We start from the raw sequence: 72089 nt of genomic DNA on the forward strand, positions 1-72089 counted from the left end.
TTGTTATGATAATTTTGATTAGCATGTATCTTGATTGATAAATGAATGTCATGTGAGGTTTATTTGGATATAGATACATAGATGCTCTCACCTTATTGTGTAAGGATAACACCCTTATTATCATTGAGAAAAATATTTATTTTTAATCTCAAGAGTTCTTTGATGTGAATATCTAAAGTTTCGCTTGAATGATATGATGACTTCTTTCTTAACACACCTATATGTCTCTAAATGACTCACATATGCTTAAGTGCAAATTCGAAGAAAAATGTGATATATATTTTTATCTTTTTCATGATTTTTTTTGAGAAACGATTTTTTATCTAGGTACTATGTTTTTAACCACGACCCTTTATCCTAGTCTTGAGAATATGAATCTTAATATTTTTTGCATTATAAATTATCTTTAACTTAAGGGGTTTCTCATTTGTCTAAGATAATTTTTTGGCCTATTGTGAATTAAATGAGATTGTTTGAGAGACATGTATAGCATATGCATGTATTAAAATATAAGAGGGTTTAATCATGTTTCAATTTGTATCAATGATCAAGAATGAGATATCTTATCATGCTTTATGTTTTGCTCTCATTTTTTGGTTAGCTAAGTAGTGTTGCTTGAATTTGTCAATTCATATTGTATTCTTGTGACATTAAAGCAATCACACTTGATGACATACTAGTGGCAGAAATGGGTAAAGATGTTTTTTATTCGGATAAATAGTGAAACATGGGTTTAAATCTTTGATTCATTACTATATGTGTAAACTTATACTAAATCGTGAGTGTATACAATATATAGTCTTTTATAGAGACTATTATGGAGCCAAATGATAACAACATGAGTGTGAAATTCTACTTTACTTAAGTACATGTCTTATAATTTGAGATATGTATCATGTATCCACCATGACAAATCTTTACATCTACCTATTATGAACGATTAATAGGTTAAACCTACTCTTAATGTTTTGAGAACTAATTATTGGAGGTTAGTGTGATTTTGTCAAAATCAATTTAAATATTAAGTTGATGTTATTCTACCTTCACATTTAATTAGTGGAATATGTTAAGTATTGATATGATATCTTGAGATGTTTGGAGGCATAAGTATGTAATGATTTTTTCTGAATTATTATTAAGTATGGATATACATGTGTTGGCCTTCATAGAAAAATGGTAATTTGAACTTTAACTATATTGTTAGACAAAATTTGTTATACACTTCAACTTATGGAGTAAATAATTGATTTGATTAGATTTGCAAATGATTTCCATATCTATCATGTTTGAAATTGATACAAGTTTGAATTTTAGTGTTAAATTTTTTTATCTAAAATCACATAATCGAACTTGTTAAATCAAAATTTTGAAATTTGAAAACCCAAAGTAGAAAGTATATTAATTTTATGATCTTAAAAACTGATCTTAACATTTAAAAATTTACTATATCTATATAGTGATTAATTTAAGAATGGTTCCTATCGAGCAATTATAGATTAATTTAAAAATAAGTTTATCTTAATTAAACAAACTTAGCAGATAAGGGGTTTTATGGTCCTAACATGTAATTTTTGAATTTTAGTACATTTCATATTGGTGATATTGATCATGAGTAATATAATGGATTGTAATGTTTTTTCACACCAATTTTTCATGTTATGAGATTGATCATTTTAATGTATATTATAATTGTTTTATCGTGCAAGTGGATCAATCCATTCATATTGAAAAGATTTAGTAAAAGTCTAATACTTGATATACAATATAATCCTAGTGTTATTTTATACCAAAAGATATTAGCTTCAACTATGTGTATAAATATTATTGGCAATTTTTGTCAATGCTATGAGTTGGAACTAGACCAATCATATCGTAAGTGAGATAAACAAAAGGATTGATAATCCAGAAAAATGAACAATATAAATGCTATTCGTATCATGCCTCAAAGAATCTTGAGAATTTAGGATTATGAGACATTATGTACTTAAAACTATATTGATGGGAATGACAATTCTAATTATTATTTTGTTGAATAGTTGAGTGAATGAATTTTACTTTAGTATGTTTATATGTTCAAGAATTGTGGACTTATAAATACATAGTGGCAACTCATTCGATTCTATGAATATAATTAATGATATTAGTCTTTGCTAGTATGAAAGTCACTTATTATATAAAAGCTCAAATAAATCAAGCAATTATATAAAGATGAAGAACATGAACTTAGAGAAATCTAGACTTACAAAGTTTAAAATACATTTATGTGAATTATTACTCAACTTAGAAGTAATTTTTATTGATTACGATAGATCATACCAAAACTAGGCAGATTCATGTATGAAAGGCTTTTCGCAAAAAAATTATTCAAAATACATTTGAAGGAATGAAATTAAAATCTATCAAAGAAATTACTTGTGATGAAAACCCAACAATGTGACTCGAGTTGCATGAGTTTCTTAGAGTATGAAAAAACAAGAAACTGGAGTAATTGGATGAACACCATAATATATATAAAGATAAAGAATATCTTCATATCACATTCTGATGAAAATGCTGAAAAATCTGTGATACGAGGATGAGTCTCATGACTCTTAATGAGATCTGTAGGCCAAATTGACTAAGCAGTTTAAACAGGTTTTCACTATTGGTAAACTCACCTATATAAGTGTGAAGGTGTGGGTTGCCTTCTATGAAATTGAGGTGGGATACTGCATAGGACCTTAAATATATGCAACTTTTATATATTGATGATACATATGGTTATATGAAAGAAAAGTGCATATGAATGAGCCTAGAAAGTCCACAATAAAGACTAAGTTCAAAGCTTAGCTACTTAGTTTCTGAGATTATCTGAATCATGTTCAGACTAAGTAAATGTTCAAACCCAAAATATACATTCATTTATGCATATGATTTTCATGAGCAATTTCATATTTTCTCTATTATAATTTTGACCCACTTGTGGGATTGTTGTTGTTTGGATCAAAATTTATAGCCTTTTAAACAGATCTCTTTGGCCAAATAACCTTCTCTTTGCCTAGTGTTTTGAAAAATAGATTTTAGAGGGAAATCCACTTTATAAAATATGTTTAGTCTCATATTGAACTTTTTGAAAAATATATTGGGTTTAAGATGTATAGAGTCGACTTAGAGAGCAAGGCCCTCAAGGAGCTTGTCAATTGGACTTTAGACTTGGACTAGGATTTGACTTTGGCTTTGGATTCAGATTTGACCTGGACCAACTTGGTCTGGTCTGATCTGATCTTGGTTTAATAAATCTCTATTTTGTACTTCATAAAACTTCTTTAAAAGACATTTGATATATTTTTAAATGAGTTTTAACACCAAATCGGTTTGTAAGTTTGATAAACTAGTTAAAGGTTATTCTGAACCAATATTGGGTGTGCCACCTACCCTTAACAACCAGCCTAATATTCTAGACATTAGTGAGTGCATACAGGGCTTTAAGAGCCATTAGTGGGTACATGCAAGACTTTAAGAGCCACTATGAGGCATGCTAAATGTTGTGATCAACAGACCTCCGAATACCTCTTGATTAACCATCTAACCCAGGATTATATATACCCTGGAAGGCCCCTTTTTTGTAAGTGGCTTCGTATGGCTTAGTTGGTGTGGACTCCTTTCTTTTTCTTTTTACTCTTATATCAAAGTTGTTTTTTTGTTCTCCATGAAGCTGCTTAGGATAATCGTGTCGTGGTAATCGATTGCTTTAGTATGAAAGGTGATCTAGAAAAATATGAGAGGTGCAGGCTGTAATGAAAGATGCGAAAGCACCAACATGCGAATAAAGGAGAAGCAAGGAAGCCAACAACACAAGCACACAATGTGCAAACAACCTACTAAGGGGTGAAAAGCCTTCAAAGGCAAAAATAACTTTATTGAAAGAGAGAAAAGGAGAGGCTAAAAGCCATACATGAATGAGGGAGGAGCCCTCAATTTATAGAGAAGGGAGGACCCAAGGGACCACATAGAGGGGCTCCCTTCTAGCCGTTGGGAGCCCCAAACGGTCATATTTATGACCGTTTGGGGCCCCAACGACTAGAAGGTGAGGCCCCTTTATGTGGTCCAAAACTAATAAATAAAAGAAAAAAAAGGAAAAAGAAAAAATATTTAAAAGTAAAATACATAGTGATATTACCAAAATACCCCTATAAGGTATTTTGGTAATACTACAGAAATATATACTTAAATATATATATTTAAGTATATAATTTAACACAGGCTTAGTTGTATCACAAAAGCAAAGTTGTAGTTCACCCTTAGGCACCCAGTTTTTATTCAAAGGGCAACTGTTGCTTTTAAGAGAGCGTCATAGTGTGCACTTTCAAGCCTTTTCCGTTCCTGTCATCCCCATGGTCGACATTCCAACACTCCCATTATTGCTTTCTCGTTTCTTCAATCTTTTTCATTAACCCAAATATTGCTTTACATGACAAACTTGGGAACAAATCATTGTTTTTTTAGATGGTACCTCTCTGATGGGTAGCAAAGAACCCTCATCCTTGGGCCATGTCCGGATTTCCTGTTGTTAGTGGTGGTGTTGCTCGCCTTCCAATTAGTTTGTAGAGATAGAGGGGAGGAAGGTAGAGGAGACAAACTTCAACCCCACAGAGAAGAGAATAGAGAGCTCGTGCATCTTCTTCTTGATCCCTCTCAGCCTCTTCTCAATCCTTTTGTTCTCCTTCCTGCAGACGTTGGGTTTGAGCCTCTTTCTCGTGGAGTTTAGGGTCATAGAGTTTATATAAGAGTTGAGGTGCCCTTTAGGAGGAGCCATTGGTGTTCTTCTGTCCTTTCTTTCTCTCCTCTCTGCTTGGGTTGCTTTTGTAAAGAAGAAAGACTGCAATGAAATAGAAAGCTTCCTGATTTATATAAGAGAGTCAAACAAACTTGAGTGTTGCTTCCTCTTCTTGCCAGCCAACCTCCATTTTCTTGCCGGCTTAAATTTGAAAATTTTTCAGACGTTGGTTAAGTGGATGACAAGGCGTGCACGAGGCACAAGCATGAGGCACAAAAAAAAAAAAAAGGAAGAGACGCAAAAGAAGAAAAGAAAAGAAAAAAAGAAGCTTAGTTTTTAATTAGTTTATTTTGCTTTTATATGTTAATCTCATATTTTTTAGTATCTATTGCTTATTGGTTGTTGCTTTATAGGACATTATATTTTTCAATTATATAATAGTTTTCTAGTTATGTAATCATTTTTTAGTTACTTTTATATGTTAATCTTATATTTTTTAGTATTGATTTTAGATTTTCTATTTCTTATTAGTTGTTACTTCATCAATAAAGCATTTATTTATTTATTTGTTTTTTTAGATATTTTTTATAATTTTTTCTTAAGTTTTAAACAAATTTTGAGGCTTACTTTTTACACCTAGCCTTAGTTTTTGGTGGAGCACCTCGCTATGCCTCAATGCTTTTCTCAACTCTCTCTCTCTCTCTCTCTCTCTCTCTCTCTCTCAGTTCAAGTGGAGAAACTGGATCCATGACTTGACTCAAAGTTGGTCCAAGTATTTCCATACCGTTGGACCTAAGTAAAATGGTCACCTTTTTTAAGTATAGTTAGTGCCCATGAGTGAAGTTTAGTAAAGAAGGAAAGTAGAATAAGGTAAATTAAATATTTTGAATGTTTTTGGAGGATTTCAAGATGAGAATCGATAAACAGTTTATGAAAGTAGTTTATCCACTATACCTTTTATGGTTCATTCTACGGTTAGTAACTTAGTAGAGTATAGACAGTGCACAGATTGTAATGTCTTTCTATTGAGAAATAAACAAGAACATTAGATATAGTTTTGAAAAAACATTATTTAAAACATAAGGAATGATAAAAAAAAAACATGAGAAACTAAATTCTCAGGGGAGTTCTCTCTTGGAAAAGTTGGGGCTCATGGAATGCAACGGACAAGTGTTGCCTAGTTAGGTGCAACATCTCATGGGTGGCCTCCACTTGAGGTAGAATGATCTTACTATATGAATAATTTGACCCAATTCTCTAAAACCCCTATAATTTCTAATATTTCTCTCGATGTCCAAAACTGCAAATATCTGACATCATTAGGACTCCTTTTACCCTTCACAACTATAAAATTAGGTCTTTTTGCAATAAAATTATACTGCTCATCGACTATGTCAAACACTCACTTAAATCCAATCGCAAGTTTTTTAAAGTGAAAACTCAGATCTCACAAACTCATAAATTTATTTATGAATCATTAGTGAATCTGGAACCACCAAAATCGCAAATATCATACTCTTTCGCATATATTTCAACATTTCGCATAAAAATATTTATGAAACTTCACTTAAACTAAAACTACTAAAATCCTACTGTTTCAAATAAATCATACTTTTCGTATATAATTCACAATTGTGCATAAACATATTTATGAAAATTATATTGTTTCACAAAAATCCTTTTGTTTTGCAAATGAATTGGTTATTTGTAATTTTAATTGTTTTAGTGGTTATGTGAAACAATATGATTGTTGTGAAACTCTCATATTTATGTGAATCAATAGGTTTTTTGCAAATATTTTTTTATGAATTTGTGAATTAATATACGAAAAAGGTCTGATATATGTAATTTTAGTGGTTTCAGTTTAAGTGAACATATGTTTAAGCAAATTTATACAATATTTGTGATTTTAGTGGTTTTAGCTTTTTATGTGAATTTTCGTATATAACAACTCAAATAACAGTAAATGTAAGCAAATAGACATTCAAATCATTTAAACATTCAAATAATTTAAAAACATATAAACAATGTCATTATATACAAATCATTCAATAATGCTTTCAGTTTGAACATTCAAATCATTTAAACATTCAATAATACTTTCAGTTTAAACATTCAAATCATTGGTTTCAGTTTTATATGGGAGAGCAACATTGAACTCCTAAGCGATGTTCATAGCCGACCTAACCACATAACCCTCACTTACATCTACTTCCTAAGGAAGGTTCACATTTACCTTAGCCCCTTGGTTAGGTACTTCATCCGCCCTCTCACCACTGTCAATACAGGTAGCCGCATCTCCAACTTAATTTATCCCTTGAGGTTAGCAACACCCTTATATAGCCAATCAATGGGTCACCCTCACCCTCCTTAGATGCTTTCGGGGTGTGAGACAAGATTGTGCCTACAAACTGTTAAACTTTTTCTGCACATTCTGCCTTATATACATGCCACTTTGAAATTTATAGTTGTTCGGATGTTTTTCCTAGCTCACAGCTTGAACACAACTGCAAACAATTATAAATGGTACATTTTTTGTGAAAAATGTTGAATACCCACATTTTTGGCAATGAATGTGGCTCCCTCTCTACCCACTTCTACACGAGTCATGCTTCCAAATTACCAGGATAACCTAGTTCATAGTTCTTCATTGGCTTTGTTGTTCTTGCAAAATTTCAGATAATGTGGGTGTGGTCTCCTTTGAGACAATCTTGTTCTTATTGATCATATTGTATTAATAAACAAATTCAATTTTTTTTTACAATAACAATACAAGGAATATTGAATAAGCATTGCACACTTAAAAAAACTATTTACATTTTAAAAAGCATTTAAAAAAAAAGAACATTGTGCTTACCAAAAATAATAAAAAAACATTTCATTTCAAGCCAAAAAAACAAAAGTGAACAATGTTTCATTCAACCGTTAAACAAAATAGAACAATGTTTGATTTAGTCGTTAAAAAAATTGTTCTTACCGAAAAAACATATCATCGATAGTTCAACAACAATGAAATGCCTCTGATAAATAGTTGCCAAAAATAGTTGTTGAAAAGAAAGCAGGTTGGGGACTACTGAATGAAGACAAAAGACAAAAAAAGAAACTAGATTATGTGAAAATAATCAAGTTGGGGGGACCACGGTGGGTTTATATATGATTCAAGAAAATATTTTGCAACAAATAGGCAATATTGCATATGTCGCATACTTTCGCAAATAGTTAAGTATGATATTTGTGATATAAGGCGATTCACAAATTATGTTTCGCAAGATCATGTAGTTTATGCAAATAAGTAAGATGTTTGCAAATTTAGTGAGGTTTCACAAATGTATTTATGCAATATTGTGTCGTATATGCGAATAAGTAAGATATTTACAAATTTGGTGATAAGTGCAATTTCACACATAAACTTACGCGATTTCAAAAAATATTTACAAAAAAATAAAATTTAGTCATAAGTTATAAGTGAAGTTTCGCACATATATTTTTGCAATTTCATGAAGTACATGAAAAAAATCAGTATATTTATGAATTTAGTGGACTCATGGTAAGTGGAGTTTCACTCATACTTTTACGATTTCATAAAATATATGCGAAAGAGTAGGATATTTACAATTTTGGTAGTTTTAGTTCCACACAAAATTCACAAATAAATTTATGTGAGTACATGGAGTCTAAGTTTCCGCATAAAAAAACCCACAATTCTGAATTTTAATTGAAAGTTGAAACCGAATGATGGGCAGTACAATTTTATTGCAATAATGCATAAATTTGCAGCGAAGGGTAAAAAAGTTTTAACGGATATTGAGAGTAATGAACATTATAGAGCATTTCAAAAAACAAGTCATATTTATCATATAGTATGATCATTTTCTGTTATTTTTACTGACTATTGCATCTCATAGGTGGGTGGTGTCAAGTTGAAGGATGTTGAAATTTCCATATTTAGGGTGCACATCTCTTGTTGCCAGGCTGAAGCCAAAGACAAACTATCCAAGTGGGCTGTGGAAGAGTAATCATGGAGTTTTAGGCTGCACCTTTCGGCTCATAATGGAGCATCCAAAGCTGAAACCAAAGTAATGGTTTTTCCTAGTTATATAATATAAAGAAAAAAAAACCATTTTGGGGTCAAACAAAATAGTCGGATGGTTAGCTCTCATTAGCATAACTGAGGGGCTTCAGATTCGAATCCTACACAAGGTTATCTCATTGCTTGCTAGTAAAAAAAAGCCATTTCAATTCTTGCATTTTTCTAAATCCGAGTATGGGATCATCCCTTGCTTGCGCATCAGAAAAAAAAAATATTTTAACTCCTACATTTTTCTAAAATATCTCCATATTATTACTGTAACAGTTGAAATGCAAAAGGAATTTCCTGGTCTTTAGGGCAGTTTCACCCAAGCTGGCAAAAAACCCAGCCCAATCTCAAGCCTATACTATAGGGAAAGCACCAACTAAAATATATATGAATAACACTAATTGGGAGGCTGTGGCCATCCGAGGCTTAGGAGACCATGAGGCTCACACCATTTGCCCAAGAAACTAGAAAATTCCTTACATTCAACTTTAAAGACAAAGCCCAATTATCTTTACAATGCGAGCTTCTTTTCTTGTTACAGGTGAACCTTCCCCTGATATGCAACTTATAAAATACATGGAGCAAAAACAGATACTTTCGCTAAATTTTGCACATGCGAATGCCTGCATTCGTACACACACAGACACGACTTGAGAATTTGAAAAGAAAAGAAAAAAGAAAGACATTATGTTGCTTTTCAAAACGTGACATTCAATTTTCCTCAATTCAACAAGCTGCACGCCACAGCAAGAAATTCCAGGTGCACCTCATATCAAAATGTTTAACAGTATTCTCACAATATCCAATCAGAAATTAACCTTCTGCCACTTATCCTGGATCAAGTTTTTAAATATGGCAGAATCACTGTTTCCACACATATAACCCATTTAACTTTTACAAAGATGAGGAAATGATAGCAGAATCATACTTTCTCAAGAATGATGCACCAATTTGATTTGTCATAGAAACGGTCATGGATTATCACATTCTTAATTCCAGAGGCTAATCTGTTAAGCAAGTGCAAACCCCACAATGTCAATCAAATATGAAGCACAAAAAGAAAGATGCAGTTTAGATTTTTTGATAGACCGTTCAGTTTCCTAGAATTCCTGAATATGATATTCAAACATTATATCTTCATAAACAGTACATCTTTCCCCCAAAAAAGATCAAAGGCTGATACAAAAAATGTACATAACAAACTAGCTGAACCAAAAACTAGAGAACATATTCTGCTTCACCACAATGAAGAACAGTCGAGATAATCATTGCATTGACATCTTTTATTTTCTTTATATGCATGGGTTGTTCCCTAACTAGATATCCTGCAAATAGAATCACCAAAATATGAAATTGTTATTAGCTTGTTATAACTTGTTTCTTAAATTTTAATTTGTTAGTTATAGATTTACTTGATATTGAATTTTGATTCTTTGAATAAAAGTTGTTTGCCTGTTACTAGTTTAGTTGGTTGAATTGTTAAATGTTAAATTAATATATATATATATATATATATATATATATATATATAGTATCTCCATACCCACATTTTTTGGAACTGCCGTGTGGTACCCTCCGTATCCGTACCCGTACCCATGAGAGAGAGAGAGAGAGAGAGAGAGAGAGAGAGAGGCTGTGGGACAACCCCTTTCCTTTTTATCATACCCCTCCCCTGTTTCCGTCGTTTTATGTTTTTTTTTTCAAATATTCATGTTTACCTACACCCCCTCCTTTATTCAAAATGTCATCCCACAACTCCCTCCTTTACTAAAATTTGTCCCTCTTTATTAAAAACTGCATTGGACCTACAAACCATTATATGAATCTTGCATTGGATCCACACACACAATAAATATATATATATATATATATATATAGAGAGAGAGAGAGAGAGAGAGAGAGAGAGAGAGAGAGTCGTGTCCCCATATCCTCATTTTTTGAAATTATCGTGTCGTACCCTTTGTACCCATACCCATGTGACATAGATCTCAATGCTAGAACCATGTATGTAGCCTTTTGAGTTATTGAACAACTGCAAGGACTTTTGGTGAAATCTAATGTATTGTTCTCTTGTACCATGTAGTGATGAGTGTAATTCCCATGCCTCTGAAGGCGATAAAAGTTGAAGCGAGAATTCATATTGACTAGTTGCATATCTCTATACCATTCCAATCTTTGTCTTTTTTGTGCATAATCCACAAGTTGAAGTGATGATAATTGATATTTTCTTCGCAACTTGAGGTGGGAGTGTTAAAGAAGGTATAATGGGTACATAGTCAACCCTTCTCTCTTTAAGGACAGTTTTTTCATTTCACCTAATCATTGTATAGTATTTGTTATTTCCTTTACTTATAACGGTAATTTTGTCCACATGTATGGAAGAACTCTAATGACTCATGTAGTGGGGATGAAAAAGTTGGCTGTTGTCCTCTCTCTCTCTCTCATATTTTTCTTCCTCTTCTTCGCTCAATCAACACTGCGCCTTATTTTCTGTAATTTCTCAGTAAATAGATTAAAAATGCAGACCTTGCCTGTTTAAGAACATTCTCAATAATGGCGTACTTGTAACAATCACTGCTATATTAAATGTAAAACTGTTTGTACACACCTTATTAGCTTTCTTATAAATAGATAACCATCCGTGCTTATCCTTCACCTAAGAAAGATAATTAAGGTGATGGCTGCAGATTCTTCGTCTATTCTCCAGCATTTTCCTTTTTCCCTCTTCTTTTATTCACTTGATACCAAATTATCAGTGTCAGAGTTATTGGCAAGGTTTAGGTCTTTCTTTTCTATTAATATTCGTTATTTATTCACATAGTTTCCTTGTTCCATTCTTCCATACCTTCTCTCCCAACACAATCATTTCTTCTCTACATCTATAGTCTTACTCTCTTCAAATATATTCTCTTCATTATTTACTAATTCCTCTTCCTTCTCTCTTTTACTTGTTCCCATCATTCATTTTCTCTTTTGTACCTCTATTCATATTGATTTTGTTCGTCATTTACTTCCTGTTTAATTTTGTTTTCTTCTTCCCTATGTTTGGGTCATAGTTCATGAGATCTTTTGCTGATATCAGTTGATCTGATACCCTGATGATAATAATCTGTTTCCTGTGCTTGCTGCATCCTATTTGCTACAGCGATCTAGTCTCAAATCCTTATATCAGTTATCCCTTTCCCTCGTTTTCAATGTTACATCTCTTATTCCATTGATAATTCTACATTACAGTTTAATAATAATGTCGAAAAACCTTTGTTCAGATCTATCATTGTTGAATACACAGATCTGATACTTACCATATTATAAGCCGGATGAAGTGTTGAAAGGCCTTTGTTCAGACCTGCCATTCTTGAATATACAAGACTGATCCAGCGCCACAATATAAATCTGGTTATAGCATTGGAAGACCTTTCATCAGATCTGCCATTCTTAAATATAGAAGACCAATCCAGTGTCACATTATAGATCTGATCATTAGTGTTAGAAGCCTTTGAACAAATCTACTACCTTTGAACTATGAATCTAATTAGAGTCCACATGGGCTTATGGTTAAAGGCCAATTCTATTTGTTCAGTCTAGATGTTAATGTTGAATCTATTGCCGTTTGAAATCACATCAAAGACTTCCATTGAAGAATTTGATATATTTTGGTTTAATGGACCCTACAAACATAAATTGTTCAAACATCAATGAAAAGGAAGCATTCTTCCAACTAAATAAAGCAGTCCTTAATCATGAAAGTGACAGCAATTACCATTATGTCAATTTTAGTTACTAGAGTGAAACTTTGTATAATTATAATCTGGCAACCCTTTTCAACGAGGTATAGCTCTAAAAAATTCTGCTCCTTTCACCCTTTCATAGTTCCCAGGTATTACATTTATGTGCTTTAACCTGTTTTTTATCACCTCCATCCATTTTTAATTTCCTAATGCTTCTATGTAATTTTTCAATTTAAATCTCATGCACTTCATTTATACAAAGCTCCAATCTTCTTGTTGATCAACTCTGTTGGCCTAAGTATTCACATTTACCGATCTATCAACCAGATGATTGACTGATCCAAACCTTTTCAGTGTGACTTTTACTTTATTTGCTAAATAAACTCACTCAATCAATTGTCTTATTGCTAAACATTATTGTCTTTCTAGTGCATCTTGATTTTAGCATGCAAAATATCATTATTTCACGTCCCAAAAAAAGAAGAAAAATTTCTGCCAAATCTAGCAGGTGATCTAAGTTTCTTAGTTGCATATTTTAGTGTTAAATGGCTTCTTCAAGTAACCATGTTTTCTTCAAATTAACTTTGACTAATGAATGAAATAATTGAACCATGATCTCATTATTGTGTCACTCGCAAAACAAGCCCTTTTAGTGTTCGCTATAAAACTATTACATGAGATGGATGCACCAACTTCTTGGATTAAAGCATCGATAGTGTTTATATTCTTATCACACCCCAAAAGGAAAAAACACCAAATTTTAGCAATACAGAAATTATCAGAGGTCTTATCAACATAAAAAGGTTGTATCCCATATGTTGAGAAGCAGTCACCGTATCTATGCATATGCATTAAGGGTAGTTTGGTAACTATTTAATAGGTCGGGTCTATCGTATTTTCTTATTGTAGCAAAGGGTATTATTGTACATACTTTATTCCTCTCTAATCTCTCTATTTAAGTGAGATTAGACCTAATGAGGGTTAACGATTCTCTCTCTCTCTCTCTCTCTCTCTCTCTCTCTCTCTTTTCTGGTTTTCTTGAAACCCTAACCGACTTCAACATGGTATCAGAGCAGGACGTAGCTCTGGGCGTTTGATTTGATCGACCCACATGTAGATCGGGTCCAGTGTGTACAACAAAAACGCAGATATGAAGCCAGTGTGTACAGCGATATGAAGCCATCCTCCTCCTCCAGCAGAAACACAGATCGGGTCCAACGTGTACAACAACTACAACGTCTACAACGATCGTTGTGCGCGTAGGAGCGGGGAGACTCCTGTTTTCAAATCTGAAGTCAGACCCAAACTGCAGTCTAGATCACATCCTCTTTATGGTGACGTGACTGTTTTGGATCTGACTTCAGATCATGTCGATGGTGGCTGATGATGGTAGTGTGGACGTCGAAGAGGCCTGCAGCTTCCGTCATGATGCAGCCATGGTTAGATCAGATCTGATCTGTATAATTCAGATATGAAGTTGGGCGTGTGGTCGTGGTATGCAGCTTGTCGCAGATTTTTTTTTAAGGTGGATGGTTTAGGTAAAGTCCAATTCAAGTTAGATATGCAAGTTTCAGATCTGAACAACGTATTACAGTCGTTGATCGTGTATATCAAATTTTATCAGTGTGATTAAAATCTGGTATAGTCGGTTTCATAGTTGGTAGTTGGTGTGCACATCAGATCTGAGTTTTCAACAGGTTGTGGTTGCGTGTGGTTGTATCTGCGTTTTTGGAACAGACCCATTATCTATTTCCATGGCTGAAACGCAGAAGTCAGACATGAAGACCGAAATAGTGGCTGATTATAAAGCCTTTGCAAATCCCTTTTCATATGGATCATCTGTAAAGTTGGATGAGACTAACTATGCTAGATAGTCTCGTAAGTTCATGATGTTTGTCTCAGGGCATCGTAGAAAACATATTTTGTTGGAAAATGAGCCTAAAGACAAAACTGAAAAGTATGCTACATGGGAAGAGGACAGTGATATCGTCATGTCTTGGATTATGAAGTGTGCAACCTCACATAGCTGACGGGCTTATTTATTACACCTCTGCAAAACAAATGTGGGATAATTTGCAAGATACTTACTCACAAGAAACTAATGTAAGTCGTATTCTTCAAACAGAAACAGGAGATCGACCTCACATAGCCGATGAGCTGAGTATGATGATTTGTTGGCACATCGTCCGTCTAGTTCCCCCGTGGCTGATGTTCCAAGTTCTTCAAGTGATGAATTATCTTGCCAAGGTAGTAGGTGGATTATTGATTCAGGGGCATCTAGACATTTGTGTGGAAATACCTGTGATTTTTCAAATTTGAATAGTGTTGCTAACCATAAAAAGGTTGTTCTTGCCTATGGAAGTTCCTCTCCCATTGTTGGCCAGGGAAATATCTCCATCTCCCCTACTCTTCAGTTATCAAATGTTCTCCATGCCCCTTCATTCCCTCAAAATTTGTTATCTGTTAGTCATGTTGCAAAAGAATTGAATTGTAGAGTAATATTTGATCTTGCCTGTTGCACTTTTCAGGACTTGCTGACGGGGAAGACGATTGGTGGAGGCTATGAGGAAGGTGAAGTCTATTATCTACATCAACCAGTTGGATCTGTTCATTCGGCAGTTGAGTCCTCCTCTAGTCCGCTGCTTTGGCATCATCGTCTTGGTCATCTCCCGTTGCTTAAATTGCGTAGAGTTATTCCTCATATCTCGTCTTTCACTACTCTGCTATGTGAAGCATGTCCGCTTGGGAAGCATCATAAGAGTTCATTTCCGTCAAGTCAGAGTCCTTCAAGTCAAAATTTGTTTGATCTTCTTCATATTGATGTTCGAGGTCCAAGTAGAATTCCTAGTCATTCTAAGTGTCGTTATTATTTAGTCATTGTAGATGATTTTTCCAGATTATCTTGGGTATTCTTGTTAAAAGATAGGGCTGAAGCCCCCATTATTATAAAATCCTTGATTATTGAAATAAAAAATCAATTTAATTCTTGTATCAAAGTTGTTCGCACTGACAATGCTCTTGAATTCAAATCCTCTGAATTGTTACAATTTTACAAAAATCTTGGAATCCAACCTCAGACTTCTTGTCCTCATACCTCGCAACAGAATGGAGTAGCTGAGCGCAGACATAGACAAATTCTAAATGTTGCTCGTTGCCTCATGATCCAGTCAATATGCCTGCGTCTTACTGGGGAGATGCGGTTCTAACTACGGGATACCTAATAAACCGTATGCCTTCAACTTCTGTGGGGGATCGTATTCCCATTCAAATTCTTAGGCCTGAAGCTCTTCTTTTCCCTATCTCTCCAAAGGCATTTGGCCGCGTACGCTTTGTTCATAAACTTGGTCCCAACTGAGATAAATTATCGCCCCAATCTATAAAATGTGTTTTTGTTGGGTATCCCAAGCACCAAAAAGGATATCGTTGTTATGATCCCATATCTCAGAGAGAGTATGTCAGTGCGGATGTTTCCTTTTTTGAGTCTATACCATATTTTTCTAGTACTTCTCCAAGATTACATGCCAGTCAAGGTGATTCCTTTCCTCTTCCTGTTCCTCCTTTTCCATTAGAGTATGTCTGTCTTGAGCCTCTTGTTCCAAGTCTGACTTCGTCGCGTTACAAAAATCCTCTTGTGGTGTACACCCATCGAGCTCCACCCAACTCTATGCCTTTGCCATCAGCTTCTCCAGAGGTGAGTGTTCCTGACCCTACTGACGAGCCTATTGTTGATGGTGATTTACCTATTGCTCTTCGAAAAGGAAAAAGGCACTATACACTTCACCCTATTTCTCAATTTGTTTCGGAGGCAATACTTGGTGTTAATATGAAGAATTTTGTATTAGCATTATCTGTTGCATCAGTTCCTCTCAATCATCATCAAGCTCTTCTGAACCCCAAATGGGCGAAGACCATGCAGGATGAAATGGATGCACTGCTTTCTCAGAAAACATGGGACTTAGTCGATCCTCCACATGAGGCTGATATTGTTGGTTGTAAATGAGTCTATACTATTAAGTATAACTCAGATGGATCGATTGAAAGGTTTAAAGTCCGCTTGGTTGCTAAAGGCCATACTCAAACCTATGGAGTGGACTTCTTTGAAACATTCTCTCCTGTTGCTCGTCTTGGGACTATTCGTCTTGTTTTGTCAGTTGCAGTGCACCATGGTTGGTCTCTATGTCAGCTTGATGTGAAAAATGCCTTTTTGTATGGAGACTTGGAGGAGACAGTTTACATGCAGCAACCTCTTGGGTTTGAAGTTCAGAGGGAGTGTCAGAAAGTATGCAAGTTGAACAAGGCAATCTATGGTCTCAAACAGAGTCCCCGTGCATGGTTCTCCAAGCTGACTGAGGTCATGTCAGCATTTGAGTTTGCCTAATAGTATATGTTGATGACATAATAGTCACAGGAAGCAGTGAAAAAGACATCTCTGAGACAAAGTCCTGCCTTCAGAAACACTTTGTGACTAAGGATCTGGGACCACTCAGATATTTTTTAGGCATAGAGGTTGCAAGGAGTAAAGAAGGATTGTTTTTGTCACAGCGAAAATATGTCTTGAACCAGCTGAAGGAAACAGGGATGTTAGGTAACAAACCTGCAAGGATTCCTATGGATCCTAAGGCTTATCTATTTGATGAAAAATCAGAGTATGTGGACAATAGCCGTTATCGCTCCTTAGTTGGCAAGCTACTATATGTGACTGTAAACAAACCTGACATATCTTTAGTCGTGAGCAAGATAAGTCAGTTTATGGACAAACCTAGAAAGGCTCACTGGGAGACTGCAATGATGATTCTCAAATATCTAAAGTTATCTCCTGGTAAAGGGCTATGGTTTAGACAAAATCCTTCTCTAGATGTTGCTGCCTACTTAGATGCAGATTATGCAGGGTCGGTTGTTGATAGAAAGTCAACAACTGGATTCTGTGTGTTTGTTGGAGGAAATCTGGTTACTTGGAGAAGTAAGAAACAAACTGTTGTTGCCAGGTCGAGCGCTGAGTCAGAGTATCGGGCTATGACTCAGACTGTTGCAGAGATGATGTGGGTTAAATCTGTGTTGACTGATCTCCAAGTGAAAGTCTCATTACCTATGAAGATGATATGTGATAATAGAGCTGCAACTTATATTGCTAATAACCCAGTGTATCATGAAAGAACAAAGCATATTGAGGTGGATTGTCACTATGTACGTGACCTGGTACAAACTGGGTACATTTGTATCAAGCACATACCTTCAGAGAACCAAATTGCTGATGTCTTCACTAAACCCCTAGCTAGTTCAATTTTTTCAAAATGTTGTGACAAGCTGAACATTATTGATATATATGCTCCAGCTTAAGGGGGAGTGTTGAGAAACAATCACCGTATCTATGCATATGCATTAAGGGTAGTTTGGTAACTATTTAATAGGTCGGGTCTATCGTATTTTCTTATTGTAGCAAAGGGTATTATTGTACATACTTTATTCTTGTCTAATCTCTCTATTTAAGTGAGATTAGACCTAATGAGGTTAACAATTTTTTCTTTCTCTCTCTCTCTCTCTCCCTTTCTCTCTCTCTCTCTCTTTTCTGGTTTTCTTGAAACCCTAGCCGACTTCAACACCATACAACATGAAATATGAAAGATTTTCCATCTGAACAAATAACATAGTGAGAAAAATCTCATTCTAAGGATAATGCATCTCATTAGAGTTGTCATCTGAACAACTTACATAGCGAGAAAAACCCATAGCAATCGGAATCACTTATGTTACGTGGGAAGCACAATTCCCAGGAAAAAGAATTGGATTCAGTTAGAAATCACATTTCCCAGTGATGGGAATCCCAATTATGATCACATAGGAATCTCGATTCTCGATTCCATGAGCTAGAAATCCTGACTCCCATTACTGGGAATCCTGATTTCCTTTACAAGGGAATCCCGATTCCCATGATTGAGAATCTAGATTCCTATGTTTAGAAATCATGATTCCCTTAGAAATCTCAATTCTTTTAGGAACCCTGATTCTTATGCACATAAGATTTTACATATTGCTTCCTAAACGATTCCCATATAGCTTCCTACTCACATCTAGCTTCTCAAATCTTTTAGAAAATTAAAATGACTTTCCTGATTCTGATTCTCGTATTGCTTCCCTATTCTGATTACCGCTCTGGTAACTTCTGAAAAACCCTCTTCACAATTAACTCCCCACAATATAATGATACTTTCTATAAGAAATTGATGTTGTTGCACTCTAGCTTTGGTACACAAGGAAGGATCAATAACTAATTTCATGCTCACAAAGCTTAGTGAATTCATTGGAATTGCATTCACAATCACTTTGGAAATTAAAAGTTGATACACAAATATTTTTTGCGAAAAATATAAGAGCCAAAAAAAAAATGAAAGATATATTACACATTCAATAAAATGTATCTAAATCACCAGAATCATCAATAAAGGAAGCATAAGATTGTGATCGTCGCAAAATTTTTGACATTTTGTGAGGTCTCACTTGACCTTTTTGAAAGATGTTTGTTTTTAGAAATGACTCGCCTCCGTTTTGAGAATTTGTGGGAAAAAGATGGGAATGGGATCCGCCTGTCAGTACGAGGTTCAACCGTTCATGGTGCCTTTATCAGGGGTAATTGAACCAGGGATTGAACTTTATGCCTTGCTTTTACTTAAAATGTCTAAGTAATTATTCTAAGTCCTAAAATGCACAGAGAATCATGCTTGTACTATGATTTTTGAAGAAAATACGATGCATGCTTTTGAAAAAATTGCTTTGATTTGAAAATACTTAGAAATATTTCAAGAACTGAATTTCCAAGTGATTTTGAAACTTGATTTGAGAATATATTTAGAAAAATTGTTTGAAAAATAACTCAAAATGATTTAGAAATTGATCTAAAGTCACTTAGAACTATTTTGAAATTAAAACATGAAATTGATTTGAGTTTGAAATCGAAATTGAAAAGAGAATTTAAAATCGCAAACGAAATTGAAAGTTGAACTCAAATTTTGAATTTTAAGTTGGATTATTTTGAAACTTGAAATCAAATTATAATTGAAATTGGAATCTAAGATGAAGAATTTAAAATTTTTAAATTTGAAATTAGAATTGAAATTGGAGAAATCAAAATTTTGGAATTGAAATTTGAAGCTGAAAAAGTTAGATTTAAACTTTGAAATTCAAGTAAAAATAGAAGTGAAATTAAAATCTAAATTGAAAACTTGAATTTGAAATTTAAACTGAATTAAAAAGTTGAAATTCAAAAATGAAAATGAAATTGAAGAATTGAAATTGAAGTTCAAAATTAAAAATGTAGTTGAATTCGAAAGTTAAATTGAAAATTAAAAATCGAAATTGAAATTTGAAAATGAGATTGAAATTTAGAATTTGAAATTCAAATTTATTTTGAAATTCAAAATTTAACTTGGAATTAAAATCAAAATTGAGAATTGAAATTTGAAATTTAAATTGAAATTTGAGATGGAATTTTAAAATAAAAATTTGGAATGGAAATTTAAAATTGAAAACTTGGAATTGAAATGAAGTTCAAAAATTTAAAATTGAAATTTGAAAATGGAAAGTTAAAATTGATATTTGAAAATGGAAAATCAAAATTGGAAATTGAAAATAGAAAATCAAAATAGAATTTTAAAAATTTAAGAATTGAAATTTATTTTGGAAAAATGTTTGAAAATGAATTGAAAGTAACTTGGAAAATATTTTGAAAATGCTTGGAATTTGAAAGTAATTTCGAAAATATTTTTTTGAATTTGCAAATGATTTTGAATTCTAAAATAATTTTGAATTTGAGAATGAAAATCGAAAATGACTTTGAGTTTAAAAATGAAAATTGTTTTTGAAAAATATTCCAAAAATCACTTAGAAATTTGAAAATAACTTGAATAATTTTGAAAATATAAAATAATGATGCAATTCTATCTTAAATGATGAATGTATTATTTTATAAAGATTTTTTGAAGGAATTTTATTGAAAATTATTTAAAATTGAAAGAGAATTTTGTGCTTTTATAGAATTAAAACAAGATTAATTTTTTATATATTCATGACTATGCCCACAAATATACTTCGAATTAATCTTTATTTTGAATTCTAATAAAGAAAGAAAATGAGTTTTGAAATATGATGATTTTTTGAAAATGACTTAAGAGCGTAGGTCAATTTTTATATTTAATAAAGAATAATAATTCTAAGTATTATTCGTATTCTGACTATGGCCATAAATACGAACTTTACTTAGTTTTATTTATCATCTATTAAAATGGTGCACGTGTCATTCGTGTTTCATCATAGTGCATAAAAAAAGGTAAAAATGCAAGAAATTAATATGAAATTAAAATTAAACTATATGCTCATTCATTCTAAACTAAGCATAAAGTAAAATTCTCATTAATTGAATTATTACAACCCTTGAATCAATTACAATAATTGAAAAAAGTGAAAATTCCTTCCAAATGAGCAAACTTGTTAGAAATAAATGTAGGCTTTTATGGATTTTCTACAATTATTGAAAAATTGAAGAAAATATCCAAAATTAACCTTTTATGCCTAAAATAAATAAATAAATAAAACAAAATAAATGCATATGATGCATGATTTTGCAAAAGCATTTAAAAATATATTTTTAAGTTTTTAATTTTCGAAATTGAGTTTTGAAATATAGAAATTCATTGTGAGATTTGAATTTAAAATGAATTTAAGTTTGAAATTGAGGATTGTGTGAAAAATACATTGAAATTCATTGAAATAAAAGGCAAATAAACTCCAAAATTTGTTTAAAATGAAGCTAAGGCATTTTAATTTGATGAAAAAGATTTTCAATTTATGAAATATACAAATTGCACTTGAAAATTGATTTTAAAAGGTTAAAATTCCCAATTTAACTTAATTTTAACAACAATGTTTTTTATAAAACCGATTTTGAAAAATGTAATGAACGAAGGATCAAATGATCATAGAAATTTATGAAAATTGATGTGGAGACTCCTAACAACCTTATGAACACTTTAGAATTGAAAAATATAAGAAAAATTTGAAGAAAAATTCAAATTAAGGGTTTTTATCCAATTAAAACAAGATTTTGTAAAACCAGAATTTAACAAGCAGACCTACCAGAGCATTTCAGGTGAATGAAGGTTTAAAACAGCTCAAAATGAATCTGTGGATTCATAATTTCATACACATGAGAGAAACATCTCCTTTTTATGGAACTTCAAAATTATTTTTAAAACTTGAGATATGACTAAAACATTAGGAAATTAATTTTAGAAATAGAGAATTGGATTTTAGCAGACAAGTTTCTGTAATTTTAGTGTCTGAGAGACTAAACTGACTCAATTTCTCCCAAATTTATGGGAGAAGTTGCTCAGTTCAACCAAGAAAAAACTCTAATTTATAGAAATGAAAAATCAATCCTGGTTTGGAAATGGTGACTTCGGGAAGTCACTGTTCCATCTCAGAAAATGAACCTGTTATAGAACTCCAGTCCCGGTTTTTAGCAAAATTGAAATATCAAATAAACATGAAATTTTATGAAATTTAACATGGATAAACTAGACACAAAATAGAAGAAAACCCTTTTTACAGATTTCAAAAATGAGTTTTCATTAGAGAAAGCTAATCTAAATAAGATGAGATAAAATTTAAGCAATGCTTGATGATGCAAAGTAACAGGGTTCTGGTTTTTTATCAGAATAAATATGAAATGTCCATAGAAATTGATGAAAATTTGCAGAGATAAGCTAGACATGAAGAGAAAGAATATCCAATTTACAGATCTAGAAAATGATCTCCCATTAGGGAGATCCGATCCAATCAAGTTGACCCAAAACCTGTGTAAAGCCTGACAAAGAAATATGACAGGGTTCTGGTTTTTTATATAAATAGAAGTGAAAAGGAAATGAAAATTCATGAAAATTGGCATGCATAAACTAGACATTCTAAGAAGGAGACTCCTTTACAGATCTAGAAAATGATCTCTCATTAGGAAAATATGATTGCAACAAATCGATCCTGGGTCTGAGCAACGCCTGAGATTGCAAATAGACAGGGTCTCGGTTTTAAATGCAAAAGAAATAAAAATCTACCATAAAAATTGATGAAAAATTACGGAAATGAATTAGACATGCAGATGAAGAAGACCATTTTTACAAATCTCAAAAATGATCTCCCATTAGGGAGATCTGACTCTAACAAAATGAGCTAAAATCTAAGCCATTGAAATGACACAGTATGATAGGGTCATAGTTTTCGACCAAAATCAGGCATGAAAACACCATAGAAATTACTGAAATTTGGCATGAACGAACTAGATTCAATGTCAAAGACACCACTTTTTACAGATCGGAGAAATCATCTCCGGTTAGGAAGAAATCACTTCGATAAGTTAGTCTAATTTTAGGTAAAATCCGAACAGTCCAGAATAACAGGGTCCGAATCCCGATTTTTAAAAGGAGTCAAATAAACTCAGATTGATCTGATTTTTGGTGGAAATCACGAAAACATATGCATGAAGATACAATAAATTTTTTAGATGAAAATGACTTCTAATTATAGGTGAATTGATGGATCTAAAAACAAGCTAGAATTGAAAATATGGATTGAAGGTAATTGAACATGATCAAAGCAAATTACATGCAAGGATGATATAATTTCGAAAAAAAAACATCTAATGTAAAAATTAAATGAAACAAGGCATTAGATCTATTTGATATTGCCAATTGAAGGAGAATTTGATCTATGAAAGATCAAAATCCATCTTATTGATGGCTTAAAAAAAAGAAAATGGAAACTACAAAATCAAATCAAACAAAGAAGAAGAAGATTACCTTGCACCAAATGAGGAAGAAGGAGAGGAGAAGCTCCAAGGGTGGCGTCAACTCCAAGGAGAGAGAGGAGAGAAAGAAAGAGAAAGAGGGAATTCCAACTTTTTTTTGGAATTCTCTCAATTTCTCAAGTTATGGAAATAGACCCCCCTAAGGGGTCTATTTATAGTTAAACTTGGGAGCATTTTGGGCATGAAAATGTTAGAAAATATCTCAAGGTCGGCGCCAACCCCCATGTGGGTCATTTCTACTTTTTTCAAATGGGTAATTTTGGTAGTTTGCCAAAGAATGGACATGTAGCACCCCTTTTGCAAGTGGGTGACCATGTGGGTTTTTTAAAGATAGAGGAGGTTTTTAAAAGTGGGTTAAAAACCCAAGTTTTAACAAAGAGAAAGGGGGTTTTTTGAAGTAAAATCGATTTTAAGTTGAAAATGCCAAGTGGCGCCCCCTTTAGAAAATTTATTTTTTTCTCTTTTTATTTCAAAAAACTAAGAATGAAGGATAAAAGGAAAATAAAGAGGATTTGAAAATAATGGATCTCAATTGGATTTAAGATCCATTTTGATTTTCGAAATCCAAATTAAAACCGGATCCAAATTGAATTTTGAGAAATTTTGCAAAAACACTGAATTTGGTTTTGAAATTAAAAAATTATTTTCGGAATTGGGATAAAAATTGGGTTTTGATTTTGAATTTAAAATCTAAGAATTGATTTGGGATTAAAATTGGATTTTGAATTTAGATCTGGATCCATTTTGATATTTCGAAATCCAGATTGAATTATGAATTGGATCCAGGGTATTTTTCAAAAGATTTTTACAAAATGATGGATTTGAATTTGAAATTCAAGAATTGATTTTGAAATTAGGATAAGGATTGAATTTTGAAAAGGACCTGGATCCGAGGTTTTGAATAAAAAAAATTGGATCTAGATCTTGATTGAAGGAAATTGGTCTGAAATGGCAATCAGACCCTGATATGGATTTCTGAAAATTTAAAATGAAAAACCCAAATTTATGATGAAAATTGGGATTTGGATTTGGATCTTGAATCAAGCTTAGAGAATGGAATTGGATCTGGATCAGAATCCAAGAAATTAAGTTATGCCTTCGATGTCAAATGAATCTGAGTTTAATTCAGAAATTGGTTCTGAACATCCTTCTAAATGGATCGAAAGGTGGATCCAGATAGAAATGGATCTGGATCCAGAAATGGTTAATTGGATCCTGGTTATCTAATAAGACATTCCAGGTTCAGAAAGTGAATTTGGACTCTGGATATGGATTATAGAATGAAATTATATGAAAAATCTAGGTCCAGGATGAAAAATGGACATCATATCCAATATTAGATCCAGTATCCGCTTTGAAAAGTGAATTGAATCTCGGATATTGATGAAATCTTAGATAAAAGAGTTGATCTGAATCGGAGCTAAAACACTAGCTCAACTGACTGGGGTTAGCTTAGTTTCGGCTGAAATGAGCTGAAACGAAGGCCCGAGTGTGCGAAAAGTGACTTTAAACTGGAACTGGACCATTCAAACTCTTGATGAACTCAGATTAGACTCATGAGGATAGGATCTGGGTTTGACTGACTCCGAGTCAATTTGAGCTAAAAATGAGTTTATTTCGCAAGAAACAAACTAATTTCAGCTGAAATGGTCAGAAATGATTCGCTCATCGTGAGCTCAGGGAAGCTAAAAATGACAGACATTCTAACAAGTCTGAACTTAAAATGAGCTTGGCTAAGTCTGACTGATAGAAAGGCTAAGGGTGACTCGGGGAAAAAATTGTAATTTCATTGACAAAATGAGGGTAGACCGATCTCTAGACTGGGGTAAACCTAGGGGTGAGACTCGACACTGCCCTGCAGGGGTTTGGCATCTGCGAAAAGAGATGTTTGAAACAGACTTGAAAAATTTGAGGTGTTTACAAAGATCTACTAAGGTTTCAGTAAAAGCCCATATAATAAAACACATGAAGTCCCCCACTAACCCTTACATGCATGAGGACTAAGGGATAACACTTTAGTGAGTGCTTTCCTATTATTGAATTACTTTAATCTTTCATATGCAAAGCTCTCATTGAACTAAGGACCCGTTCAAGTACACACACACACACACACACACACACACACATATATATATATATATATATATATTTTCTTTATGTAATAAGTGAAGCCCATTAGTCATTACACATTATGTAATTAGTGGTGTTCCTAGAGGGCACTTTAGGTTTTTTTTTTAATGTATTTTATACTATTAGAATAGAGCTGTTGGGAGTGCTCCCAACAATTATATTTCTAGCTGTTGGGAAGTGCTCCCAACAACTATATTTCTAGATGTTGGGAGCACTTCCCAACAGCTCTTTTTGCTTCCTTTTGTGTATAAAATAGGGAGTGTAACCCCTCTTGTATGTTAAGCTTGTTCACAAGCATTCTCTTAATAATATTCCTATATTTTTTACTTGTGTTTTAGCCCCTAAGTGGCTTGTGGGGTTGTGCTCTTGTATTGACCTATAAGTGGTCTTGATTGTGTTCTTGTATGCCCATAAGAGGCACCCACTTGTACTCTTGGGTTGTATCTCATACATGAAGATCAAGAGGAAGAGCGGTGAAGCTTTGGTTCGTTGGTTCAAGAAGCATGTCATCAAACTTTTTTAACACATTTTTTGCCTTTTTCTTTTCTCTCTATCTTTTCTTTTCCTCTACTCTTTCTTTTCACAATGACCGAAGAAGAACACAGATTCAAAACCAAGACCTCAAATATTCAAATACTTTGCGCATCTTTACAAAATCACCATTTTCTTTACGTACCATAAAGACACCGGCTATAGGTCAACATTACTATGTTCACACGTACTATTTCAGCATCGACCTTAAGCCAATCCTAAGGTACCATTCTGGTACTGGGTCAATACCCAAAATATTTTCATAAAATACATTATAGTTTTCTCTACGTACCATTACTACACTAGGTCAAAACCCAAAATAATATTTTAAATCTCATACACAACGTTTTGACATAAAAATACTTTTCATTCATTTCTCAAAGTAAAAGTTTACTGAAAACAAGTGAGTACAAAACCAAAACAAACTCCCAGAAGCAGTCCTACGTCCAGTGCCGTAGAAACCATCGAGTCTTCAGTGTTGAACCATCTACATGCCTGCTACAATACTTGAAAATATCAAAGTAAAGTGGGATGAAACTACAACATGTCTCAATAAGATCCAACACTCAACATGAATCACAAGACTAGCATAACAACCATCTACTGTTGGAAAACACACAATGGCCAAAACTCAAATCCTAACACTGGAAGAGTCGACCCTTAACTCTCAGGAGTCGACCTTTAGGTCTAAACCACAAACTACAACATAGAAGAGTTAACCCTCCCAACACAGGGGTCGACCCTCAGGCTACACAACATAAGCTAGGAGTCGACTCTCACACTGGTGTCGAGCCCAGATCCAACAATCTTCATTTCAAAGGATAAACTCCAAAATAATCTCAATGTAGACTTCCAACTCAAGCCATATAGGCGAGCACAACTTATCCCAATCGCACAATCTAATTGTTATAAGCTCACAACTATAGCATAACATCCATCCATGCATCATATTCGCATGGTTAAGGCAACTCTAGCTAACGCTTCACGTATTATACCCTCACAGTACTAGTATCTTGGCTAAGACACAACTACTGCCACGCAAATGACAAACAACCAATAAAATAATGTACCATGGTACCCAAGGCCAAAGCTCATAGTACCCCTCTGGTACGAGCCACAAGAATAAAGCGTCTAACGTCCACACACACTCAAGTATAAACAACAAAGCACCACAAAATAGCACTCTGATACTTGGGTTTGGGCCAAGATGTGGCACACACCGACACTCAACACAAATGCCAACTCAAGATATATGCTCGGTACCACATATCAACATCCAACACAGATCATATACATACTGGTCAACACCTGACAAATCACAAGGTAAACCACAACTAGGGTGATTACCTTATCATAAAACTTTGCAGAACACAAGCTTTACGTATTTCATACATTATCACGTATCATCACCTTCATCACCTTGCAGATCACGAATCAATTGTAGAATATAAAAATGCCATACAACTCTGGCATACTGTCATTCTTGCAAGTCGATCTCTGGAACATTCAAACTATCACCACGTCTATGACTTGTTTTATTCAACCTAGTCATACCAACACTGAACTATTCATGGATCCTCTCATGCACTATACTCATGTGCTAATGGTATGCTCTCAAGCCAACCATATTCCTTTCAAACCAAGCACAACTCCAAATATGCTTCATGCACCAACCAAGCCCCTCTTAGACAACTCCAACTTCAAATCCAAGCTTGTATGTATCAATATCGCGATACATAGCTAGGTTTGGTCCCTCGTACCAAACACCAACTCAACACCAAACCAATAAAATGTACCACTATGGTCCCAACATTCCAAAACCAATACGATATACCATTAAGTTTGGTCGCTCAGACCAAACTCTACTCTGAAAGCGAAGCTCATGCATAAGAACCTCTAATCCTAGCAAGGTAGGATCCCACAGACCCTCTCCATACCAATATCGGGTTGGATCCCTCAGATCTCAGGCTTAAAGTCATCAACTTATACTCAAAACACCAAAAGAAACCCACACACAAGCACTAGAGTCGATTCAGACCACTCAGGAGTCGACTCATGCATTGCAGGGGTCAACTCTCAACTGCAGGGGTTGACTCTCCCAAAACAGGAATTGATAATTCCCTGCAGGGGTCGACCCTGACAAACATAGGGGTAGACCCTGCCTTAGCAAGGGTAGACTCCTGAACTCATGGGTCGACCCTTGGGGCCAACTAAAACAACACCAAAACACAAAGTGTTGACTCTTGAACTGCAGGAGTCAATCCCTGACAACCATCAACTCAGGTTTCCTCTCCCGAAACCCAAAAATCTTAGGGTTTGAGCACTCAATTCCACTAGAAATCCAACCCAAAATTGATTTCCATGCTCAAGTCTAATGCAATCATCTACGTATTGCCAACCTTGCAATACAAAACTCAAATCCGTGCTCACATAAGCACCCCATTTACGTATTTTCACACTTGCAATACGAACCTCAAACACCAATTCCCATGCATACTCAATCTACGTAATGCCATACTTGCACTACGAACATAACTCAAACATTAATCATGCCATTCATTCAAACATGCCTCATGCATTCATATCTACGTATTGCCATATCATCAATATGTTAACTGAAATGAAAGAACATAAACACATCCATATGCATCACACCACACATACATGCTTGTGTACCACCCGTGCATCTTAACACGAACCGGGTCACTCCTTGGACCAACCAAACACAAATGAGTGTCGCATTGCACAAAGATTGGTCGAAAACAACAAACACTAGTCCCACTGACCTATACACAATTGCTTCAGGCTAGATCCATCGAATCCCATACTAGACAACCCTTGCACAAAAATATACAATATTAATCACATAACCCACTCAGGAGTCGACTCTCCTTCTACAAGAGTCAAATCTTAGAATACAAGAGTCAACTCTTACACAACAAGAAGACTCTTTATCCCCAAAAACACTGGCTAGAATTATAGAAATGAGGAGTCGACCCTTGGATCAACTAGAGCAAGAAAAACACACAGGAGTCGACCCCTGAGACACTCCAATTCGGTTTCCCAACTCTGAAACACCAAAACTCAGGGTTTGATGCATCTACCTTGAACAAAAATCAACTCCAACACTCCTAGGGGTGTCTCTTAAATCGATTAACACATAATTCAACCAAAACATCGCCTAAAATCGATTTCCCCTCGTATGAGGACCTCCTAAGCATGCTATTTCACAAAATCAACACCTTTTTAACATGGTTTTCTAATCTTAAGCATGATATTTACTCACATGTTACATGCTAGCAAGCAAATCGCATAGTTATGGACCATACCTCGAAATTGCCCAACACAACGAAAATCCACCGAACTCGCCTCAAGCTCTACACCGCCAAAGGACGCTCCACCACATTGGAAAATCTCCTCAACTCGCCAGAATCGTCCGCTCCTAGAGGTCGGCTCCACCAACGAGAGAGAGAGGAGGAAGCTCATGGGTGAGGGAGAAGAGAAGAGAAGATTACACACATAATGGGGGGGGGGGAGAGAGAGAGAGAGAATTAGGGGAAAACTTCATTAAACCAATATTAAAGGGGGAGGTGGCGTGAAGAGAGGGGGGTGTGGGGCCACCTATCCCAACTCACCAATAATTGTCTAAGCTAAATGACAACAATACCCCTACAACCAAAAGAAATGCCCAACATGTCTTATCCGTACAAAAAATACCCTTATTTGCAAATCTTACTACCAAACTGTCATCTTCCATAAAAACCAACCTATTTTCCAACAATACCAAGAATAACCCCTTGCCAAAAATGTAGTGAGATATGCGGAAATACAAAGAGTGCTATAAGCACTTACAATGTCCTACAATAGACAAACAATAGCCAAGTTCACAAAGGGACAATACATACACAACACAAAATATAAAAATCTCTTTATTGAAAAGAGAGAGAGAGGTCTCAAGAATACATATTACAAAAGGGTTCACCCCTATTTATACAGGAAGAAGAGAGGAAGGGAGGCCAGAAGGGCCTCAAAAGGTGCGCCAAAAGGGGGCTCCCATAGAGTCGTTGTTACCGTTGGGGGGCCCAACGATTCTATGGTGGGCCCCTTTTATGTGGCTTAAAAAATAAAAAATAAAATAAATACAGAAAAATAAAAAAGAAGAAAAACAAGTACCCCTATCAGGTACTTATGAAATGGCCATAATACCCCTATCGAGTATTATGGTGTATTTGAATAAATACACACATATATATATATATATATATATGTATAGATACATGTATTTTAACACCCCCCCCCCCTCAAACTTTACGGGGAGATGACCGAAAGTTTGGCAAGGAGAAACAAGAAGAGAGGAGCAGGAAGTGCTTTAGTAAAAAAGTCTGCAAGCTGATATTCGGATGTGACGTATGGTAGTGTAACTGTCCCACGAAGATACTCATCACGAACATAGTGACAATCTATCTCTATATGTTTGGTCCGCTCATGAAAGGTGTGATTGCTGACAATGTAGATGACACTTTTGTTGTCACAGCAAAGCTTTGAAGCACCAGAAATTTCAACTCACATATCTTGAAGAAGACTTCGAAACCACACAAGTTCCATTGCAGTAGTTGCCATAGCACTGTATTCAGCCTCGATAGATGATAAAGAGACTTTCTACTATTTCTTGCATCTCCAAACAATTAGCGAATCTCCTAAAAAGATACAGAAACCAGTCGTTGAGATTCTATCATTTGGGTTTCCTCCCCAATCAGCATCAGTATAGGCAAGCAAATTTAATGAAGAGAGTGAGGATAAAAATAACCCTTTGGTTATAGTGTTTTTTATATAACGAATAATCCGAAACACAACACTCATATGCACAGTTGTAGGAGCATGCTGGAATTGGCTGGCAGAGTGAACAACGTGAGCGATGTCTGGCCTGGTGATGGTTAGATAGGTGAGAGATCCAATAAGTTGTCTGTAGAGTGTAGGATCATCCAGAAGAACCCCATCCTCCAATCGTAGTTTAGCGTTGATAACCTTTGGAGTCTCCACCTTTTTGTCATCAGAAATTCCAGATTTGGAACATATATCTGCAGCAAGCTTCATCTGTGATAATATATATCCTCGAGGAGAGTATGCAACTTCAATGCCAAGAAAATATCTGAGAAAACCCAAATTAAATATATCAAAGTTATCTTTTAACATATTTTTAACATCAATAATATCACTTTCATCATTGCCTGTGACATATCATCAACATAAAGTAGAAGAATAACAATACTATTACCTGTACTTTTAACAAAGAGAGCAGTGTCAGTATAACAAGAACGAAATCCCAACTTAATCATGATAGTACTAAATCTATCATACCAAGCCTTAGGGGCTTGTTTGAGACAATATAAAGCTTTTAATAATTTAAGAGTTTGACCTTTTTCAAGCTTAATTCCCGATGGAGGGTCTATGTATACTTCTTCATTTAGTTGCCCATTAAGAAAGACATTTTTAGCATCTAGTTCAAATATTGGCCATTTCTTAAATGATGCCAGTTCAATTAGAGTTCAAACACTAGTCATTCAAGCAACAGAAGCAAAGGTCTCCTCATAATCAATGTTGTATTCTTGTGAGTACCCCTTAACAACCAATCTTGCTTTATATCGTTCTAAGGAACCATCACTTTTTGTCTTTACTTTGTAAACCCAACGGCAACCAATAGCTTTCTTATTTAGAGGAAGTTGAACCAATTCCCAAGTTTTAGCTTTCTTTAAAGCATCTAATTCTACCCTCATTGCTTCAATCCAATGTGATATATTTTTTGCTTGATTATAATGAGAAGGCTCATAATATGAATGTAAGGTTATTAGACAAGCTCTATAATTTGGTGAGAGAGATTCATATGAAACAAACCTATTAGGTGGAATTGATTCTCTAGAGGAGCGCCTAAGGGAAGTTTCTTCTAGAGGTTCATTAAGCCGCAAGAATTTTTCTAAAGCACTAATAGGTTTCTCTTGCTCACGCCGGGTATAAACATGTAGATTGTCACCATCAATTGGTGATATTTCAATATTATGTGTGTCTTCACTATTATGTGTGTTTTCTAATATTTCTGAATGACTTGAAGATTCATCATTTGTATCTTCTAAAAGATCATTTAAAAACGTATATTCAATTTCATTTTGTTTGTCTAAGATTTCAAATCCGGTCTCATCTTCTAAGAATGTCACATCTTTTGAGACATATAACTTATTGTTTTTAAAATCAAAACATCTATAGTCCTTTTGATTTTCACAATATCCCAAAAATACACATTCAATTGCTTTTAGTGATAGTTTATCTCTTTTATGTAAAAAAACAAAGCATTTACATCCACAAATACGAAGACGAATGTAATCGGGTAAAATTTTAAAAAGTTTTTCATAAGGAGAGATATTATTTAATTTTGAGGACGACATTCGATTGATTAAGTAGGTGGAGGTTAACACGGCTTCGGCCCAAAAATTTTTAGGAATATTTTTAGAGATAAGTAATGATCTAGTGGTTTCTAAGATATGCCTATGTTTTCTTTCCGCTAGACCGTTTTGTTGTGGAGTTCTTGGACATGATCTCTGATGATAAATGCCATATTGTTTTAAATATATTTGAAATGCATTTGATAAGTATTCTCCTCCGGAGTCGGATCTAAGAATGGATATGTGACTTTGAAATTGATTTTTAATTTTTGCACAAAATTCTTTAAAAAAGGTAAAAACTTCTGATTTAAGGTTAAAAAAATAAATTCATACATATCTAGTATAATCATCAATAAAGGTTACATAATATGAATAACCACCTTTAGATAGAACTGGAGATGGTCCCCATACATCAGAATGGACCAATTCAAAAGGTCTAGTTAAAATAAAGGTTCTTGTAGGAAATGGAGTAGACTTCATCTTTCCAAAAATACAATCTTTGCAATTGATATCTTTTTCTTTACAAAACTTGTTTCCAAAAGGAAAAAAATACATTTTAGAATAACTTGGATGTCCAAGTCTTTTATGCCAAGTTTCAATACTTTTATCTTGGACATAAGTACAAAAGTATTTTGAAGGGAGTATCAAGTGATCCACGTCGTAAAGATCTCCCTTTCTATGGCCTTGCCCAATCCGCTTCCCGGATTGGAGATCCTGCACAAAGCACCCTTGAGATAAGAAAGATATTTCACATCCATGGTCGACAATTTGAGAAACGGAAAAAAGGTTGAGATTTAATTTAAGAACTATTCTTACTTTTAGAACAAAAAAGTTTTGAAGATTTTTAGGATCTAGAGTTCCAATGTCATTTATTTTGAGAAATGTTCCATCGGCTGTAGAAACACAAGATGTTTTTGAATTGATGCATACGTTGTTTAAAGCATTTTCATGACGAGTTGATACAGCCTCCAGAGGGTTGCGACAGTGGCGATGAAAACACGACCTTGTGATGCAATCTCCAACCCTCGCGCGTCCATGAGGAAGGTTTGTGCTGGATAAGCTAAACAAGAATACTCACCCACACGGTGAGGCTTGAATTTATTTATCAAATGCCAAATGTCAATGAACAGTTGATGATAACAAAGGGAAAATAAAATGAGGGAAAACAAAGAAATCGTGCAACAACGAATAGTGATAGAAAACTGAAGAAAATGACAGGAAATAAGGAATGCGGCTGAAAAGAAAACTGCGATGATTCTTCTTCCAGAAAACTGCCCACGCAACCCTAGGCAGTGCTATTTAAAGATGGCCATTGGATCCACGTCCCGGGTCCCACCCGGACCCGAGAGGGCTTCAGTCTGGGACTGGATCGGTGGCGAGCCGGGTCTTCCTTTTTCTGGAGTAGGTGCGCGTTATCTCCCTGCATCGAGTCGACTTACCTGTGATCGGATCCTGTTGCTGGGTTCAATCGTTCATTCCAAATGGTGGGTCGGGTTCCCTGGCCGTGTCAGGGTCACAGGGTATTGGTACCACCTGCTTTGCATCATTTTCCCCTGGTTGGGAAGAAGTCGGCTCCGACGACTTGTTGTCTCCACAGTAAGCATATAGATCAGACACATTGAAAATCGGGAAAATGTTCTAATCGTTGGGCAGTTCTAGGAGGTAGGCATTCGGACCTAATCGTCGTAGGACCTTGAATGAACCGTATTTCTTAGGGCTCAGTTTACTATAAGTGCCCACGGGAAACGCTCAGGACGCAGGTAAACCCAAACAAACTGACCAACTTGAAATTGAACGTCGCGACGACCTTGGTCAACGAAGGCTTTGTACGCTTCGTAACTTTCAATGAGTTTAGCCCGGACCTGCCTATGTATATCACGCATATATTCAACGACATCAAAGGTGTCGGGGACTGGGTCGGGGAGACTGGACACTGGAGCTAGATCAACGACATGAGTGGGCGACCGACCATAAACCACTTGAAAAGGCGACTTGCCTGTGGACCTATTGATGGAACTATTATACGCAAACTCGGCTTGAGGCAAGACTAGATCCCAGGTTTTGACATTTTCCCCATACTAGGCTCCTTAACAAGTTTCCCAAGGTGCGGTTCACGACTTCGGTTTGGCCATCGGTCTGGGGGTGGTACGCACTACTGAACTGAAGTTTGGTCTTCAATAAGGCCCATAGTGACTTCCAAAAGTGGCTCATAAAACACGTGTCACGATCGAAAGTGATGGTGTGGGGCAGACCATGGAAACGGGCGACGTCCTTGAAATAATAGGACACTACTAAAGAGGGATCGGCGGTTCGCTTACACGGAACAAAAATAGCCATTTTGGAGAACCGGTCAACAACAACTAAAATTGAATCGAAACGGCGTGGCGTCCTGGGAAGGCCCATGATAAAATTCATGGATACGTGCTCCCACGATCGTTCAGGAATGGGTAACAGAGTGTACAGACCACTATTCTGACGATGACCCTTGGACACTTGACACACATGACAACCTTGAATGAACTTGACAACATTTTTACGCATTTTGGGCCAAAAGTATCGTTCATCTAACAAAGCGAACGTCTTATCATGTCCGAAATGCCCTGCTAACCCTCCTTCACGTAATTCAGAAATCAACTGAAGCCTAAGGGAGAAATCAGGCACACATAATTTGTTCCCACGAAAGAGGTAACCATTATGAATACTAAAACGGAGATCGATGGTGCGATCTGAGGAGATGCACCCCTCCCAGACTTGCTGGAAATCGGGGTCTGTGGGGGTATAACTCCTTGCACTGCTCGAACCCAATGACCTGCACTGACATGGTCATCAGCAGGTTGTTCTTCCTACTAAGAGTGTCAGCCACCTTGTTCAGAGTACCAGATTGATGGTGAATCGAGAAGGTGTACTCTTGCAAGAAGCTAACCCACTTGGCATGACAGACACTTAACTTCTTTTGGCTATTCAGTTACTTCAGTGCCTCATGGTCCGTGTACAAGACAAATTCCTTATAAATAAGATAATATCTCCAATAATGGAGGGCTTGCACCACGGCATAAAATTCAACATCGTAAGTGGAATACTGGCACCTGGCCTGAGTTAGCTTCTCACTAAAGAAAGCAACAGGTCTACGATTCTGACTCAAGACGGCACCAATCCCCACCTTGGAGGCATCACATTCAACCTCAAAGACTGCACTAAAATCAGGAAGGGCTAAAACAGGAGCAATGGTCATTTTCTCTTTGATGATTGTAAAGGCCTTTCCCGCAGCAGGCGTCCAATGGAAACTAGTACCCTTGAGGCACTCCGTGATGGGGGCCATGAGGGTGCTGAAATTTCTCACGAAACGTCGATAAAAAGTGGCTAACCCGTGAAAACTATGGATCTCTCTTATAGTCTTTGGGACAGGCCAATCAACAATCGCACGAACTTTTGCGGGGTCTGCCTTAACTCCATCAGATGACACAATAAAACCTAAGAATACGACATTGGACGTCATGAACTCACACTTTTTCGCATTGACATACAACTTTTCTCTCCTCAAAATTTCTAAGACCTGACGCAGGTAACTCAAATGGTCAGATAACGATGAACTATAAATCAAGATATCATCAAAATATACCACGACAAACTTCCCTATACAAGGGCGTAACACTTGGGTCATCATATTCATGAAAGTGCTTGGGGCATTAGATAGCCCAATGGCATGACTAACCACTCATACAACCCATCACGTGTCTTAAATGTCGTCTTCCACTCATCCCCCTCCCGGATACGAATCTGGTGATACCCACTTTTTAAATCGATTTTGGAGAAAATGGAAGCACCAACCAACATATCAAACATATCATCCAAACGAGGGATAGGAAAACGGTATTTGACTGTGATGCGGTTTATCGCTCGACTATCTACACACATGCGCATGGACCCATCTTTCTTAGGGGTGAGTAGGGCGGGCACCGCGCAAGGACTCACACTTTCACGAATAAAGCCCTTTTGTAGTAACTCCTGGACCTGCCTCAACAACTCAGCATGCTCGGAGGGGTTCATACGATACGCAGGGAGATTGGGAAGACTCGACCCTGGCACAAAATCAATAGCGTGTTGCACGACACACATGGAAGGAAGACCATCTAGAAGGTCATCAGGCATAATGTCGCTAAACTCCTCAAGAAGGGGGCCGACGTCCGTAGGAACTGGTAACGAAATACTCATCGACGGCTTAGCCACCACAGCAAAACAATAACCATCCTCCTGACATTGGTTCAGGAAAGACCGACAGGATAGCCCTGCAAGCCGGGAAACTCGCTCAGGCTTATCTACCATGGGAAACCTCGTCTCCTTGATGGGGAGAAGGATTATCTTATGACCTTTAAATATGAACGAGTACGTGTTCCTACGGCCATCATGAATGGTCTGGTGATCAAACTGCTAAGGACGACCCAACATGATGTGGCACGCGCTCATACAGGCTACATCACACCACACCTCATCGTGGTAGTGCTCCCCTATGGAGAACCGAACTAAACAACGCTGGGTGATGGGAACCTCGTTTCCCTTCTTGAACCACGCCATCTTGTAAGGGTGAGACAATTTCTCTGTTGCCAGCTTCAAGGTAGACACAACGCTCTCAGACACCATATTCTCACAAGCACCAGTGTTGATAATAACGTCACATGCGTGACCCTCACAGTTGCATCGGGTTCTAAAGATGTTGTTCCGTAACCATTTTGCAGGGGTTGACTCACGAGGTGCGGTCAAAACATGACGGCGGATGGATAATAAATTTTCGACATTGCCGTCGAACTCTACGACTTCCCTCTCATCCTCATCCTCAACCAAAGACTCACTCTCACTTTCAGATGCTGACTCCACAATACCTTCGACGAGATGGGTGTTCTTGCCCACAGTGGGGCACCTAGATGCAACATGCCCTAACTCCTGCCACCTAAAATAACGGATGGTAGAATCACTAAGCTTGGCTCTAGACCGGGTATTGAATGCGGGTCCGAATGGGTCAAGTTTGCTAAGTTCTGCTTTAGGGGCAGATTTTGAGTCCTCCTTCCTAGGGGAGCTTGCTCCCCTGGTTGGGAAACTCGACTTGGGTCGACTGGACTGTTCACTACGGATGGTCTTGTATTTCTGCCTCCTTTTTAACTTTTCCTCGACATTCATGGCATAGTTGCTTGCCTGATCTAATGTCTCAACCGTGATACAACTACAGTCGTCGGAGATAACAGGACGGAGACCAGAAATGTACCTTGTGACCTGTTGGTGGGCAATTTCCTCGATCTGCACCCATAGAGAAAGACGATGAAACTCGGCAGTGTATTCCGCCACAGTCTGAGTGCCTTGACGCAGGGTTAGGTACTCCTTGTAGGCTCGCTCGGCGTGATCGGAAGGCCCGAATTTTCACTGCATTAATCTCTGCATCTCCTCCCATGACTGTACACGCTCTACTCCCTGCCGCTCTCTCGACCGCTGCAACTCTACCCACCATGTCTGTGTTAGGCCCCTCAACCGAGTAGATGCTAGAGAGACACGACGATGCTCAACAATGGTGTGATAATCGAAGAAGAACTGTACGACATAAGACCAGTCGAAGAACTGCTCCGCGTCGAATCGCCCCACGAACTCCGGAAGATCCAGCTTTACCCCGTAAGTGGAGGGGTGCTCTAGTGTTCTCTGTTGTCGAGATTCGCTCGACTGGATATGGATCGGGCTCAATCCTAGACTATTCGTCGGACCTAGATTTGGATAGGTTGGATCGTGGTTCGAGTTGTGGGGGTAGAAGGCTTGGTTCGAACTCGATCCACGATCCACACGATTATGGGCCTGGTTTTGGCCTGGCTCAAGATCAAGCTGGAGCTCCGTCTAGGTCCGATACAAGTTTGGGTCGGTATGGGATTCATTTCGAGGTTCAAAACTCACGGGTTGGGTCAGATTCAGAGCGAACTGCGAACCAAACCCAACTGGGTAGGCTGGGTATGGGGCTGCAAGACCCGGACCCGCTCCGGAGAACCCAAAGGGTGGTCCTCGGTAATCGGGTCCGGACCCACTTAACATTGGCTCTTGACTGGACCCTGAGGGGTCCGAATTCACCCACAGGGGATCAATCCCCTTAGCCCGTGAATGGGCTACGATCATGTTCCCACGCGCAGGTACTGGGAAGGTCGACAGACCCATTCCGGCCCGAACTGACGCTGGCGTGCCCGCAGTTGGATCCGGAGGCAAACTGGGGCCACGCAGGCCGGGTCTGGTCTGCAGACCCTGTGGTGAGGGCCGGTGCCAGACCGGTGTATGCACGACGCGAGGGGAGGCTCTCCAATGGTCTCCCAGGTCGGATGCGTTACATGCGTGCCAGGGTTCAACGTTGGCGTACCTTGCTGGAGCACTTCTCGGTTCGTAGTCCCACACAAACCTTCCCCAATGCCCCCAGCAGTATCGCAGGTTGAGGACCCAATTGGGCAGGGTCGATCATTGCAGTCGTGCCAATGCTCACTGCGCCATCGCCCACGGTGGTACCCACAGGTTGGGCTGTCGCCGGGTTCGACCCTGCCGTCGATTCTATGGCGATGAGTCGACAGTCAATCCCATCCATTCTCTTGGTGATTCCGGCCATTTCCTTGTTCATGCGCAGCATATTCTCTTGCATTTTTGTCATCATCTCCATCATACGCATCATAGGGTCTTCGGTGTTGATCTCTTCCCGTTCATTGCCGTGTGTCGGATCGTTCCTCGCCTCTTGAGCCATGCGGCTGTCGATGGAGGATGTTTGGGATCTGATACCACGTTGATGCAGCCTCCAGAGGGCTGCGACAGTGGCGATGAAAACACGGCCTTGTAATGTAATCTCCAACCCTCGCGCGTCCTTGAGGAAGATTATGAAGGCACGACTGTATACAGTCGTGTGCTGGATAAGCTAAACAAGAATACTCACCCACACGGTGAGGCTTGAATTTATTTATCAAATGCCAAATGTCAATGAACAGTTGTTGATAACAAAGGAAAAATAAAATGAGGGAAAACAAAGAAATCGTGCAACAACGAATAGTGATAGAAAACTGAAGAAAATGACAGGAAATAAGGAATGCGGCTGAAAAGAAAACTGCGATGATTCTTCTTCCAGAAAACTGCCCACGCAACCCTAGGCAGTGCTATTTAAAGATGGCCATTGGATCCGGGTCCCGGGTCCCACCCGGACCCGGATCCGGACCCGGACCCGAGAAGGCTTCAGTCTGGGACTGGATCGGTGGCGAGCCGGGTCTTCCTTGTTCTGGAGTAGGTGCGCGTTATCTCCCTGCATCGATTCGACTTACCTGTGGTCGGATCCTGCTGCTGGGTCCAATCGTTCATTCCAAATGGTGGGTCGGGTTCCCTGGCCGTGCCAGGGTCACAAGGTATTGGTACCACCTGCTCTGCATCAGGAGTCATGTGAAAAGATGCTCCAGAATCTAAAATCCAAGAATACGTACCGGGAGGAGATGAAGAGGCAATGGCGGCACCGAAGGTGGAGGAAGTAGCCTTTAGGATTTGTTGGAGAGTCAAGGATATTTGACCAAGAGTGTCTTTGAGATCCCTGTTTTTTCCTTCATCTTCTTTAGTGGAGGATTCCTCAACGGAAGCCACCTTAGGCTTGAAGGTTCCATTTAATTTTGGGCATGCGGGTTTGATATGTCTGGGCTCATAACAATGATGACATATAATTATCTTCCACCATTCTCTTGTTTCCCAAAATGAGGTGGCTTGTAGGTTTTAACATGATTGCCGGGTTTAGATACGGCAAGAACATCATCCACGCTTTTACTCATGCCATGCCAAGTCTCTTCTTGAGTAATTTCGGCAATGACATCCTCTAATGGAGGAAAAGTGGATCTATGAAGGAGTGAGGATCTCACTTCAAATTCGGGACAAAGGCCAAATAAAAATTGAAACAATCTATCTTGTTCCATTTGTTTTTGTCTAAACTCAACATCCTCCATAGCCACCCATTTAGGCTCTAAAAGAGTCAATCCATCCCACAAAGGATTTAGAGCACTATAGTAATCTTGAATACTCATATCCCCTTGTTTTGTAGTTCTAACTTTCTCTTGCAAGAAATATGCTCTTGCAAGATCTTTTTGAGTATACATACCCTTCATAAAAAACTAAGCTTCATTGGCTCGACGAAATTTTGCAATATTTACACATACCTTAAGTTCAACATTATTCATAAACCATGCTAGGATTTTTGCATGGTTGCTTTCTCAATCTTCCACTTGGCGTTGATGTTCTTCTATTCCTTTGAGGCGAGCAACTCCCTCAAGAACTTTTTTTTGACCTTCTTCCATCTTTGTGAGCTTAAGTTGAGGTTCCGGAACGATCCCCATTACATAACCTCAAAGCTTCTTCCCTTTGAGATTATTTTTCATTGCGGATGCCCACATCATGTAATTTTTTCTATTGAGCTTGAATGATAGGTCGATCTTGGTCTCCATTGCTTCAATAAGAGAATATTGTAAAAGAAGTGGAGAGAGAGACAAGATTTCACCCTGGAGGAATCGAATGGCTCTGATACCATGTAATGAGATATGCAGAAATACAAAGAGTGCTATAAGCACTTACAATGTTCTACAATGGGCAAACAATAGCCAAGTCTATAAAGGGACAATACATATACAACACAAAATATAAAAATCTCTTTATTGAAAAGAGAGAGAAAGCTCTCAAGAATACATATTACAAAGGGGTTCACTTCACCCCTATTTATACAAGAAGAAGAAGAAGAGAGGAAGGGAGGTTACAAGGGTCTCAAAAGGTGCGCCAAAAGGGGGCTCCCATAGAGTCGTTGGGAGCCCCCAACGGTCACAATTGTGACCATTGGGGGCCCCAACGATTCTATGGTGGGCCCCTTTTATGTGGCTTAAAAATAAAAAAATAAAAAATAAAATAAATACAGAAACATAAAAAAGAAGAAAAACAAGTACCCCTATCAGGTACTTGTGAAATGACCATAATACCCCTATCGGGTATTATGGTGTATTTGAATAAATATATATATATATATATATAGATACATGTATTTTAACAAAAAATATCCTCAACCTATCTCCAAAATATCGGGCATGTCCCTTACCCCAAAAGCCATGATCTTTCAAAAAAATGACAACTATGTCCCCAAATCCAAACGGATTTGATCCAAACCCATATTTGGATATTTTACAATCCGATTTCAACGAGGAACCCTTATTCATCAATAATAAACACCAATCCCAATGCAAAGGCTCATAATTATTAAATAATCACATAAATAAAGGGTCCAAAAATTTGGGGCATTACAGATTCAATATGTTGATATCTTCATTTGACTCATCAACAATCATGACATAAACTCTTAACTTGAGTCTCCACTTCAACTTTGACCATGAACTTTTCCATCAAGACAGTTATTCTCACAAAAGATTTTTCTTTAGCAAATACTTTCTTTATGTGAAGATCCTCTAATGAATTTAAAGACAACAAAAAGACAAAAATTGAGTATTTGGGAAAGAAAAGGAATTTGATGAACAAAAGAAGTTTCCATCTCCTATATACTGATTCCACCATCGTATGGAATTACTTCAAACAACTTATCTGCTTAATCCATGAAACAGTTGCTGCATTCACGTTGTTTTAGATTTAAACTCACATGTACATCATGTTGATCCATTTCTTGAAGTCCTTTTGCATGAGCAGCCGCTGATCTATATTCCACAAAGCATGTTTCATTCTTCTTGCGAGATGCCCAATAGTGACCATGACAAAATTAAGATGACCTTCATAAGGCTCTTGGCTCTCGTCATCGTTTCTTATACACTTGAAGGAAGATAGTTCTTCCAATGTTTGTCTGTTGTGCCATAAAACAATTGGCCAAGAGAAGAGATCTACATCCACCTTGATTGTGCATTTGTTGACTTTTCCTCCTCTACGGTCATTCCCACATCTAGATTATTTTACCAAACTTAGTTGATGATCCATAATATGTGGCCAAGACAATTTTCCTATTTCAACAACTGGAAAAACATACATCCACCAAAATTCAACCAAGTTAGAAAACAAAAGATGATCACACATGATGTTCTAAACCCAAACTAGCCAAGGCCTACTAAATTTTGGTCCTTTCTACACTGGCTGTCCATCAATGCTAGTTGGTCCATAAAATTTTCATTTTGTTTAGATACTCCATCACATGCATGGAGTTTTTCCTTCAAACCCTAAAGTTCCATCTTCAATTAATGTTTCTCTAGTTTCTTAAGTCTAAGGATATATTTGGCACAGCTGACTCCAAGTTTATTAACAAAATCATCTACAATGCTAAAAAAAAGAAAACTTTTATAAAACAATAGAACTGTACACTACAAGCGCATGGCTTCTCTTTATCCAAGTTCTATATGCAGGTTTCCAAATTACAATGGTTGTAGAGCCTATTTCATTTGAATCATTCTCATCTTAAAAAACATTCAATGAGTTGCAGCCATCCAGGTGCCCAAGGCACAAAATCAATTCAGCCCTTTCTCAACTATAAATATATGAGAAAATCCACTCCAGAACGTCCCAAGTGTTGAAAGTGGGGCTGATTGCTTTGAACCTCTAATATTGGCAGCAACAACTAATTCCCTTGAACAGATATTAAAAAAAGGTTTGATAAGAAAGTGTACCTGTCTATTGATTCTGTTATTTAAGTAAATAAGCTGATGCTATAAATGACATATTAATGTATATTTACTAAATCATAGGAATCAGAAAATGAAATCTTATTAGTCATGTAGAAGTCAAGAATTTATTCATAATATATACCCTGGTCATCCAGACCCAACAAGTAAAGCATGTGAAATAAGGGAAATAGAAAATGAACAAATTCTGTACCATACACTTTACTGATCAATGTTTGTGATTTTCATTTAATCTACTAATGAAATCTTATTCGTCATGTAAAAGTCAAGAATTTATTCATATTGTATATGTTTTTCATCCAAAATACTACTTAGGATACATAAAAATCTAATTATTACAAAAAACTAGAGATTTGGTACAATCAACTCTGGTAAAATTAAAAAAAATGGAAAGAAATGAAGAGAAACATCAATGCAACGAGGACCGTGAGTAAAATATGTCTTACCTTTCAAGTTCACCTTCAACAAATACATGATAATACCGATTGTACACTACAGCTCCCTTCTTATCATCTTTGGTTGCCAAACCACTTGCAACGGCAGAAGCAGATTCCCCAGCTATCTCGGCTCGATGATAAGGCAAATGCCACGGCACGAAATACTCTTGATGGCTTTCCACATTACCATTTTCAGGAGGCAATGTGGTCGCTACATTCATTCGCTCCTCGGAAGAAGAAATTAAGGAGTTTTTATCCCCCGAATTAGCAACTTTCTTACAGTCATGACAACTACTATTGGTTTCATCAGTTTCCGGAATGCTTTCCAATGTGACTGCTAATGAAGAGTTACGAGCATTGTCGCAGTTTGGTTCTAGCCACTCCTCATCATACTTGTGAGTAAGAGGGGTCCACTTAGTAAGCAGTGATATGTCCTCCTGTTCTACTGCCCAGACAGTGATAAGAACCAAACCACCCTTCCTAACGGTCCGCACCAATTCGGCAATGGCCTTTCTCCTCCGACCTTCCGTGCTTAGGTGATGCAACACAGCTATGGATATGGCAGCATCGCCAAAGCCATCTCTGTAAGGGAGATTAACAGCATCTGCAACCATAACTTCGTGCGCCTTCTCCGCGCAAATCTTGATCAGAGGGGCGCTTATATCGCATCCCACGAAGAAGCATTGAGGATTGAATCCCAAATACTTCCCATTTCCGCATCCTGTATCCAGGACGACTGAACCCGGACGCAGCGAGTTCAATAATTCAGCAACCTTGGGCCACTTTGCATACCTTGTGGAGCTAAAATGAGGAGCAATGGCGTCGTAAACACGATGAACATACTTCTTTTCAATGTCGGGAACCGATTCAATACTGGAAGATGTTCCAGAGTGAGCTCGTCCATCAGCACCTGATGAAGAAATTCCGCTTCCGTCACCATGTTCGGCAGCAGCGGCGCATGCCTTGACGCTTGAAGAGAAGCGATTGGGTTCAAGAGCGGCGGACATGTTGATCGAGTTAAGCTTGAAATCGACGCCCAGAGGCCAACGACATGGGGAATTCGGCCAAGAAATTGCCGATTGCTTGAGAAAGTGCCTTGCAGTTATCAATGAATGGGATGTTGCTTCAAGCAGAATAAGTTGCTTCAGAGCATGGATGATCATCAATGCCACTGCACCTTCAAGGGAAAAAAAGACAATGGTTTAAACAAAAAAAGGATAAGAACAAGGACCGGGACAACACTTGTTTTGGTTTTGGATGTTTGGTGTATTGAATTCACAAATTTAGTACTTGCGATTCATGAAATCTATAAAATTGAAATCCCAGTCATGCAGTTTGGCTACATCATCTGAGATTTAGAAACGGAGTGCCTCCTCCCTCTGTATATTCACTCAACTGGTTTCAGCCCAAAATGGGATTTGAACGCTTGAAACCAACATAAAAATACAGGCTTCGTCAGATGAAACAGGACTTGATTTCGGAAACCCAAAACCCAAATGACGATGGGAGAAGGGGAGAGTGATGATGACCATCTCGACCTTCATGGGCTTTGCTGACGTCGATGGTACCGCCGACTTACAGCGAGAGAGAGAGAGAGAGAGAGAGTTGCGCCGACTCGCCTACGGGTATTGGCTCTTATGGCGAAAGGAGCGCAATTCGACCTGTGCCACGATGATTCGTAGACCATGGTCCGATTGGAAAGTTGGGAATTTTTTCAAAAGATGAGACACGATGACACCGAATTTTTAATCAATAAAAAACTATACTCATTATTTGAATGAATCATTTCTTAGGGCAGAAGAAGATTCACAATTATTTCTTTTTCTTAAAAATTATTTTTTAAAAAAATTACTGTCTTTCTTATGCACATTCGACTTCTTTTTATACTATTTCTAAAACCCAAGGACTCTTACTACGAAAAAAATATATAAAAGATTCGGCCAGCACTTGGCTACCCAACGTTTGTTTATCGTAGACGAATTTACTATTGATAGGAATTATCTTGTTCATTCTCTTTATAAAAAAAACATGAGGTAACTTTATTATGAAACACAGAAAAAAAATCATTTAGCTTTTTAACATAAAAAATAGCATTTTATTGAAATAAAATTACAAAAAACAAAAAAAATATTAAAAAAATAAACAAAGACCGTCCATGTCAGTGTCAGCTGCACGTTTAACTTAGATAGGTTTGAACTCACAACAAGAGATCAACTGATGATGACAAACCATGTATCTTTAAAAAAATATTAATGACACGTAAAAGAAAATGCCAAGTACTAAAAATAATTCATAAAAAAAGCTAACGATAAATGATGTGTCGTTAGCAGGTGACAACTTGTTTTGATCATAACTTTGGATCTTGATGTCGAATCAACTTGATTTATGGTTTGTTGAAAGATGAAATCTTCTAGTTTAATTCTTTTTTTGGTCAATACTTTGACGAAGTCATTTTTAATGGCAAAGGTCAAACAGTGTTGTGAGAGGCGAAGCGCAAAAAAAAAATACTGAAGCGCTAGATGAAGCGTTTGTGGGTTCGAAGCGCACGCTTCACATGAGTGAAGCGTGCGCCTCGCTTCGAGTCCCGCTTCGATTATAAGGCGTACGCCTCATGTACAACCCCCAAAAAATGAAATACGAAAGGGTTTCTCTCTTTCTTTTAATGTTTTAAACCTTCATCCCCTCCCCCCCCCCCACCGCATCCCCTCATTTCCCTTTTCGTGCCTCCCCCAATCCTCTGTAAAAATCGCACAGGGGAGGGAGGGCTTTGTCAGCCTGCACCTGCCTCCTCCTCTCCTCTTCTCGTCTCTCGCTCCCAGCGCCGACTACCTTGCATCCACGCCTCTCAGGGGAGCCGACGTTGCCTCCTTCCTCGTGTGAGTAATACAATCTCTTTGAACTTTTTTATTAGTTAAATCTTTTCTTGATTCCAGTAGAACCCTCAAATTTCCTGGTTTCTTGATTTTCCTAGTACGAACAGGCCACCCAATGGTGTCTGCTGATGCCATGAAAGGCTCACTCAGGACCTCATATGCAAGATGCCTTAGTTATATATGTAGATGTCCAATCTGAAGCCTTCACCTTTAAGTTGTTCCTGAGGGGTGTTCCAAATCTTAAGCCTACACAATATTGTATAACTTGAGGCTGTAGTAGCCTTTTGCATATTTCAAATAAGAGGTCTTACCTATTTTGGTGGCCATAAGTCTTTAACTTCTTATTATGTTACCTTCATTCTGCAATGGTTTGTTTTTGCTGGTTCTTTGCCTACATTGAATAAGTTTCTGTTTTTTGTCTTTCCATGTCTGATGTTAGTTGTAATTCCTACCGAGACACATTCTATAGAAGTCTTTTAAGCACAATCATGCATATCCTTCTATGAAAGACTCTAGAAACTATGATGATTATGAAACTACCACCTAAGTTCAGTGGTAAATGTGTGGACACAGGTGGGTAGGTTGGAGCCAGAACAGACAACAACCAGATGCATCAACCGAGCAAATCTTGGGTGTACTTGGTGCCACTGATGGTATCTGATTTACCGAATTCTTTAATTCAAAAGTCTTTGGCTAGTAATCTGCTTAGTAGGAGAAACACACAAATTTAGCTACATGACATGAAGATAGGAGATTCAGATAATCTACATTTGGCCATATTTAGTCTTCTATATGGTTTGTCTTATATTTTGTTTGGTCGATAAAACCATAATTTGGAGTGCCTCAACCATAGTTGCTTCTCTAGTTGACTATGCTATCCTGATTGTCACGAGTGTCACAAGACCGAAATTCTACCCTCAGGATATTGGTGCGCTGGCCTGCACCTATCATAGTCTTATGTTGCTCCCTACTACGCAGAACATGGACTTTTGTTGCTTTACTTGATTATTAAGTTGACTTAAAAACTTTTGTTGCTTTACTTGATTATTAAGTTGACTTAAATATATGTTTTCTTGATTATGGATTGTACTGTTTTAAAAAAAAATCTAAATTTGTGCAGGTGGTTGTTTATCTTAAAAAAAACGAAAAGGACAGATCCAGCTTGGAAGCATTGTTTTGAAGAAGATTTGAATGATAAGGAAAAAAGAGAAAATTTGGTATGCATGTATTGTAAGGTAGTTTATAAAGGTGGTGTAGCAAGAATAAAAGAGCATCTAGCTGGAAGTCACAAGGGTGCTAAACCATGTGATCATGCACCAAATGAGGTGACACAATTTTTTGCAAAATACTTGCAAAAGAAGAAAGAAGAAAAACAACAAGAAAAAAATATATTACAAAGTGGTATGAATGAAAGCTTTACTCAAGGACTGATGAGTGGTGAACTTTCTTCTCCAACTACTAATAGAGTTGGAAGTTCACAAACAAGAGGCCCTATGGATCAATTTGTGAGTTCAGAAGCTCGTCAGACAACGATAAATAATGCATTTAAAAGAGAAGAAAGAAAGGAAGTATGTTATGCTATTGGGCGATTCTTTTTTGCAAATGCATTATCATTTAATTTGTGCAATAGTCGATATTTTGAATCCATGTGTGAAGCTATTGCTAATTATGGTCGAGGATTTAAACCACCAAGTTATCATGAGATGAGAACTTAGATTTTAAAAGATGAAGTGGATAAAACTCAAATTATGTTGGAGGACTACAAAAAGACATGGGCAAGAACTGGTTGTACTATAATGGCAGATGGTTGGACGGATAGTAAAAGTAGAAATTTGATTAATTTTCTTGTGAACAATCCTTCAGGTACAGTCTTTTTGAAGTCTTGTGATATTAGTGGAATAAGAAAGACAACTGATAATTTGGTAAAGTTATTTAGTGAAGTTATTAAAGACGTCGGAGAACACAATGTAGTACAAGTAGTTATAGATAATGCAGCAAATTACAAGGCTGCAGGTTTGAAGTTAAAAGATATTGAAGCTTTTCAACATATTTTTTGGACACCTTGTGCAACACATTGTATAGATTTGATACTTGAAGACATTGGCAAGATACATTTGCATAAACGAGTATTGGAAAAAGCAAAGATTCTAACTACATTTATATATGGACATGCATGGATTTTAAATTTGATGAGAAAATATACAAATGGTAAAGAGCTCTTACGGCCAGCTATTACTCGTTTTGCAACTTCTTATCTTACTCTTCAAAGTATTGGTGTAAACAAAAATGCATTAAAGAATATGTTCTTATCTCCAGAATTTCAAGATAGTGAGTATTATATCAAAAATCCAAAAGGTAAAGAAGTAACATACATTGTCACTGAAGATAGAAATTTTTGGAAAGCAATTGTTTATATCATTAAAGTCACATTACCTTTAGTGAAAGTATTGAGAAGGGTTGATTCAGATGATAAACCAGTTATGGGATTTTTGTTTAATGATATGAGAAAGGCAAAGGAAGAAATAGCTCATAATGTAGGCAATGATAAGAGCAACTATATAGACATTTGGGATATTATTGACAAGAGGTGGGATAATCAAATGCATCACTGCTTACATTCTGCAGGGTATTTTTTAAACTCACCCTTTCATTATGATGATGATTGTGTAAAAGATAAAAAAGTTAAAATTGGGTTTATGGAATGTTTAGAAAAGATGGTGCCCAATATAGAAGAACGTTGAGAGATTTTGATTCAGCTTGATACATATGAAAATGCGATTGGTTTGTTTGGTAGACCAGAGGCAATTGGCACAAGAAAGAGAAAAAATCCAGGTATGTATTTTTCTTTATATTGTCTTAATTTCAATTCTAATTGATCTAATTTTTTTCTTACTAACATTCTTTTTTATTTTATTTTCTCAGCTGATTGGTGGAATACATTTGGTGATGAAACAAAAGAATTGAAAAACTTTGCAATGCGAGTGTTGAATCTCACATGTAGTGCATCAGGATGTGAGCGTAATTGGAGCACTTTTTCTTTGGTAAATATAAATATTTTCATATTATTGATTGTTCATTGTTGCATAATATATTGCAAATTTATAATTATATAAATTTTTAATTTATAGGTACATACAAAAAGGCGAAATCGCCTTGAGCAAGAAAAACTCAATGCTTTGGTGTTTATCATGTACAATATGAAATTGAAAGAAAGAGATATAAGAAGGAAGACAGTTGATGATCCTTTGTGTCTTGAAAATATTGATTCTGATGATGAGTGGATTATAGAAAAAGAAGATCCAGTTTTGCCACAAGATGCATTAGAAGATTCTTGGTTGGATCGAGCTTTTAATTTGGATGATATATATGTTACTCCTTTTGATACTTCACCAAGCTCAACTAAGAAACGTAAAAAAGATCCATCTTCAAACAAGATGCATGCTAATAAAGGTATGTCTTGTATTTTATAAATATTATACTTTTTTAAATTTAATTATTAATTTTGTTAATATTTTGGAATGAAGGTAAAAGAAAACAAGTAGAAGATTCAGAAAATGAGAGAGCGAATAATGAAGAAATTGAAGATGAAGAAGAAACTATCCCATATATGGATGATTCAAATGAAGATGAGTTATCTAGTCCTAGTGAAGACAATTTTGTTGAAAATATTTGATATTGTTTAAGGCTTATGACAATTTTGTTGAAAAAATTTGTGCATAGAAGGTATTTCTAGAACATGTCAATTTGGAGATGGCCCCACATGTATTCAATATGTTTTCATGATTGTAGATATAACTAGTTTTATCTTGCACTATTAGTCTAACTTAATCTTGAGGATGGTGCTTTAATCTTGAAAATGGATAGGTTACACGACAATCATGGCCTTTACTTTTATACAGATTCTGTTTCTCGTATCTTAATGATAATTTTCTAATGAGTTCTGGTTGCAGATGAGATTACATATTTTAACAGTATTGTGCCTTTGTAATTGTCCACTCTTGGACTTGTTTTGTGCTTTTGCACTTTGTTCTTGTAATTCCGCATACTTCATTTCAAAGGTTGCAGTGGCAGCAAGAGACAAATTAAGAGGTGGCTGGTAATGGTGGTGGTGGTGGTGGTGGTGATGGTGGCAGTTGAAAAAGAAAAGAAAAGATGAGAGTGGTGGGCAGGCGTTAAGAGAGAGGGAGTAGGGGAAAAGGTAATTCTATACAAAAATATTATAAAGGTAATGTAATGTCATAGTGCAATGAAACATCAAAGCCTATAACTTGAATTACAAATTCATTCCTAACCTGTGGTGCCACTTAATGCTACAAAATGGCAGGATTGTATCTTGATATAGTTGTTTGCAATATGGCCTCAAAAGGTCCTAGATCTAAGCTTGATCATGAGACCAAAGCAAGGCGTCAGAAGGTTAGTAGTCAACTTTTGTTTCCAAACTTGTACTTTAGCCACTGTTCTTTACTTAAAATTTCTGTTCTGCTGCTAATAATAGTATTTTTCTTTTTAATTTAATTGAGTATTAGTTTTACCTACTATGTCCTATCTGATATAGCTGTACTAAATACCACCACTTATGTGCTGAGAACCAACATATATTCTTCTAGATCCTATTTATCTCAAACTGTCTGCAATCTCAGATGTTGTTATGTTGCTAGCATCACATAGGCAAAATTCTATATGATTGGCTGATATGCAGTTCTGCTGTACCATGCTATATCATTTGCTAATGATCCATGTTTGACAGTGCTTTCTGCTGCCTATGCATTTTTCTATTTAATTATATGAAATTGATCTAGTGCAGTTTTATTATGTAATTCACTTCTGTGAACTGAATCTTTGCTTTCTCTATGTTTTGCTGTAAGAGAAACAGTTTGTTGTCTTTTTCCTGATAACTTGTTTATTTGTTTGAAAGGATAAATATTTTTCTAGGGATGCTCTAAATAAAACCATCAAAATCTTTTGTGAATCTTATGAAATGCTTAAATTGTAAAATACCTTCCTGACCTAATCCCTGATTCATACTGAAGCAAAGCGAGTTTAAGTGACAGCCCTCCACTCTCTGTGAAGTCTGCATGCAGAAGGCTAGTTTCTAATCTCATCAGGCCTCTCACATGCACTGCACTAGCCCTTACCTTACCAAAACATACCACCTAGACATCCGCTTTCTGCAGCATGAAATCCAAACTTGGTGCCTATATCACAAAGATACCGGTGGGATTGTAGATGGGGTTACAGATATGGATACGTCAGCTATGGCATGAGTCACACCCTCCTCACCTTCACTTTGGGATGTAGACAAATTTGTGTTTGCTTGAAACAGTAAAGCACAACACCTCTCTCTCTCTCTCTCTCTGTGTTACAACTATTATGTATACTCATTTTGTAATTGTATGCATAACTCATTTTCACTTCTTATTTCATTATTTTATTAATATTATAGATTTTATTATTCTGATCATGAAGCTTACGCTTCAACGCCTCGAGGCTTACGCCTCGCTTCATAACATGCTCAACGCCTCGCTTCGCCTCATCGCATTTAACAACCTTGAGGTCAAAGTTAACCTTGTTTTAGAATAAGTTGAAAACATAAAGTTCTTTGATATATGAAATGTCTCGATCAAAATTAGAGTGTTTACAGAAAAAAATATAAGATTATATGTAAATGACATGTGTTTTATAGTATATTTAAATGTATAAATTTATTGGCATGGTTTGAACGAATGCATGTATTGGTAGGTTTCAAGGAATGAATGTATTGACATTTTTTAAAATATATTTTTCATAGAAAAATAAGATTTTATATAAATAACAAGTTTTTTTTATACTATGTTAAAATGATAATGTTTGCATATTAGAGTGTGTGAACATCAGAATATTCACACATTTAACTAACCTCCCAGTTAGATGATGTTTGCACATCAGAGTATGCAAACTTTAGAACATTCACACAATTGCTTATCTTCCTAATTCAGTGACATTCACACACTCTGATATGCAAACATTAGGACATTTACTGAGTTTATTAATCTCTTAATTCAATGATGTTCACATATCATAGTGTGTGAATATCAGGATATTCACGTAGAACATATGCAAATATCACTAAATTTGGAGGTTAAGTTACTGAATGAATGTCCTGATGTTCACACACTCTGATATGCAAACATTACTGAATTAAGAGGTTAATCAACTGCGAGAATGCCTTGATATTCACACACTCTGATATGTGAACATCTTAGAATTGGGAGGTTAAGTTATTGCATGAATGTCCTAACGTTTGCACACTGAGATATATGAACTTCATTGAGTTGAGTGGTCATGTTACTCCTTGAGAGGTTAAGTTATTGTGTGAATGCCTTGACGTTCATATTATGATATATGCAAACATTATCTAATTGAGAGGTTAAGTTATTGTGTGAATGTTTTGATGTTCGCGCTTTGAGATATGCAAAGATCATCGAATTTGGAGGTTATGTTACTGTGCAAATATGAATGATGTTCGCACACTCTGATGTGCGAACATCAGCTAATTGAAAGGTTAATCAATTATGTGAATATCTTGATGTTTACACTCTCTGATGTATGAACATCATAATTCAAATACAGTATAAAAAACCTATTATTTACATAAAATCTTATATTTCTTTAAAAAAAATAATCCAAAAAATGTCAATACATTTATTCCTTCAAAGCCTACCAATACATTCATTCATTCAAACATTACTAATACATTCACTCATTTAAACCCTGTCAATACATTCATACATTCAAACATAGCATAAAAAGCCTGCTATTTAATGTAATCTCATGTTTATGTCAAAATACATTAAAATTCTGACAATACATTCATTTTTTCAAATCTTGCGTATTCACTTATTCAAACACTGCCAATACATTCACTCATTCAAACTCTATCAATACATCCATACATTCAAACACAGTATAAAAAACTTGCAATTTACATGTAATCTCATGTTTATGTCAAAGTACAATAAAATTTTGACAATACATTCATTCATTTAAATCTTATCAACGTATTCACTTATTCAAACCCTGCTAATGCATTCACTCATTCAAACCTTGCTAATACATTCATTTAGTCAAACCCTACCAATACATATCATGTCTTTGTCAAAATACTTTGAAACCCTACTAATACATTCATTCAATTAAATATTGTCAATACATTCATACATTTAAACATAATATAAACATTCATTCCTTTAAACCCTGCCAATACATCCATACATTCAAGTATAGAAACATGCCAATACATTTATTCTTTCAAACAAAGTATATACATCTATACATTCATGCATTTAAACACAATATAAAAGTCCTATTATGTACATAGCATTTCATGTTTTTCTAAAAAATTATAAAGAATTACAATATTATAAAAGGTATGTTATAAGTAACCGCCAATACTGTGTTAGGCAGGTTTTGGTTGCCTTCTAGGCATTTTGAGAGTCGTCTCCCGTGAGATCGTCAGCCTCTGGTAAGCTTCTAACTGTTTGGTTCTCTCTGCTGGTCATGCTCCTTCCCACCGTCGGTGCTTGTCATCCTTGAGGTAGTGTTGAGCTTCCTTTCTTGTGGCTATGGTTGTGGTTGAGAGTAAGCTTGAAGGGTGAGAGAAGCCTCCTTATCCGCTCTCCCTATGGAGGAGGATGATCTTGATAAGGCATAACCACACGTTGAATGTGGTGGTTCCATAGTGTTTTCTGGTTTTTGTTCTGCAGAGCGTGTTCTTGGAGGTGACGGTCTTGATTTGCTCTTGGTGCCAGGTTGTGTTGTGCAAGGATCGTTGAGTGTGTATGGCTCATTCGCCCCCCTAGGTTGACATCCTTGTCGGTTCTTGCTAGGCAGTCGACCCATGTCATCCACACAGTTCTTGGTAGAGCATTACCTAGTTTGATGTCACTTATTGTTGGGGTTGGTCAACACTCAATGATGGATCCTATTAATGCTCACAATGTCATGGGTGTTGGGGTGATGTGCAACACCTCCCTTCCCTCGTTATTGCGTACGTTGAAGCTAGAAGCTAGTGGAGATGGGAGGCCCCTTGTTGGTGCATTTCTTGAAGACGATGACGTTCTGCCCCATATCGTTGAGGGATCCACAAACATCATGACCATGGAGGCTACACATCTAGAGGTTGAGATTGTTGGTTCTTCATGGATTGGTGCTCAATTTTGGGCACAAGTAGTGGTGTATGCAATGATCCAACCTAACTCTGACTTGCTGACGCCATGGGAGGAGAATAGTAAGTGTTCTATCCATGTTCCAGAGAGTTTCTACTATGAAAAGCAGAAAGCCTTTGCCCATTGTTTGGTATGCAAGTGAGATACAAAATCCATGGAGAGGGATTTTTATGTGTGTGAGCTATGACAACGCTAAAACTTGACTTCAAAACCTATTTTCTCTATGCTTTCAAATAATGAATTCTTAGTTTGTTTCAATAATCACAATGGCATGCTCTCAATGTTGCGCCACGAGCTTTGTAGCATTGCTTCTGATGGATCCGTGGAATGGGTCAGGTATCCCAAAGTTTCATGGGCTGAAGTCAAATCCTGTTTGGGTGAGAGTTTTCGGTCTTCCCCCTATTGTTTGGTGTAACAATATGTTCTATCTAATTGTGGATGCACTACTTGGGAAACTGATTTCAATTGATAAGATGATTGCCTCTCAAGTACATTTCCACTTTGTGTGGATCTTGGTGAAAATTAAGGTTGATACGGATCATGCAACTGGACTCGATCCCATTTTTCCTTGGTGATTCTTTCGAGGTGGATCTTCGTTTTGAGTATGAATAAAGTATTCGAGTCTTGCTTGCGTAAAACAATGAAAATAGACAATATTGTGAACACGAAGCAAGATGGGTGAAAACAGGTCCCACAAAAGATGGTTTCTCGGGTTTGGGTACCTATGGTTGTTGTGGCTAAAAGTAACCCATTGGAGGCCTTGATTGGTGCAGATGACAACCTCGAGGAGGATGCGATTGGGGCTTCAGAGGTGCTGTTTAATTTATCTAGTGAATACGATTCTGAAGGGGAGGTTACGTTGGCGTTTTGGGAAGATGAAGGCCAGGAAAAATTAGTTGATCATGGGCCTGTGGAGGTCCAGACTGATTTGGTCAAAGGGCTTGGGACCAATATGGATGATAGTAGACCGGGGAAAAATGGGCCCCCGCCTCGCCTCACCCTGTTTGAACTAGGGATGGAGGACATGAAACATGGATGGAGGTTAAAATCAAAACCCATACAAAGATAGAGGCGGAGATGGACTTACGATTTTCCCTGACCTGCCCTACCTTGCCTCACCACACCCCATCCTTGATCGCCGTTAATAAAATAACTAAAATACCTTTAGGGATGGTAGTGGACTGGGGAGAAACGGGTAGCCGCCCCACCACACCCCATTTGGATCAGGGATGGAGGACATGAAATAGGGATGGAGGTTAAAATCAAAACCCGTGCATGGAAGGCATAATTTTGAGATGGGCGAGGGTGGATACCTTATCCATTGCCTCCACCGCGGTCCACTGACATCCCTAGGGATCAACCCTATTGGGACACCTGTTGAGGTGTCTGTTGTAAGGGGTAAGGGCATCTCCAGCCCTGGTGTGCCCCTGTGGAGGTGGCAAGCTTAGCTATTTAGGATGTTTGGCTTGTGGACTATTGTTTAGGGCAACAACATATTCCTTGTTCAGAGGACATGACATTTGTGGTAGACCCCAAAGGCAAAGCCATCCTTGAGTTAGAGGGAAAAAATAAGCTTAGGAGGCCCAAAAAGCATCATATTATGATGAGGGATAATTGATTCTTCTTTCTAGGGTTGTCTCCAAAGAGGGCATTGGGAAGACTTCCTCAAGTAACCACTAAAATAAAAGTTCTTTCTCAGAATTTAAGGGTGTTTGCAAGAAATTTGGCTCATGTGGAGCTGCATAATGCTATTAGGTCTCATAGACCTGACATTTTTTTTTTTAATCTTGGAGCCTATGACATCTTTGAAACATTTTAAAGCCTTTCATTTTAGGTACAAAGATTTTTGTTTTGTGCATGATTCATGGTCTCTTGAGAATCATATGTATATTATGTGCTTTTGGAATTTGAAGTTATGACTTGTTCAGATATTCATGTTACTAACAAATTCACTTGGTTCTTCGTGAGGGAGATTCTCTCGAACAAGAGTTCTATGGTTGCTAGGCTTTATTTGAGTAATCATTATGGGATTCATGTTCAACAATTTAGTAATATTTTGGCCTCCATAGACCATAGAAGAGAGCCATTGATGATTATCATTGATTTTAATTGTATCTTGAATGCCTTAGAGAATACTAGTCTCCCCCCTCGTTCTATTTCATGTAGTCATTTTCAAGAATTTGTTTCAACTAAGGGTATGTTTGAGATTCATGACCCTCGCCATAAATTTATGTGAACAAGGATATGCTAATGTCCAAAGTAAAATTGACAGATATAGTAGATGAATGATATTGGTATGGGTAGCTCTCTCAAGATATTGCCCAGAATTGTTGTTTATCATAGTATTCTTGTGTTTGAAGTGGATGCTATTCCTCAAAGCAGGAACTTCTCTCCTTTTAAATTTTATTTTATGTAGCTTCTTGAAGAGTAAAGATCTTTCCATACTCTGTAGCACACTTGGCACATAAAGGAGAAATGAGGAAAGACAAGGAAAGTGGCTGAAAGAAAAGGGCCACTAAGTCAAGAAAGTGTAGACCACCCCTTGTGAAGAAAATAAAAATATAAGGTGCACATAGGGATTCACTACTGAGGTGGACAACCTAGTCATCATGAGACCCGTTCATGCTGATGTGACAACTGAGGTGACTCTTTTTTATGTGAAAAAGTCAAAGAACATTTATCCTCTTCCTATTCAAGCAAGAAAGGAGGATATGAGTCCCACAGGGAAGGCACATGACATAGAAGAAGAGCACTCTTTAAAGGGTAAACTTTCCTTACTCTATAACACACTTGGAACATAAAGGAGAAATGAGGAAAGATAAGGAAAGTGGCTTAAAGAAAAGGGCCACTAAGTCAAGAAGGTGGGGGCCACTTGGGAGCACCCTTTGTGAAGAAAAAAGAAAGAAAGAAGAAAAAGGCAAGTAAGAGTCACCCTTGCCAAAGGAGAGAAAAATGTTCCCCCTCCTCTTTCCCTACTTCCTATTTTGGATTTTGGTTCAGTATAGCAATATTTCTATTTTTTCTTATTCCTATTTTTAGTATCTTGGTAAGTGGGTCATGGGGTAGTATTACGCATTGGGTTACCATTACTCAATTCTATTTTGGGTCATATTTAAGCTTATAATAGGATTAGGACTGGATTAGTAAGATCCAAATCTGATTCAAGACATTATAAATCCATGTGAGGGTCTTGAGTCAGTTTGTGCTTAAGAAAATTGGAATTAAGAGTATCTCTCTCGTCTTCTTCATCTCTTCCCTTCTTCTTCCTATTCCCTTCCACATGGTGCATCAGGTGCACCTTCTGTTTCCAGCAGCAACTGAGCACTCTGCTACTGGTAAAGCCACCAACGAGGACCCCTAATCACAGTGACCCGATTGTGCACCCCGTGCACGCCTGGTCAGAGTGCACACCCTTTGCAGCACATGAATCCCTATGTGCACCCTCTTTGCTTGCGGTGTGTTGTAGTGCCCTACCATTAGAAACCGTTGTGCCATCATGACCTCCTCCATCGTTCGGTCAAGCGCCAACCCCATCATCGTGCACGACCACATCAAGCAACCTTCAGACACCAGATTGTCGGCGGACCCTCTAAGAATTTCCTGAATTTGCATGTTTTTTCTTTGATGTCCTATGCTTCTATACCTATATGCCTATGATCGGGAAGCTGAATTTTGTCATCTCTCTCGCCACCGCCAAGTCACCACCGACCACCATCTTTGGCCTATAACCTCCTTGCCAACATGTGCATTCAACACATGCTTCACCTTGGGAGGACTACAAACTGGCTCATCTCCAGTGGAACATGAATAGGTCCATTCGATCACAGTTGCCTGACTGTGATAGCCTTCCTTCTTGCCCTCTGACGAAGGGCCAACTTTGGCTAGCCCCCCCACAATGACCTTTGTAGATTTTAGAGGTGAGCCATGTAAGACAAAGTGGTTGTGGGGTCCCATCTAGGATTTTCCTTGCTTCGATGAGGGTTCCTCGTTATAAAAATAATAATATTCTCCCAAGTTATCTTGAAAAATCTACTTTTGAAGTTTACTCTTCAATTTTATTGAGCATTTATCTATCATACATCTTGTATCAATGTAGTTATATCACTTTAGTTTAAATTGATTATGTTGATTGGCTCCATAAAGACAAATTGACAATTATCATTAGATCTAAGTAATTCTTACAGAAAAATATGATATTTTGGTATAAATACCAAAATTTCATGATGCCCAATTGTTAATATCTTTTGAAGATAAGTGTCTACAGATACCCAGTAAGAATTGGATACCCCTCACACTCGGATGGAAAAATTGATCATCGTCCATTACTGGATGGCTTACTGAACTGTTGTCCACTATAGGGCAACATACTGGATCACAATCATTATTGGACGGTGGAATGAAGTGTCGTCCGTTATGGGGTGACAGAGTTGAATGTCGTCTGCTATTGGATGACACAAACATTTTGACGTCCGTTACATTGAATGTTATCGCCATCCGATCCCAACCACCTTATACATTTTCTAGGGTGGGAAGTCTCTTCTTGGATGAGTCTTCCTTTCGAGAGGATTCACATGGATAAGCCTTATCCTCATCCAGGATAGACTAGATCCATTTAGATCAGATATTGATCCAAAAAATCCAGTGATCCATGCTACAAAGAAATTAGAAAAATATAACCTCCAACGAGTTAGGATTTATTTGAGATATTGCTTAATCTGATTGTGTGCTCATTTTTTATCTCTCTCTCTCTCTCTTAGGAAAAGAATCATTCTTTTATTACGATTTTTTTTCAAAATTTCTTGTCCTATAATTTAGATCTTCCACTAGTACCTTTAAGTTGTTAAGTTGGGTATATCAATGATAGTACCATTAGAGCCAGATATTCCATACTAGTACCCTTAAATTGTTGGCTTGGATAAATCAGTGTAAACTCGAAAGAAAACCCTGAAACTTTAAAACCCGAAGAGACCTCACGGATCAGTGGATATAACTTTGTAGGGTACCTATTATTTTGAAAATCTCTTGTTACTTGTTGCGGGCTTGTGTGGATCAAATGTTTGGAGTATAATGAATACATGATCTAAAGCTCAAAATTTCAAAATTCAATTCATTCCATAGGAACCACTTCTAGAGAATCTAGAATATGAGATAATATCCCATATGATATCAAACATCGTATTCGATGAGGATCTTGAAGAAAGGACTCATACTAACATCCGAGATGAATCTATGAACGATAGAAAAAAAAGGTCTCGATTTGAGATTCCTAGATCTTTGGTTCAAAGCCCCCTTGACTGGTTTTGGGGGTTTTATTTTCATTTATCTACACATGACTAGTGCTTAGTCATATGAATTCTCCTCAAACTCTCCTAGTGATCATTATTTGCTATATTTTCTTAACATCCAACTTTATTAGACCACCGAAAATAAAATACATACACAGGCTTATTGTAGGTCATCAAGGGGATAACCTAAAGGGATTCCCAAACAGCATAAAAAGTATAATGATCGACGATAAAGGCACATTGTAGGTCATCAAGACGATAACCTTCATGAGCATTCCTACAAGTACTACAAATAAATAATTAAGATCATTATGTCAAGTCAAATCCTAAAGAGGATGAGGTCTAGATCGACGTCTTGGGGTATGCGACGTCTAGCGGGCAACTTTGGAAGCGATTTGGCAATGAACCTTGCATTCTCGAGATAGGCTGCATACTTTTGCTCAAGTCCAAGTAGAGCGGCCTTTGGATTGGTGGTGGTGGTGGTGGTGGCTGATCTTGCATCACGAGTGTGGTTGTGGACTGTCCTAATGCCCATGGTCATGAAGTTCTTGAAGGCAAGATCTCGCTCTTCTCCGACGATGTTCTTCACGGCGCTCTTCCTGAACGTCCAATCGCCTGTTTTCCAATTGAAGTTGTAGAGAGGGAGGAATCGCTGGCCGTAAACGGAGACAAACTCGATGGCAGCAAGGATGAACTCGAATTCTTCTTCAGATATGTAATAGGTGAAACTGATCCTCGTCCATCCGGGTTTCAGCCCATTATATCCCTGAAAATATGTTATGCCCAATCATTTAGAATAATTCAGATGCTCTCCCATGATCTTCCTCAATTTGGAGGATCATTAATTCAGGAGAAAAGAAAGTCTAAGAATCCTTTAAAATTCATCAATTGTGAGCCTTTAAGAACTAAAGATGATTGTTTACGAAAAGTACCTTTTGGATTGCAGAGCGAAAGGCAAGAGATTGCTCCTTGTCAACATTGAGCAGGGTGTGACCATATGGACCAGCACAAGCACACCCACCACGGGCTTGGATGCCGAAGAGATCGTTCAGTAGCTTCGTGACGAACCGACCGTGGAGAGGCTTATCCCTCACCGTGGCTCTCTCCCTCCACATGTACGCGCTCAACCTCTCCCCTGATTCATTAGCAGATGTACCCAAAGAAGTTGTGTAGACCAAGAAGGATACAATGGGTTGGCGTTTGGCCTTGGTGTTTCCAAGAATGCTGATGTTGGGATTAAGCAGAAGCCTCTCAAGTGCACGTTCAATCCACAGGCTCTCCTGGGTGTCGATGAGGTGGTAACCCATGTACTCCTTCACCCAGAACACCAGAGCAGCTCTCACCTTTTGAACTATAGCAGGAGTTCCTGCATCCTCTCGCTCTTCTATGTCATCATAGTATAAAGTGTCCTAATTCATAAACCAATTAAACTTTATTAGAGTATGAATTTTAATTATTTTAGGAGGAATAGTTAGGATGAGTCAACTAGCTAGGTACCTTCTCATTGAAGCCGTTGACAAAAGCTACAGTCCCTCCACCACATGTGGAAGGCGGTGCAGATCTCAGGTAATAGAGGGCCTTGCTCATGAGCAATATCCCTGGTGTCCCGGGCCCACCTACGAACTTGTGGGGGCTCAAGAAGACTGCATCATATCCTTCAATCTCCCCAGAACGCATGTCAATTTGTGCATACGGCCCACTGCCAAACGGAACCCAACAACTAGTTATTTTCTTCTGAATTTCTTAATTCTGAATATAGATAATAACAATATGTATAATAGAGAGAGAGAGAGAGAGTACAAGTATTACTTACCTAGCAGCAAAGTCAAAGCAGGCGAAAGCACCGTGTTCGTGCAGGAGCCGAGCCATGGCTCGAGTGTCCGTGTAGATTCCGGTGACGTTGCTGCAAGCAGAGAAGGATCCCAGCAAGGGACGGTTGGCATACTTGGGCAACTCCAACTCCCTGCACAACATCTCCATGTCCACCAGTCCGTCACTGTCCACTCCCACCTCCACCACCTCTGCCAGGCTCTGCCGCCATGATAGGAGGTTGGAGTGGTGCTCGTAGGGCCCCACGAAGACCACCCACCTCTCCTCTGGACTGAGAGACTTGACCACCCTCGACCTCATGGTGGAGGGTACGGCTATTCCCATCACCTCCTGCAGCCTCTTGATGGCGGCCGTCGTCCCCGACCCACAGAAGAGCAGTGCGTCGTCATCTCCTCCTCCCATGCAGCTCTTTATGTACTTGGCAGCCTCGTGCACCATCTTGGTGGTTCGGTGCCCAACGAAGCTGTCATCTGTGTGAGTGTTGCCTATTTTCAACAAACATTAATTGGTTCCATTATTAAGGAGTTATCACAACAATTTGTCCATATCATAATTGCAAATCTCATTCTCGAGAAAATATTGGCAATGAAGAATCTCACTTTATTTTGCAGAATAATAGAGGTAATTAAAATAGTAAGCACTTACCATAAAATGGTAACACATTCTCGATGATGTAATTCTCGATATGGTGCAAACACCTCCCCGATGCCGTATGGTCGGCATAGGTAAGAAGACGCTTTCCAAAGGGAGTATCGAACTCCACATCGTCCCCAACCAGTTGAGAACGAAGCCAAGCACATTTCTCTTTGATGCCCTTGCTACCATCAACCACACCCTCGTGCAGCACCCTGAAGGATTCGGCACGATACCGAAGATCGTCAACATCCCGTTGTTCATCGCCGACCACAGACGAACTCCCATCATAATCATCACCATCACCTTCATCATTTACATGGCCAAACTGAGTCATGTGCTTGTTGACATAGCTCTTAGGCAGCATGGAAGCCTTCTCCAATCTCATACCACCATCTTCAAAACGGCTAGTACTGTAGCCAATACTACTGCTGTTTTGGCCAAGGTTGGGCTCCGGAAAGACAAGAAGGGGTCCCGAAGACATGATGGTGGCACAGTGAATATGGGTTGAGAGAGAGAGAGAGAGAGAGAGAGAGAGCTGTGTTCAGCAACAGATGTGAAATTAAGAGGGATAGATGGAAGGCTTCCTTCTTTGTAATTCTCGTTGCTCCCCAGCCTGTACATTTATAGGTATGATGAAATAAGGGGTGGACTTGGAGGGTCGTGACCCTAGTTAAATTCCCAACTGTGCTACTGTATTGTTATGGGCCCTTTGTTGTGGACCGGACCCGGTCAGTCAATTAAGTCATGGAGATTGTATACGCGGTTGTTTTAATAAATGGTATTTGGCAATATGACTTTTACAAGTATGCAGCAGCCTTAGCTAAGGGGAGGCTTCTGTAATTATTTTTTTTTATGTTTAGGCTATCATTGAACAAGTCAAGAATTGCAATACCGCAAAACGAGTTGCTCAAGATCTCTCATGTAGTGGGTCAAGAAGATTGGCTTCAGTCGGTTTTTATAACCGCGTGTGTGTGTCTCTGTGGTCTTTTAGGAGGCGTTTGTTTCACACCCCTTTCTATGAAAGAGGGTCACTTTCTCGCCAATCGTGAGATAAACACTCCCTTGAGAAATAAGTGGTGGACCCACTAGTTAAATGGTGGGGAACCATTTTCACCCGAGAAAGGCCCTCCGGGAACGATTGTCACTCCGGTTCACCACTTTCGTGGAAAAGTGGCCATCCCCTGTGGTATCAAACACGCCCTTATGCCTCCTGATCGAGGTGGACCTGCTTGGTCTACCTCAAATAGACTCACTCCATGACTTACCAATAACCTTAAGTCGCAAATTTGATGGGCCTGCCTTGTCAGGCTTGCCTATACCTGCGAGGACAGGTGCCATATTATCCAATTATTCAAAAGTTCCTGTTCTTATGCATCTGCTCTACTAAATAAACTACTAGAATACGTCTGTGGTGAATAATCTGAAAAACATGCAATAAAATCACGAAAGAAAATCGTGTCTACTAGGTAGTGATGGCACACACACTCTTGTTGCCAAATGACAGTTCCCGTTGGCAAGTTTACAGAGGGTATTGTTAACGCAAATATCTGAGACACACAAGGTCACATATTGAACCGCAAGTGCTTGGGCTGATTAACCCAAACAATGGCGTTCTTATTACAAATCATAAGGTACATCTTATAATTTAGGGAAAATACATCAAATTTGGCCATTTACAGTGGAATGAACTCAAATAAGAATTTATGCATAGGGCATATATTTGCAAAAGATACTACAAGGATGCTAGCAGCCATATATCTTGACACTATTGCCCTATTTTTTGCTGCTATAGGCCTATAATGGCGAAAGTCACCGAAAAACATGGCCTTTGTTGAGTACGACATTTATAGCTTGCTGCTTAAGGGTGAATAAACACCAATGAAGAATCTTACCGGAACTAGGAATACCAATAGTGGCTTGGCAATCTTTAATGGTAAGGTTGCTTTAACTAGGATATAACAGCGAGAATTAACATGCCATTATAGGCTATAACAGCGAGACAGTGATCTCAGTGGTATATGCTATAAACCTGCAAACAAAAAATAAAAAATAAGTATTCATAATTGACAATCAAATCAAAACTATATTGCCATCAAGAATAGACTGATCGTACTTATAAACTTGGGTTTTCTCAGCAAATATCAACAACACATATATACTTCATACCCATGGAAAGGGAGAAAATAAAACCGAAATTCTTGAGTGCTAAAAGAGAATGATTTTGACAATAGAGACCTACCATTGAAACAAAATATAGTCTGTAGGGTATCTAAAAACACAATCCTCATAATTCATTAGAAATGAAGAATGTAAATCATAGTGTAAAAACAAATGCTACAATTGGGGAGCAGGGTGAAAGATAGAGATCATATGGATAAAGTCTCTCATGATTTGAGACAACTAAACTTTTGCTCCCTAGATGGGCCCATGTCCTTGAAACTCTTACTTAAACAAGGCCACCTGCCAATGCAGATTTAAGAACATTTTCAGCAGGTATTTCCACTAGTGGAGCAACAACAACTGTAGCAGCTTCAAACCATAGACTCATGCCAGGAAATTAAAGCTTGACAGGATTTCCTGGAAACATACTAAAAACGCAATAATATTTACCACCATCTTCATAATTTCTGGTGTAGCTCATGTCTAAACTCCGTTAGGCATCATCTATATAGACCACTGATCTTACACATAAAAGAACAACTCATATTCCAATAGTATTCTACCGGCATAAATCTTAATGAAGAAAAAGAAATATGCTGCTTGTTTATGTATATATGGCAGCCTCCACACCCAACAACAAATACGTCCATAGTCCTGAGCTCCATTTGTTCAAGGTAGAGATTGCCCATTACAGCTGCAAGAGTCCATGAAGTTTCAACATTAAAAATCATAGTTTTGAAAATGAATAAGAAGTGTCGGCATGCATTAGACTTTAACAAACAGTAGATGTAATAACAAAAAAAAAAATTTGGATCGGGTCGGATCCAGTTTTGGACCCGACCCGGATCTAAAGGGGGGACAGGCGTTCGGGCACCCCGACCGTCTCTCCCGTGCCTTTTAAGGCCGAGGCAAGGGAGGTGAGGGAGGTTCACGAAACCTCCCCCCTCGCCGTCTCTCTCCCCCTCACTGCCTCTCGGTCTCTCTCGCCACCTGCGACCCTCCTCATCGGCCTTTGTGTTGCCGAGCAACCCCATCGACGACCCTCTCCTTCCGGCAGCCTCAGGTAAGCCTCTTCTCCCCTATTTCCTCTCTCGTTTTCCTCACCACCCATCGGCAGGGGGGTTACCCCCCTGCTTTTCTCTTGGGATCGACTGACAGGGGGGCTGAGCCCCTATCGTCGCCCCTCGTTGGCAGGGGGATTTCCCCCTTGCCTCTTTCTTTTTGGGGTCGACTGACAGGGGGGCTGAGCCCCTGTCGTCGCCCCTCGTTGGCAGGGGGATTTCCCCCTTGCCTCTCTCTATTTGGGGTCGACTGACAGGGGGGCTGAGCCCCTGTCGTCGCCCCTCGTCGGCAGGGGGATTTTCCCCCCTTGCCTCTCTCTTTTGGGGTCGACCGATAGGGGGACTGACCCCCTGTCGTCGCCACCCGTCGGCAGGGGGACTCCCCCCCCCCCCCCTTGCCTCTCGCTCTGGGTTTTCCCAGAGGGTGGTGCCGAGCACCCCTCGTTGTCTCCTCTTCTAAAGGCAGCAGGGGGGCTCTTGCGTTTCTCTCTCTCTCTCTGCTAATTTTCTAGCAGGGACCATCAGCCCCTACCCTTTTTATTGTTCCAGCAGGGGCTGAAGGCCCCTGCCCCTTTTTCGGTTCCCCTATTTGGGTGCGCAGGGGAGGGTCCGACCCTCCCTGCCTCTATCTATCGTGGGTAGGGGCTCCAGCCCTCCCTGCCTTAGATCTTCGTAGGGGAGGGCTCGACCCTCCCTACCTTCGTAGCATGCAGGAGGGGCCGAGCCCCTCCCTGCTTACTGTTACGGCAGGGGAGGGAGCCGAGCCCCTCCCTGCTCCCTCTTCTCGGGCGTCAGGCAAGGGCTTCGCCCCTGCTTGTTTACGTGTATTCGGCAGGCAGGGGCACAACCCTGCCTACCCTTGCTTTCGGAGGGCAAGGGGAGCAACCCCCCTGCCTCCTCGTTGTTTGCTGACAGCATGTCGGCAGGGGCTCGTGGCCCTGCCCCTGCTTCTTGCGCTTATAGCAGGTGCGCATGTGCACGATGCCCCTGCTTCCTTTACGTTAGGACGACGACAGTGTCCCTGACTTTCTATTTTTGGTTTTAGCTTGCTAAGATTGTTACTTTTGCAGCTCGTACGACGGATTCTGCTCGCGCTCCGCGACCCGAGCCGCCAATCGCGTACATCCGCGGACGACAGCAAGCTTGCAACTCCCAAAGGTAGGGGAAGATTGCACAAAAGACTTAGACAATTGAATTGAGTTCAATTAACTAAAAAGGACAATTAAATAAATATATATGCATATATATATATATCATATATATTTATACGAGTACACATTTAACTCAAGGATGCGGTTTCGCGATCCTTGTCCTTTACTTTGCCGTTGCGCATCGCGCACAGGTTTTGTGTTGCACTTCTGTTTACAGTTCCTTTACTTTGCCGTTGCGCATCGTGCAAAGGTTCTGCGTTGCACTCCTGCTTACAGTCTTTACTTGCCGTCGCGCGTTGTGCGAGGGTTTGCGTTGCACTTCTGCTTACCGCCTTTACTTTGCCGTTGCGCCTAGGCTCTTGCTTTTGCATATGCGTTGGTATTGCATTACTTTTGCAGATGACGTGCAAGTTCTTGCTCTTTGCGTATGCCTTAAAGGCATCCTCGTGGAGGATGCAAGAGACATCTATCACTCACTCTTGCGACAAGAGTTCAGTTGGGAGCTGGCGATACACCTCCGTTTAAGGAGAGGGATACCTCGCAAGGATCCTGGCTCTTCGTGTGCGCAGTCCTGCATAGTCGACTTGAGATTTTAGGGAGCTGCGCAAAAGCATCAAAGACTACTCCAAATTGAAGCATTTGGAAGGATGTGACTGGCTGGCTTTGCTCGCCTTCTTGGCTTATCTCGGGTGATTTCGAATTGGGGGTTCGAGCGAACTTCTTAGTGGGTGTTCTGTTGAGAAACCCGTATCCCGTCTATCGGGGCCGGTATCGAGTCATGCGAGACATGTAGATACCCCGATAGCGGATGTGATTCGAGATAATCACATGCATAATGTTGACACAAAGTACTGTTGTTTCAAAAGATAAAGTAAAGTTGATAAACTTTACATCTTTGTGAAACACTCCTGTTAAGGCTTCTATTGAGGAGCTATACCCCCTTCATCCTAGAGTACTTGTAGTCGTGCACGACACGTCTAGTACTGCGATGATCGGATGAGACAGTCGTGTGACCTCGAACAACGCAAAATGCAAAATGCTGTAATCACATAAATGGCCTCACATTCGCCTTCACAAGCAAGATGCTCGAGTGGTTTAAATACCACAACATAGAATGGGTCGTTAGTTAAGCAACCCCTAACGCACCCGTTCGCTTCTGGTTGTCTGTCAAGGGAGAGGACAGATCGGTACAAAAACTTCAATGGACAGGTTGTTAACAACCACCCCACAGGCAAAGATCCGGCTTCCCCAGTCATTGGAGTTAGGGGATAGGGGCTACACAAGTTAGCTCAACACTTCTGCAGAAGTTGGATGCATCCGTGGCACTGCTTTTCAGCCTCTGGGAAATCCTCTCTCAGCTAATGCCGTCCCCTTTGGAGCGGACTCAACTAGCTATTCAGGTTATCAAAAATACATAGAATAACAGACGCCCGAACTAGTCTCAGTTGTTTCTATGTTTTGCCTGCGCGTACCCGCAGGCCAGTAATTATCAAAACATAAGGTCTGTTCACACTGGTCATGGGTCGTGAGATTCACTTGCACTACTGATTCGCTTGCACTACTGATTCACTTGCACTACTGATTCACTTGCACTACTGCTTCGCTTGCACTACTGCTTCGCTTGCACTACTAATTCGCTTGCTTGCTCGATAGTTTAGTAGGCTACTCGTTGAACTGTGCACGCCTGTCAAGGCGTTACTCTAGTTGGTTAAACTGCTTACGCAGTTCTTTGCAGAGTAATAAGGAGTTTCTCATGCTAGTTAAATGCTTATAATAATAGCATTATATCAGTTGCTACATATTAGCATGTGACTTGCTTTATCCCTTGGTCGAACTGTTTGGTGCTTATTGTAGCGTAGCACTTGTTGGCTTGCATCTCTTATGATTGATGTGATTGCATACAACTCGTAATCTACGAACTGGTGGCAACTAGGATTGATGTGGCCGCTTGTCTTATAAGCTGCTTACATAGTGTGATATAACTGTTGCCGTATGATTACTTATGAATGGTTTGTGATGTAATGGTTTATTCCTTATGATTAATTTAATTACTTGTTCATGGACTGAGCCATTTTATGGTAATTATACGTTTTACGAGCATTGTTATGAGTGCTTGTCTTATTCAGTTGTTTTGTTTGGCTGACGGATAGAGTTAGTTACCCTTCACCCATAGAATCAACTGAATTGCCATATCTGCGCGTTCTCATGTGTCATTTACACATGCTTTGAGGGCCTATTTGAGGATTGCAATATTCCTTGTGGCAATCATACGATGCGTAGGATTATATGCTTATGCGTGGAGTGATACGATGCATATTGTTGATATACATGCTTGTGCCCATATTGTGGCTACTGACATCGAGAGTAGTAAACTGTTCGGAGCAGTCGATTGTATAAATGTGTGTATCACTGAGTAGGGTGTTTATCGAGCACCTGATCTCCAAAGGATTATCTGCGAGGGCGTGTATGATCAAGACCAAGTACCCGACTAGAGTGGTGGATTCTTTGTGAGGATGTACACTGTCCACGAACGGGTAGCCGCAAAGACGGTGAACTCCTATGAGGAAGTGTATGGTCCAAGACCAGGTATACCATCTAGGGCGGAATTCCTTGTGAGGTTATACATGTCCCAGACCAAGTGATCCGGGCGTTGATCTTGTTGTTCGTATTAGTGGCTATCGACCCCGAGAGGGGTCATTTATGTTGATGCGTGTATCGCAATGATTTTTATTGGATATGGCATCTGTTGGGGACCAGTTTCCCAAAGGTTTCGCTGTGAGGTTATACTTTTCCCAGATCGGGTGACCCGGTTAGACGGAGAGATTCTATGTGAGGATGTACACTGTCCACGAACGGGTAGCTGCAAAGACGGTGAACTCCTGTGAGGAAGTGTAGGGTCCAAGATCAGGTATACCCTCTAGGGCAGTAATTCCTTGTCCGGTCGTATATCTCTCAGACCGAACGATCCGACGTGGATCTTGTGTTTTCGCTTACCATAAAAAGTTATGGTGAGCTGTGACGATCTTCTGAGATTGTTTGTGATAGCCAACTATGAATTCATAGTTTCGGCTTTTTGTTTTAGCATGATTACGTGCGTGACTCAGATGTGAGAATCAGATCGTTAGTGATTTGAGTTAGTGATCATGTTTTGGACCTTCTACGGAAGGGTGAGCTTCTCTGAGAAAGTATGATGCCTTAGTGAGTCATAACCGGTGACGGTTAGCCGCGTAAGACTTTGAGAGATGAGGATAGATTAAGGTTGTTCAGGACAATGCGTTTGTTAGAAGTAGTGAGCGACAAACGATGTCCTGATGGTGATTAGATGCAGAGACCTCGTTCTAGGAACGAGGACAAGCTTGTTGCGTAGTAGTTCTCAACTTACGATCAAATGGATCGTATGCTGCGTTGGTCAGTTGCACTGCTTACTTGCTTTGAACTGCTTACTTGCGTTGAACTGCTTACGTATTTGCACTATTCACCTGCTTGCATTGCTTACCTGTTTAACTGCATATCTGCTTTAAACTGCGTAGCCTACTGAATTAAATGTACTTAATTCAGTTCCTTGTAGTCTCTTTTGTGCACCTACTAGTTTTTCGCGAAACTAACCCATTCTATGGGTACAGGTGATGATTAGGTACACTACGGGCGATGGCGCGATTGCGAGATGGCTTCAAGGCTTCTTCTTCCTGCTCTTAGCTCGCGTCCTGGACGCTTGGGTTTGTATCAGATTTCCCTTAGGATATCCGAATCTTGTGAGTTTTGGTTCTTTTAGCTAACGTGCCCAAAGTTGTCAGCTTGCCTTATGATTTATCAAAGAAAAATCTTCCGCTGATTTCATAAACAAACTCTGAAGGAAAGAGATATTTCTAGTCTTTTGCCTGTTTTTCTGAAAAGGTTCGCAAGTTTGAAATTTAGGGCGTTACAGTAGATGACAAACACACCTTGACATTAGATTAACTATTTGTTCTATTTCGTTAATGGCAAAGAATTCAACCAGCGATGCTTAAAATTACAACAAAGAAAAGAAATAAATCAAGTACTGAGCTTCACTAACACAAACCTCATCATCCTTTGGCTTAAGGTAATGACTTAAAAGAGCCTTCCACTTTACAATGATATTTTTTGGTATTAGTAAGCAATTCTCCTGGAATGCTCAATATCTGACTGTAAAATAAAAAATATCACGCACCTCCAAAATCAAATCATTATTAGGTAAGTGCTAGAGTTCCCTTTGCCATATGCCTGCAAACACCAAGCCACCAAATTAAGTGATCAAAGCAAATGCTAAAACTCAACTCTTTTAACATATTTGAGTATCCTTGTATATCATATATGCCTCTATGGCAACCAATGATCTATAGTTATTGTTGTTTGTGCGCACAAAATAGGGGCAATATCTATAATTTAGACTAACATTACGAGGACTGTCATGAAAATACAAAATATATAAAATAGAGGGAAAACAAAAAGATCAATGGATGTATATATGCAAATTCATACCTCAGGTTCTTGGTAACAAATGAGGATAGTTTTTAGGGCTTAGGGAAGGCTTTAGAATCACATACAATGCAGATAATGATCCTCCCTAGGGCTTCTACGATTAAGATTGTTGCAGGAGCATGAGAAAATACATTAGATTCTTGAAATATAATGCAAGCCTTGGTTTAATGTTCTTGAACTTAATCCGGAAGCACCCAACACACAAAACCACCCTATCCATAGACTGAGTCATGAATAAACAACACAGAATTATGAAAGGAACTTGATTGGTTTTGCAATATAATCTACCATAAAGAAGGTAGATTCAATGCAAAAACCCTTCAATCTCAAAGGGCTTAATCATGCTCAAATCATGACCATACCAAATTAAACACTAGAACCAACATGGCAGACATAAAGACCCCTTCAATGAACCTTAACAGCCTCCCCTTGTAGTTGGGTCTATCATCTCTAGTGGAAAGGAGACACTAGAAGTAGGGAAAATCCAAGAGAGAAAAGAATGCCCTCTGAATCTTAATGAGGAAAACCCAACCGACTTGTTTATGAGGACAATAAACTCAAAACAACAATTAAAAAAGGAAGTTGAAATCACCCACAGTAAACCCAAAATTTCTCAATAAAACAAAAGTAAAAGAATAAAACCCATAAACAAAAGCAAAAAAGAAAAAGAAGACGAAGAAGAAGAAAGAATCGGGTGTACCATAAAATATATGAAGAAGGCGATCCCAAACAGTGCTTCAAGAGGCTATTGTTCACCA

General features: G+C 38.1%; 2 protein-coding genes across 3 annotated transcripts; both read right to left on the reverse strand.

The window, feature by feature from the left end:
* Positions 1–9410: 9410 nt before the first annotated feature.
* LOC149816623 (tRNA (carboxymethyluridine(34)-5-O)-methyltransferase-like) lies at positions 9411–45327 on the reverse strand. 2 transcript variants are annotated; one of them, XM_089987800.1, is made up of 3 exons: positions 45170–45327; positions 43641–44808; positions 9411–9841 (listed from the first exon to the last, which is right to left on the reverse strand). In XM_089987800.1, the coding sequence occupies exons 2-3, from the start codon at positions 44792–44794 to the stop codon at positions 9757–9759; spliced, it is 1239 nt and encodes a 412-aa protein (XP_089843926.1). In that variant the 5' UTR covers positions 44795–44808; positions 45170–45327; the 3' UTR covers positions 9411–9756. The 2 variants fall into 2 exon arrangements, with proteins under 2 accessions (XP_089843926.1, XP_089843927.1); XM_089987801.1 differs by lacking the exon at positions 9411–9841 and adding an exon at positions 10000–10159.
* A 14692-nt stretch (positions 45328–60019) lies between these two features.
* LOC149816624 (uncharacterized) lies at positions 60020–62940 on the reverse strand. Its single transcript, XM_089986935.1, has 5 exons — positions 62469–62940; positions 61807–62308; positions 61491–61692; positions 60926–61402; positions 60020–60759 (listed from the first exon to the last, which is right to left on the reverse strand). The coding sequence occupies exons 1-5, from the start codon at positions 62938–62940 to the stop codon at positions 60313–60315; spliced, it is 2100 nt and encodes a 699-aa protein (XP_089843061.1). The 3' UTR covers positions 60020–60312.
* Between the last annotated feature and the right edge of the window lie 9149 nt (positions 62941–72089).

The sequence above is a fragment of the Nuphar pumila genome, chromosome 14 (genome assembly GCF_984573655.1).
Source record: "Nuphar pumila chromosome 14, dmNupPumi1.hap1.1, whole genome shotgun sequence".
NCBI lineage: Eukaryota > Viridiplantae > Streptophyta > Magnoliopsida > Nymphaeales > Nymphaeaceae > Nuphar > Nuphar pumila.

Bases quoted from the DNA above. Each gene is read 5' to 3' on its own strand.
- LOC149816623 (XM_089987800.1), bottom strand. From the start codon at position 44,794: ATGATCATCCATGCTCTGAAGCAACTTATTCTGCTTGAAGCAACATCC. The intron at 9,842-43,640 runs GTAAGACATATT...CTTGCTTAACAG, and splicing joins GTTGAAGGTGAACTTGAAAG to ATTAGCCTCTGGAATTAAGA.
- LOC149816624 (XM_089986935.1), bottom strand. From the start codon at position 62,940: ATGTCTTCGGGACCCCTTCTTGTCTTTCCGGAGCCCAACCTTGGCCAA. The intron at 62,309-62,468 runs GTAAGTGCTTAC...TGTTGAAAATAG, and splicing joins GAATGTGTTACCATTTTATG to GCAACACTCACACAGATGAC. The intron at 61,693-61,806 runs GTAAGTAATACT...TCCGTTTGGCAG, and splicing joins TGCTTTGACTTTGCTGCTAG to TGGGCCGTATGCACAAATTG.